The 72,089-nt window shown below is 38.3% G+C and overlaps 1 long non-coding RNA gene across 1 annotated transcript; it reads right to left on the reverse strand.

Annotated features, from left to right (window-relative positions):
- Positions 1 to 6,497: 6,497 nt before the first annotated feature.
- On the reverse strand, positions 6,498 to 42,799 carry LOC102478108 (uncharacterized). Its single transcript, XR_336584.1, has 4 exons — positions 42,693 to 42,799; positions 36,195 to 36,328; positions 16,730 to 16,808; positions 6,498 to 6,610 (listed from the first exon to the last, which is right to left on the reverse strand). It is a non-coding gene; the product is annotated as an uncharacterized LOC102478108 (long non-coding RNA).
- Between the last annotated feature and the right edge of the window lie 29,290 nt (positions 42,800 to 72,089).

Below are 72,089 nucleotides of genomic sequence, written 5' to 3' on the forward strand. Positions count from 1 at the left end.
TCAACATGAATGCCATGCTGGGCCAAGGGTTAGTATCCCAGTGGTCTTGATTCCGTCTTTACATCTGTCGTCTTTCCCTCCCTCCATCAGTACCTTCTTGTCACTAGACAGTCGACCTAAAGTAGATAGCTCTTTGACTAAAGTTTCTGCTTTGGGGATCATAAAGTTGTCACCCTAATAATTTAAGGACTTCTTAGAAGCTATTTAGCTATAAGATATAGCTTGATAATTACAGTTATGTAAGGTAGCTAAATGTTGAGGGTACCTTGAAAGTCGGTCTCATATCTATTATTTCATTTCCTTCCAGTCACATCCATTAGTGTGGGCCACAGACCAGGTTCACATTTTCTTTATGTATTACCCTTTAATTACACTGGCATTTCATCTCCCATATTTCTTTTTGCCATTGATACTAATTGCTATATCGAAATTGTTCTCAGATTACAGGTAGATACTATATGAAAAAAAGGGAAATGTAATGTTACATTTTAATACTAGTTGCAAAAAATATTTTCTTTTTTCATTCCCGATTTCTTCTGGCATGGTTCATTTGTTGTTGTTGTTGTTATTATTATTTGGGATCTTCTTATTTCTGACTTTGTGCATCCAGTTTTCATTTCCTATATTCAGGATTCATTGTCTCATACTATTTCCTTTTCTTATAAACTTTGGTATAAAATAAACACAAATCAAGATATCCTCTAGGGACATTTTCTATATCAGCCTCCTCCAGATTGAAATTATTCAAAACAAAAGGGTTTTTTTTTAATTTTATATTTCCAGTGAGAATAAATGTAAAACACTGAAACAAATGAAGGGGAAAATCTTTGGTATGAGAGATTACTTTGGATAATTAAATAATATTGTGAAGATAGCACTTTATTTTCTCCAAAGCCAACCCTATAGTCAAAACAGGATTTAAGGAATGGTGTTAAGACATAGGAAACCATGTAACAGAAGTTCAAACATCCAGAAATAAAAGAGGGTCCCTTGGAGCTTGCTCCTTCTTTAACCAGATCATGGCAATGGAAGTAAATGTCTCTTTCATATACACAAAGAGAGACTTGCCATGCCCAGCAAAATGGTAAACTATGGTGTCTCAAAATAAAAGCTTCTGACTTGCCATCAGAAATATTATAACCATGTTGTTTGTGATTATAATTGGTTTTCCAAACATATGACAAACTAAATCGAATAAATCAAACTGACCTTTAAATTTCTAGAATTATAGCCTATTTAAATGTCCATAATGCTGCAATAATAACCCAAGTTAATAACCATTTCACTCTCCTCCCTGAGAGGCTCTCTGGGTGATACACAATGTTATTAATTTTGGCGTGATTACAAATTATTCCCATAGTTCAGGTTTAATACAGTATTGATGTTGTTATTAAAATAGATTTGTCAGTAAAGATACAAAACTGAGTAAGTCCCCACTAATGTCAGTTTTAAGGTTAGAAAAAGAAAAGACTAACTTATATTGAGGAACAATAAACCTATAAGACCAGGGTTTCATTATAAGGATATTTGGCTTGATATGCAAGAGCATTAAAAATGATAAAACAACAAAAAAGGTCATTGTAAATCCATCGGTTAACATCTTAGGGTTTCTATAAAAATATAATACTTGGCCGTTTACATATTTTTTCAGAATTTTTTGAGAGATTGATTACATATTGTAATGATTCTATGTGGACCATCAAGAAATTAGTTGAGAAGATTAGTCATTAGGGTCAGGGAAGAGTATAATAGTTTTGTATACTGCAGAAACACATGGGAACCATGCAGCAAAGCAAATTACCTAAAAACGTGTGATTTGGAGTGAAAGAGACAGAACTGCCATGTATAAAAACTGATGTGACAAGCAGCCGACCATAGCAGTGAAGAATTCTATCTGGACTCACGTGCTAAATTTGAATCGAAACTTTGACCTTACTTTTGCTTGTTTTGTTAATTACCGAGCATCTTTGTGAAAAATATTTCATCTGAAAGGTTACGTCTCAAACATTGCTTATCTCAGAAAGTTTGCAAAAAGTGCATGAAGAGTGTTTAGTGGTGCTTGATCCATAGTAAATGTGCAGTGAATGTAAGTTCCTGTTAACAAGCTCCCACTATCCACAAAAGCAGACATTTACTTTCATCATCCTACTTGCACACTCAGAGAAATAAAATAATTTCCGTAAGGACTCACAGTCATTAAAAATTTGTGATGGGATTAAAACCATGTCATTTGTAATTACTCAATCAGTTCCCATGCTATCCTATTTACTTTGATTGTTTTCTGAAGTATGATCCCAGGTAACGCATATATAGAGTTTCATTTTTTTTTCCGCATAAAAATTAAGTCTCCAAGACTTTTGATTTTAGTAATTCAAATAAACCCTTACAGTAGGGCAATTAGAAAAAGCTAGACAAAATACTTTCTGCTTAAAGATAAGAGACAGTTATAATAAGGTAGAAATGTATGGATAAATTATTAAAAGAATAGAGTAATACAGAGAGGTTAGCACAATATTTGGACCAGTTTTGTTTTTGTTTTTGTTTTTTTTCCTAAAAAGGGTCCATCAATGTTAGAAGAGGCAGCTGAAACTCTGCCTTCTTGATATTCTAATTTTCTTATGCATTGAAAAATTTCTTTAAGTAAATAAATAAATAAAAAGCTACCCACGAATGTGTCCTAACCTACCTTTTCAAGTTTATTCCCATTAACTCTTGAACATCGTTTGTTGTTTCCTTTGCTGAGATTGTCCAATGTTGTTCACTCTGTATAACGAAATAGTTCTATTTTCCTAACTCCAAATTTATTTCCTCCATGAAGTCAAGATAGGATCTAAATGAAAAATCATTTCATTTGCTCACTTTCTTTGCCTTTCCCTCAGCAATGATCATATTCTCTTTTATGTATACATGTTTGAGTATATGCCTGTCACTTCACAAGCATTTTAGATGTTTTGGAGAAGGGACTATAATTTTCTTATATTTTTATGCCCCTGCTATGATGAATACAGAAATGAATTAAGTTTTGTGGGACCTAAAGCTTATGCAATTGCAGAATGAAACTCTTTAATATAAAGAATACAAAAATCCAGATACAAAATTAAATAGAGTTCTTTGGAAGGCTCTCATGCAAGTTAGGGCTCCTAAAGCTTTAGCTCAATAGTTCTATAGTAAATCTATTTTGGGTCAAACATGAGGTACAAAGTGTTTGGTTTACAGAAGTAAATCCTCATTAAAGAGATCGTGTTCATCAATGTTTCAAGATGTTTTCTCTGTGACGTGTGAGACTTTTTCTACTCCTTTATATCTAGACCTCAAAATAATCTGAAACAGATGAAGTGGTAGCAGTGGCCCTTACATCTCACATTCTGGGTTCCCTTAGCACGCTTGTGTTTTTTAAAAGGTGATTAAGTCTTAGATATGGAGCCAAATAGAATAAGGTCTTACTTGGAAAAAAATTTTTTGAAAGTTAACATTAAACACAAGGCAAAGCAAAGCGTAGAAAACAGTTTTTACTTTAACTGCTGACAGCTTTTAAGCCTCACCCCTCCCTCTACCCCTTCTGCCCCACATCTGGGCAGACTGATAAGAAAGCCCATTTGCTCTCTTCTTTGGCCTCAGCAGAAAATCCAAACAATGTTAACCCCAGCTGCCATACATATGAAAACCTTCACCCCACCCCCCTAACCACAACAAAACCCCAAACCAGTCTTCTTTCCTTGCTCTTTCAAGCCATTTTCACACATACTTGGGAGCTTGCTCTGCTTTCCTCAGAAAGCCTCTTTATGTGAGTGTTAAACCTTCCTATACCTTCTTGGTGTGTGTGGAATCATCAGTTAACACTCAGATCAAATTCTAGAGGGAGGGATAGTCCATATAGTCTCTGTAGTATTTACACGACATGGAAACATTTCCTCCTCAGTATAGAACAGAGTATCTCATTTGATGGAGCCAACAACCTGAAGTGCATTCACAGAAATTTTAAGTAATATTATTTGAGAATTAAGCAAAATATTGAGACCAGCAGAAGGCATAATGGTTACATAGCTGGACTCCAATATGGCTGAATATGGTTCAAGACCTGGTGGCTAGAGACTCACACTGGGTACATGAGCATGCATGCCAAAATCATGAGAGGAGAACAGAGGAGAAGGGAATGCAGCATGGCCATTTCCCCAGGAGGCTGATTTCTCACTTTTTGTCTCTGTCTCTCCATCAGGCACATGCACCCTTAAAAAACAAAACCAAAAACAAAAAAGCAGAATATTGGATGCCACAAACTTTAGTTAAAATATTGGATTTTATTCCATAGGCAATAACGTTTCATTCAAGAAAATTGACTAGGATAGTGGTGCTATTAAATATATGCTTTTAGAGGATGTATTGAACAACTCTGCTAATTCATAGTTAGAGAGATGGCCATAAGGAAAAAAACATGAAGACCTTGATGAGATGGATCCTGAAGGGAAAGAGGCAGGATTAGAGGAACCTCCATGTTGCAGACACTGCCTCTAACAAGGGCAACAAGTGCTTTGATGCAGTGTTCAAAGTGCATATTAAGTTCATGCCAGGGCAGTGCTATTGTGTGACTAGGACCATGGCAGTAGAAACAGGTACTTAGTTAGCGATACAGTGGAAGAGTTCTGTCACAAGCCCTACCCATACACAATAGTGTGGAGCAGGATCCAGACCTGAGAAAGGTGACCCTTCACAAGACAGACTGGGTTCCTTCTCTCCTAACATTAGGTTCCCATCCTACAAATGTCAGAGATCTAAGCAAGAGAGGTAATAAGACTGTGAGAGGAGTGCCCCCGTAGAATCCCAGCATGATGATCTGCACTAATAGAAAAAGCCACAGAAAGTGGGGGCCACTTGGAAATCTGGGTATCTTTGGTCATATTTCTGAAAAATATAAGTATCCTAGAGAGAAGTGTGAGATTATGGAGTGGGAGACATTGGAATTCTGTTATTACCTTAGGGCACAGAGCCAGTGGTTTAGAGAACAAGCTATAGGCTAAGATTAATGGTGAAACTAAAGTTAACTGAGGTCCAAATCTCAAAGTTCTATTTGTGCAACATTTTCTGAGGTGACTGTCTTATCTACAGATGACTATCTGTCTAGCTACTTGATCTACCAAGTTTATCCAGCCTCAGTTTGGGGAGATCATAGAAAGCGTTTCATGCCTCCACCTTGCTACTATTTACATAGGAAAGAGAGTAAGACAAGGCATGTTCAAAGTAAGGTCAACTGGATGAGAAGGAAAAATGCTAAGGGACATAAAAGAAGTGTTATTTAGTCACTTCTCTCAGCTGGAGATAGAGTCAAAGAATAGTACTGGTCTTAGCAATTAGTACTAGTAATTGATGTATGGTTTAAGATGTTTAACAGAAGGATGAATAATGGCTTAAACAAATGCCCATTCCCTTTCTCATTAGGTAGAAAGTCCTGAGGTTGATTGCTAGGTGGACATCATGCTTGTGCTCAGCATCTTGGCCAGTCTTTTCTTTCATGGTCACAAGATGGATGCAACAATTTCAGGCATCTTTCTCTCAAGACCTCATACAAAGGCAGAAGTTGGACAAACCTGTCAGATATCTGTCCCTTATCAGAAAGGAAATATATTTCTGAGGACTTCCTACCAACAGCATGTTATATCTTCAGCCAGAACTATGTAATAAGCTCATATATAAATGAATTGTTGAGATCCAATAATATTTAAACAGAGTTGGGGCATTATGAACAATAAAGAGGAAATGATCTATGAATGCATGAATAATAGTCTGTATACCATAGGGTTAGAATTTCCCCTTTCAATTATCTTCTGCATTTAAAGATAGTGACCAAAGCTTCAACTTAGAAGTTTCTGGTGACATACTGTGTGTGTGCATGTGTGAAAAAAAATCCTGAGAGGAGAAGGGATTGTGACATGACCATTCCCCCTGGGGGGTGATTTATAGTTTTCTGTCTCTCTCTGGTGAGCACATGTGCCCTATAGAAAAAGGGAAGAATTTTCTGGTGATTTTTTTTTAAGAGAGAGATTTTTGTTATAGGGAGCATGTGCTCACTGGAGACACCATAAAACAGAGAGACATAAAGCCATAAATCATCCCCCAAGAGGGGTTGGCCACTCTGGAATACCTTCTCCTTCTTTCTTCTCTTGGAATTTTGGGCACACATGCAGTTTCCAGCCTTTGGGTCCAGAACTCAAACTGCAGTCAACTACATGGGAGTCCAACATAGTCAGACCATCTGTTGGTCCCAATCATTGTTTTTAATATAGTGATTGGCCAGCACTGGAGATCACTTGGGGCAGTGAAGTTGGCCTAAATTCACACTTTAGAAGTAACCATCTGCTTTTCTTAATTTATCCACAAATAGAGACAAATCTAACCTACCCACAAATAGAGACAACTATATTCTTATACTTTAAATACTTTCTCAGGATATTTTTTTTCCTTTTCCAAGATTTACAATCTCTGATAAACCCACTTACCTCTGTTTCCTTGGTTAGGTTGCAGTTTATATGGTGATGTTTGGCCAAGTAGCTTCTCTTCTAGCAGGCAGAGACTTATCTCCTCTTCTTTCAGGAGGAGTTGCCCTTTCTTAAAATCTCTAAATGAATAATAAACATGATTTAAGCCTGTTGTTCATCAGATAGTAAACTGACCTGACCTTTTTTCTATATACGAACTCCAAAAATTACTGCCCAAAGATATGCAGTAGTATACTTTTAGTTACTAAAATTCTTTGGGAAATGTTTTAATTCATTTTTTGCACCTAATATATTGGGGGAACAAGAAGTATGTGAAGATTGTTCTCTTCTCTCTTTTGCTTGTTTCTTTCCCAAAACTCAACCCTCCATATAACTGAGACTGGCCGTTCCATGTGATGTTTAAATCCAATTACACATCCCTAAATGTGTTCTGTTGAGTTGTTGGGAAAGTCATAATGCATTTTTGCATAGAAAAACAGAAAAATACATCATAAATTTTCAGATAACCCAATAAACACAGCTTATTAAATGTTAACATAATACAAAGCATAAAAAGAACAATGTATTACATCCATCTTCTTCCATTAAAGCTCAAAGATAAAGACTGAAATGTGCTTTATTCTGATAATAAAAATGAAATTTAGGGGCCAGCAGGTGGCACAGTGGTTAAGACACTGAACTCCCACATGGCCAACATGGTTCTAGTCCCAGACCCAGTGACTTGAGAATCTCACCAGGCGCATGTGCATGCTTGCCCAAAATCACAGGAAGAGAATGGAGGACAAGGGATTGCAGAATTGCAGCATGGTTTTGCCCTCTTAGGGGTGATTTCTCACTTTTCTTCTCACTGTCTCTCTCTTCAGAGAATACATGCATTCTATGGCAAAAACCTTAAAAAGGAAGAAAGAAATGTACTTGCCTGTACATTATAAGTCATCTCTAGTGAGTGAACCATAGTTAAGTCTCACCATCTGCTACAAACTAATCAGTTGAGTCTATCACTAACCAATTACTTCAAGGGAAAAGCAATGTGAGCTCCACCAATATGAGATCCTCTGGCTTGAGTTTTTATTTATTTATTTATTTATTTATTATTTATTTATAATTTATTAACCTTCATAAAGTCCAATAACATCAAACCTATGCTTAGAAAATTTCACTCTCTATAACCAAAGTTTTTTGTAAATATATGATTCAATCCAGTAGATGAGTTTTGCTATTTTTTTAACTAAAACAGTTACAAACATATGGTTAAAATTAAGCAGTTAAACCAATAAGCAAAAATGCAATTTATTTAATAGTACCACAATGATGCTAAAAATTAGAGTTCTCAACAGCTGATATATCCTTAAGACTCTCATTGATAAAGTGTTTTATCTACTTTCTAAAGCTTATTTGTTCTTCATGCATGAGAAAGACATAGGTACACATTCGTAGCCAGGTCTCAATGCTGTTATCCATCCCCGGCTTAAGCCAGCCCAGATCATGAGCACATATGCACCCAATATACTTTAAAAGTCTCCAGATGGGAACCCGACCCACGTGGGTCTGCCGTAGAAAGGGTTGCCTTTTATTGCCACTCCCTTATCGGGCCAAAATCTTGCTGTATCTTGATGTTTGTCTTTTCTTATTGACGATTTTGAAGTTATACAATCACAATCTAAAGACTGATACTCAAGTTGCTTAAATTAGAAAAACTGTTCTGACCTTTCTTTGGAAAATATCAGAGAGGTAAAAAGTTTTCCTCATGCAGGAGGAACTTTTGGAATAATGAGAAAGTTCTAGGAAACTCTGAAGACCTTCCCAATTCCAATGGTTAGAAAAAGAAAACAAAGTATCTAGTTGTGCAGAGCAATAGCTTTGTCATTAACTGGTATCTATATCTTCCTGATTTCTGTCTGAATAAAGAACTCATGATACCAGATAAGAATAGCTAATTTTGAAAATATCTCATGTAATAGGTTGAAAACATACCCCAATAACTTTTTTCAGACTTGCTTGACACCCCTGGATATTTTAATCTAAAACTCACATCATGTATTTCTTCTTATTCTAAAATAACCTCATTTCTTTATATATCAGAATTTCTTTCCCATTAGTAAAAATAAAATCCTGTAGGTGCAATTTTGTTTTCTTTATACTTTGGGGGCTAAATTTAACTAATTAACATTTTAATAACATTCTACCATTTGTTCCTGCAGAATTAGGGGACTTGCTTAAGATAGATTAAGATATACTTTGAACCATCTGGAATTCAAGCAGCTTTGATTTTAAATAAGTACTTGTTTTCTTATATGCTCATGGACTTTTTGGAGTGATTAACATATAGGCCATAAGGTAAACTATGGAAAGAATGGAATTTATTTACTTTTATTATACTTCTCACACTCACAAGATTCTGAATTGCTTCCCTAAATGAGACTTAAATATTGGTGAGTAACCTGGCAAAACAAGCACTCCAGGTAATACTGTGAAATCTTACTGATTCAGAATGATTTGAAGGAGTTCAGTCTACATGGAAAAGCTTTTGAATTATAAGATTGTCAGAAATGAACACTTTTATTACCTTTAAATGTACATGTAGTAATTCAAACAAATTTAAGGCACGACTGATGATAAAGATGTAATGGAACCTGGTTTAATGAGTGACTAAGGCCTAGTTCTATGTGAAGGACAAATTGAGGACAATAGTCCAGGTGAGGCATATGTTTTGTTGGGACTAAAATGGAGGGCAAACTTTGGATGTGATTGGCACAGAGGTAGAAAGCATTGAATTTGATGTGAGGCTTTAAGACCTATAGATTGGATAAACTAGATGGCTCCTTCTAAATTTAAGCCACTGAGATAATTCCCTATGGGATCAATAGCACTAACTCAAATAATCTTTGTTAGCTGTGGGCAAAGAACAAGAAAGGAAACTGAGAAAGGCAAACAATACGAAATAATTGAAACTTGGAATACCTGAGAAGTTTTGTAAACCTGCAATGGCCCAGGTTCTAGGATTCTGCATTGGATATGGTGCTAAGCCTGGTCCACAGTGACAAGTCTGCTCAACTGAAATTCCAAACTAAGGGATAGCCCAGAACCTCTTAATTCCACATGGAACTTGTACCAATGCATATGCCTTTACCTCTACACTCTTGACCCATGACTTTGTCATATTTTTTTTAAAAAACTGAGAGTGGGCATGTGCTCTTGCCAGAGAAAGAAAGGGTGAGAGAAAAAAACAAATCCTGGTTTTCAGTTTCTCCATCCCATCAGAAGTTTGGCCACATATGTGCATGCATCCAACATTTTGACTCAAACCATGGTTGGTGGGATCAGCAGTTAGCGTAAAGGCTACATCTCTGGACTCCCATGTAGTTGACCGCAGTTCGAGTCCCAGACCTGGTGGCTTGAACTCACACAGGGAGCATGTGCATGCGTGCCCAAGATCCAGAGAGGAAAATGGAGGAGAAGGGATTGCGGCGCAGCCATCTCCCCTGGGGGGGTGATTTCTCGTTTTCTGTCTCTCTGTCTTTCTGGTGAGCATACACGCCCTATGGGATTCAGAACTTAACCACTGTGCCATGGGACCGTCCCTGTCATAATTCTTTCTTTCATGCTTTCATAAATTCACCTGCAGCCAAAATTCCTCTGTTCTTTCTCCTTTAACCTGTCAATATTCTTACCTTCTTATTTTTATCACCATTCATTATTTTATTATTTACACTCAGAAAAGACACAAATGACATTTTCTATATTTTTAAATTGAGTACTAATATATTCATTTATTTATACCACATGTAATAATTCCATATTCTTTTCTGTCTGTAGTCTTATTTAATATTTCTAATAACTCTGACAACAATGTATTCTGTTAGTTTGTAAGTAGGAACTGAGGTCCAACAACTTAAGAGGCTTATTTACAATTATGGGGACATTTCTTGATTCTGCTTAATTGGGCATAGAACAAGTTAGTTTTAATTGTGGAAAATGTGAGAGAGAAAGAGAGTAAGAAAGGGCATGGTCATCCATGAAACAGTGAGACTCTTCTGAAACATTTCTCTAAGTAGACCTAAGTGCTTCTTAATTTTTTTCCAGTTAAACAACAATCTAATGTAGTAAAATTGTCATATGACAAGTACTCATTTGATGACATTTCTTGATTGTACAAAAGAAACACCAAAACTCTGAAATCATAAATTTGCTTCAAATTTTTGAGTTCTGCTTCCTTTCTTTTTAAATTTTTTTATATATTCCATCACTGTACATCACCACAGCATGTAAAATGAATTTACCCAGCATAAATGCACTACACACCAGTCCAGTTAAAGGTATTATCATACACATTATCAACAGACAATGCTTCATTTTTGTCCCTTAAATGTCTTGTCTATTTTTCTCCTTGATTCTTTTCCTCTCACTTTCTCTCCCCTTTCTCCCCTCCTCCCACACTGTCTTCAGTATCCACAACACTCTCCATGCTTCTATATCCTCCAGTCTTTCAGTTTCCACCATAGAGTACAGACATTCAGTATATATTAAGTGGAGACATAAAATGTCTCTCCTTTGTAGTCTGGCTTGCTTCATTCTGCAGTAAATTTTCGGTATTTTTCCACTTTCTATAAAATGCTAGGTTGTTGTTTTATTATGGCTGAATAATATTACATAGTGAATATGTGCCATACTTTTTCAATCCATTCATCTGTTCATGGATATTTGGATTGGTTCCATGTTTTACCAATTGTGAATAATGCCGTAGTAAACATGGATGTCCAAGCACTTTTCCAACAAAGCATTTTTCTATCTTTTGGGTAGATACCCAGGAGTGGAATTGCTTAATCTTATAGTAGTTCATCTGTAGGTCTTTGAGGTACCTCAACGTTGTTCTGCACAGTGACTGTGCAGAACTAATTTACATTCCCACCTGTAATGTAGGAGAGTTCTCTTTTCATCACGGTCTCATTAGCACTTATTCTTTTTTATATGATCTTAGTCATTCTGACTAGGGTTCAGTGGTATCTCATTGTGCTTTTGATTTGCGACTCCCTTATAATAAATGATGTTGAGCATTTTTAATTTGTTTTTTGGTTGTTCATATGTCTTCTTTAGAGAGATGTCTGTTCAGATCATTTGCCCATCTTTTACTTGGTTGATCTTTTTTTACAGGTAAGCTACTTGAGTTCCCTATATAGTCTGGTGATCAGTCCCCTGTCTGAGACACAGTTTGAAAATATATTCTCCAATTCCAAGGGTTGCCAGCTCACTCTATTGTTTCTTTAGCTGAGCAAAACTTTTTCAGCCTATATAATTGGGTTTGTCTGTTTGGGAGAGTATTGCCTGTGCTTTAAGGTTCTTATTTCAGAAGTTTTTACCTGCTCCAATCTCTTCAAGAGTTTCCCCTATGTTATCAGATAGAAGTTTTATATTCTGAGGTCTTAGGTTTAGCTCTTTGATGCATTTTGAAGTGATTTTTGTTAATGGTGAGAGACAGTCCAGTTTCATCTTTATGCAGATGGATACCCAGCTTTTCCAGCACCATTTGCTAAAGAGATTACCCCACCACCATCTCCACCACTGAATTGACTGGTTCCTTTTGTCAAAAATCAGTTGGCTGCATGTTTTGGGGTTTATTTCTGTGGTCTCTATTTTGTCCCATTGGTCCACATACCTGTTTTTGTTCCAATACTATGCTCTTTTGACTATCACAGCTTTGTAATATATTTTTGAGGTTAGCGAGTGAACTGCTTCCTGCTCCACTCTTCTTGCACAGTATTTCTTTGGCAATATGGGGTCTTTTATGATTCCAAGTGAATTCTGTAATTATTTTTCTAAATCTATAAAGCAAATCTCTGGTAATTTGATTAGAATTTCATTAATTAGGGTAGAATTGACATTTTGTTTATATTAATTCTTCTAATCCAGGAACATGGCATAGCTTTCTACTCGTTTATGTCATTTTTGATTTCTCTTTTTATTTTCTACTTCCGATTTTACATATGTGAGGGAAAGTGGTCTTCAAAAAGGTTATGGATGGTCAGGCCCACAGCATAGCTGTTACATGCTGTGCAGAGGAACCTGGATCCTACAGGGCTGACTACAGTATGAATTTCAACCCCAGTGGCTTTAAAAAAATGCCAGGTGTATGTTTATGCATGTCCAAGATTCTAACTAGATGGAGAAATGGAGGAAAAAAGATTGTGGCATGACTATCCCTCATTGGTGTGTGCTTTCTCTGTCTCTCCTCCCTTGTCACTCTTTCATGAACACATCCCTCTGGAAATCAAAAATAAAGTTCATGGAACATGCATTTTATGAACTATATAACTATGCATGAATTTCTGGGAAAAAAAATTGCACCAAAATCAATCTGTATTTTAACTTTTTTCTACAAACTTTTGAAGTCTCATCATACAAATCATCCTAGTAACTAAAGGTGTAAAACATTATATATGGAATTGGGAAGACCTGAATTTCATTTCTTGGACAAGTTACTTAAAATTTTCTGAGTTGGGGCCAGCAATGAGAGTAATGGCTATGTTGTTGGACTCCCATTTAGTCAACCAGTTTGCGTACTGGACCCAGTGGCTTAAACTCACAGAGGACATGTGTGTGTGCATGCCCAAGATCCTGAGAAGAGAATGGAGGAAGATTGCAGCGTGTCCATCCCCCTTGGGTGGTAATTTATCACTTTCTGTCTCTCTGTCTCTCTTTCTGGCGAGCGCACATGCCCTATAGCAAAAACCTCTCAAAAATAATTTCTAAGTCAATTTTCACATAGTTAGAGAAGTACCATCTTAGTTCCATCCTCATTTGCTAGAAGTTAAAGGGATCTGGATCCCACATGGCCAACAGCAGTTAGAATCTAGAGCCTGGTAACTTAGAAAATATGCTTGACCCATTATGCATGCATGTTTCTCATTCCTACATTTCCTACATGATAGGGAAGTGGAAGAGAAGGGACTAAGGAATGACCATGCCCCATTGGGTTGTGCTTTCTCTCCTTCTCTCTCTTTCTCTCTTTGTATGTATGTGTATGTATGTGTCTCTCCTTCTGGTGAGTATGTGCAACCTCTATCAATTGAAAAAAAAAAAAAAAGAGGGAGAGGATATACCTTCTCTTTCCATCACCAACATCTAGATTAGGGATGAAAACAGTCTGTGCTTAATAAAGCATGTATATTTGATCTAAAGGAGACAGTAAGCCTATATCCTGTGTTACACTCTCCTGGTTCTGATGGAGCCCATGCTAATGGATCCCATCTCCTTGGGTGTTAATCGCTCCCTACTCTAAGCAGAGATCTATCAATTATCTCAGCAGTGACTGTTACTGATGTTGAGTCCATAGTTCACAAATATATGATATCAAAAAAAATGGAGAGAAGGAAAGTGTGAGAAAACATTTTCTTTACCTCCCTGTATCTCACCTTCAATAGAATTCCATAGATTTCCACACAAAATCTGGCTGCATTCATAACTACTAGTCTAATCTATGTGGCACCCAATGGTCAAGACAAATAATGGGCCAGACTGCTGTAGGTGCATTTGATGGTGAAGAAGAGCAACAGATTTAATTAAACTGGGGACTATTCTGAACAGAGCTCTTTACTTGGAGTTTGCATTTTAATATATGGTATCATACCTGACCTCAAAAACTCTTTACTGAACACGGTATTTACCCTCCCTTTGTCTGGGTCTTATCTCCCAGTCAAGAGTTTTGTCGAACAAACTGAAGTAAGCAAAGACTTTTTCTAAAAGTTGTATTACCCCGCCTTTTAGGATGGAAATTTTAACTCAATTGCTTTGGTCAGCAGTTAGCCAACTTAACAGCAAGCATCTGTCATAATTCATTTATTAACATTCCAGAACTTTTTAAAAGATTTACTTATTTATTTATTTATTGTTACTATTATTATTTTAAATCTTCTATAGGGCATATGTGCTCACCAAAGAGAAAGAGAGTAAGAAGGTAAACCACCAGGTCGGACTCAAAGCATGGTTGATCAAGTGGGAGTTCAGCATCTTAAATGCCATGCCACATGCTGACCCCCAACATTCCAGAACTTTTAATGTTTCAACATTTTTTCTTATTTTCTCAACAGTATGAACTATATGGGATAGATTTTATATAATTCCTTTTTAAACTAGTATGAACTAGGTGGGATAGATTTTATATAATTCCTTTTTAAACAGTAAACTCAAGGCCAAAGAAATAAAGCGAATCAAAATCACACACCAAATTGGCAGCAGAATCTCATCTACACTCCAAGTCCTTGCCCTTTAAACTCATGTTATTCCCAATACATTGTACCTTTCCTCCATTTCTAACCTATGATCTTAATCTTAAATAGCATTACTAGTCACTTTACTTCCGGCATTATGTATATATCAGGACCTTTTACTTATCTTCATTACCTAATCAGCAAAAATATTTTCTCTCTTTGAGCAAGTCTAACCCATGCCTTTCAAACTTACTTGCTGATGACTTATATAATTTCAATGCAGAGCAGAAATTATATTCTCTGTGAGAATATAATTCTCTACTTTCCCTTTAGAAGATTGAGTTTATTATAGATTCTACATGCTTAAAATATTTTGAGATTATAAAACATTTTCCCTGGAAGGAAGGGGAAACATGTGTGAAGGTCTTCAACCTAATTAAGAATTCAGAGTATCCAGAGAGAAGTGGGAAGTTAGGGAGAGATAGATTATTCATTGAATTCTGGACATACCAATCATCTCAGTTCTGAAAATAAATCTAAAATTGGGAGGGGGAATCGTTCTCAGAAAGTAATAAGGTTCCAAATGGGAGAAAAAGAGATAACCCTTCAAAACAGGAAACAGTGAATCATACACCAACTCCAATAAACCCTAAATAACAGGTAGTAGAAAACTCTCTGAGATGACAGTTCTTAGCTTTGGAGTCCTAGAACTAACAATGATACTAAGAGTAGGCATCAGGGGGCCAGCTGGTGGCATGATGCTTAAGGAGGCTGGATTCTCACATAGCCAACCCCAGTTTGAGTCCCGGACCCAGTGGCTTGAAATTCATGCTGGGTGCCTATGGATGAGAGCTCAAAATCCTGAGAGGATTGTGAAGGAGCAGGAATTGTGGTGTGGCCATCTTTTGGGGGGTGATTTCTCACTTTCTCTCTCTGTCTGTTTTCTCTCTGATACATGCATGTGCCCTATGGAAAAAAACTTAAAAAAAAAAAAGAAAAAAAATAGACATCAGAAAAACCCCTTACCTTGTGTCTCCTAATATAGTATTTCACAAAGTATGTTCCAAAGAAAAAGAGTCCTCAAAAATGTCCCTTCCTGGCACTAGCAGTTAGCATAATGGCTGTGTCGCTGGACTCCCATGTAGTCAATTTTGTTAAGAGTCCTGGACCCAGTGGTTTAAACTCATGCCAGGCACATGTGTATGTGTGCCCAAGATCCCGAGAGGATAATGGAGGAGAAGGGATTGTAGTGTGGCCATTCCCCCTAGGGGGTGATTTCTCACTTTCTGTCTCTCTGTCTTTCTCTCTGTCTCTGTGGCGAGTGCATGCACCCTGTAGCAAAAACCTCCCCCCCCAAAAAAAAGTCCCTTCCTAAAAGAGCTCTTAACCAATATAATTAAGAAATACCAGATGCTATAGCCCTTTTCTGAAAATTTAAAATGCGAACCAATATAATAATTAAATGTCCTACAAAAGAAATAAAACTCAAATGAGTATAATTATTTTAATTATGATACATGTCAAACACACTAAAAATCATGAAACAAACACCCATATTCTACCTACCATTCAGATGAAATACAGATTCACATTTTACCTTATTTTTTAATGCTTTTTTAGGGGGAAAAAAGGTATTCCAAATATAATTGAACCCTCAAACCATTCTTCCCTTCCTTCTTTAGAGGGTAGTGTTGGTCCGTGTTCATATGTTTTTTTTTATTAATACAGCATTTCCCAAACATGTTTACTCACAGAATCTTATGTAACATCTATTAACAGACCATGCAAGATCTGAAATAAGTACATAATTTTGGAATACTGATTTAAGATTCCCATATGTTTTTAGAAAACAAGCTGGTGAATGTGCTTTAGAGAGAAATGGGTCAGGAAGGAAAGAAGTGAGTTTGGAGTCAGAATGAACAAAAATTCCTGAAGAAAGAATAGTTTAAATGTGAGGTCTCCACAGAATAGTCTAGAGCTCAGAGAATGAGTTCTGTGAGACAGATGTGAAGTTCCTTCGCTTTCTCCACGTACCAGATAAGAGTAGGATCCAAGAAGACATATCTGGGACTACATGGGACACTCTAGGGTTCACCGTATCAAAAGAGAGGTTCTGAGAAAAAAAAAAGAGAAGACTTTAGAATTCTAGAACTAGCAGTGATCTGGATGAATGCCGAACTTCTAGGCAAAATCTCCCATATAAATGGGATGCCTGTGACTCAGTTCTGTTCTATCTACTTCAAAAAGTCCCATACACCTTTGGGACCAGGAGTTAGTGTAATGGCTATGTTGCTAGGCTCCCATGTAGTTGACCGCATTTCAGGTCCCAGACCGGGTGGCTTAAACTCACACCGGACACGTGTGCGTGCGTGCCCAAGATCCAGAGAGGAGAATGGAGGAGAAGTAATTGCGGTGTGGCCATATCCCCTGTGGGGGTGATTTCTCACGTTCTGTCTCTCTTTCTGGCCAGTGCACACACCCTACAGCAAAACACACACACACACACACACACACACACACAAAAGTCCCATACACCTTCTAATGCAGAAGCATTAATACTCTCATTAACACTCTGTGCCCTCCATTCCCCTTAGCACCCAACAATTTTGGTTAAAATTTCTGGTCAAAATTTTAATTCATCCACTGCAAACACAAGGAAATGGCCATATCATCCACTCATCTTAGCTGAGTTCGATTTTCTTGAACTAATTTCAAGGGCAAAGAAGTGACAACAAGTAAGTCTGATCAGAAAATGAAGTTGAGTTACGCTGGCTCTAACTTCATACAGAGATAACTTCCACTCTGGTCTATGTGTAGTTCTTCTAATCCTATGGAAACCAAGGAAATACACATCATACCATCCATTGATTAGCAGAACTAGCTTACTGCTTTGAATACTTAACAGCAGCCCCTTACGTTATTTTAACCTGCCCAGTGCTGCTACATTTGTTTCCCCTGTGATGATGCAATATGATAAAAAGAGCAGGCATTTAGCAGCTCATGAGTCTGTAATCTACCACCAGTACTACTTGACCTTCAGAACTCACCTTCTCTGAACAAGTATAAAGATATCCTCCCCGTAGGCTTAGTACAGGATTAAATGAGCTAATGCATATGATATGCTTATCTTAGTTCTTAACAAGTGGTGGATCCATGAAATTAGAGCTATTTTCATTACTGTTATTATGAATAACTGTAGAACAAAACAAACAATACGGCCTGTTTATTTGGTGATAGTAAGGCATGGTTGTTTGAGAGAATAGGAGAAGCTGTAGAAATCTGTTTGATTTTTTTTTTTTCTACCCAGACTGAAGAGCCAGAGTAGAGGGCACACGAAAAGAAGATAAACTAGGCAAACATTTATGACCTAGTGGGGTTAGCGAGGGAAAGGTTTAATTAATATTTAATTGACATTTCACCAGCCTGGAATAGAGATAGACGCCTGTGGTTGATCTGGCACGTAACATCAATGTATTATTGGAGAATACTAAGTGTCCTTAGGTCCCAAACCTCTCCCCCAACTAGAAATATGAGGAGAGAATGAAAGGCACATGGGCATCTCTGCCCAGGTTCCTACTCTGTCCTTCGGTTAACCTGTAATATTGTGAGAAGAGTGTACTGCAATCTAATCTATCGGCTTACAAGGCAGGCCCTGGTCACATTCCATATAACATCACTGAAGGGCAAGAGGATGGGAATGAGGGTCCTATGTAACCAGAGTAGGTACAAGATAGGCTGGGTTAGGTGTCCAAATCAGCACAGGACTGGTACTAAGTATGCTCTATCAGTACCACTCGGCATCTTCAGTGTTGGTGTTGGTGCAAGCTCTCTCTCTTTTCTATTTTGGACTGAGTCCTTTCCATCTCATGTGATGCTACTTAACCCCCCCCCCTTCTAGAAACTCCTCAGTCCATGATCATGTGTAGACAGCACTTACTCTGCATGTATAGTTTAACATTTAATACCTGTCTTGCCCTGGGATTGTATAATCAGCTTTGCTCACACCCAGTCTTCTCCAATAAGACTGTAAGCTCCTTTAGGTCAGAAACCTTGTCTTCTGCATTTACTTAAGCAGCTAGCACAGAAGTGAGCATATGAAAACTAATTAATAAATCCCTGTGAAAAGGAATGTTTAGGGACATAAGTTTTAAAAAAATGTGCCTAGAAAATTCTTGAAAGACACTAAGAATTTTAGAAAACTGTAAGACCGACATTTACACTTACATATGCAGTTAGAAAGGGCCTCCAGTGCAGGCCCCAAAGAGCCTCCAAAGGTATCTGTCATGCAAGCATGAAATGCAGCATTGTCATTATTCAGATGGAAAATAGAATCACTTATGAGATCATGGCTCATTGTCAATTCTCTATATATTTGCATTTATTGTGACAGATGCTGTCGAATCTCATCCTAGCTCTATTATTCTACAGAAATAGATTGGCCCTCTTATACTATATAATAATAATTAGGATAATATCATCCATTAACTCTCCATGCCCCATCCTATCTAGAAGGCTCAGAAAAAGCTTTGATGATTGCAAGCCTACACTCTACCTCATCAGTTTCAACTGGACCTCACTCTCTCCAAAAATTTCATTTTTGACTGAAATATTTCATAGGCTATTCACATCCCAAAGGGGATTTTTTTTTCAAAGTTTGAGATAATGGGTTTCAGCCATCTTGACTTAGAGCAGAATGAATAAATGCATTTTCTCCACAGAAAATTCATAATGCCTTAAGCTGAGTTTGTGCCTATGACATATTCTTAACCACCTACTGAATTGCTTTCTCTTCATTTTTGAGGTTAAATGGGAAGCCTGAAGCCTATAGAAGAATTCTACCATATGTGCTGGTAGAAAATTAAAAAAAATAATAAAGAAAAAAACACAGTTCTATAGTTAGCAAGGCAGCACAGGAAAAACAGTAATATTGTCAAAGAACTTTCTGCTATCTCTTTTAGGCCAGGTGCCCAGTGATTACCTACTCCCCACAGGTATTTACAACATAAGATGTTTGTCCTATACTGAAAATATAAATGACTGCTTGTTCATCTTCAGAAGAGTGTATTTTAAGAAAGACGGAAGCATGTAATGTGTTGGGCTGGTATCTATGATTTCACAATGGTGTTCCATTGGAGGCATATGCTGCTTCAACATCAGTCAGCTACTTAGAGAGAGGAAGCAAGCCAGGACTGGATAGAACAGGGGCTGTGCAATATGATCTTATTGGAGGAAGTTACAGCAGTGAAAATCTCAGTGATCTCAATCCTTGGATTCTCAGCCTTGGCTCATTGTCCATGGCTTTGCCCTGAATCCAGGTCATGAACAATTTACTAGTAGTCTGGTAGGTAGGAAGGAAAAATTGGAAACATTATAATTGGGGCAGGAGAACTGACAGTGGAGAGGAGTCCAGCTGCCAAGTCTATCAGTAGGTAGGAGACCTGACAGAACATTGTTAGGGTATCAGCCCTCCAAAAGTTCTAAAGGTGAATATATGTCCCTAGTGACAAAGATAGGGATTGACCCATGGACACTGGAGGGGATTTAGGTAGAAATGTCAAGATCACAAATCTAGAGAAGGTGATAGGTAGACAGGGAGCTGTAACTGGCAGGCTCTGAAGATCTTGGAAGCAGTGGGTCTGGCTCTGAAGGATATCAAGACAACTCCTAAACACAGGTTAACCCAGCTATTGTACCTAGATCCTGAGACCTTACCAATCCATGAACGAGCTAACCTGCAACTTCTGCATTGACTCAGGCACTGGGTGGACTTAACCCACAGATAGAGGCTATTAGGGATGTTAGTCATTTGGAATGAGATGCATATTGACAATGGCTAAGACCCTAAATTTCTGATAAATTCTTTAAAACTGGTACATCTATAAAATTGGCCTGAAATATGGAGACGAATTATTTTTTTAACTTTATCAGGGGATTACTTGTCCATGGTTTAAAAATGCAATAGCATTACACATAGTGTAGATAAAACAAAAGTCCTAATTCCTTCCATTGGCCCTACGAAGAGTCCTGCTTTCTAGAGGCAAGTACTATAGATTCTTTCCTTATATATTTTCTACTACATGCATTTTTTAAAAGAATTACCTTATTTAACTTTATTTACTTATTTATGTATTTTTAATATGACTAGAGAGGGACAGAGTGAGAAAAAGAGAAAGAGAAAGAGGAAGAAAGGGGGAAGGAAGAAAGCAAGCTATCAGGTCCAGGACTCAAACCGCAGTCTGCCATGTGGGAGTCCAACACCTTTAACCACCATGCCACCTGCCATCTCCACTACTACATAAATTTTTAAATATCCTTAACATTCATCCCAGAGAATTCCATCCCATACTTTCTAATTCTCAGAAGTATTTTAATATTTCTCTTCATATTCTATATAATATCCTTATACTTATGGATCTTTGTTTATGACATATGATATCATCTATAAACAGCATTTCATAAGAGATGTTTTGGCTTTGCCCATGCATCTCTCACCTAACATTTCTTCCAAATACAGTTATGTCTATCACAATTTTGGATCTTACACAATGCACGTATTATTAATCTTCTGCTCTACATTACCTTTGTTTCAGTTTGTACTTTTTATGTTTTTGGTTGTTGTTTCACTGTCTTCTTGCTTTTTAAAAAACTTGAATCAAAGTTTTGTTACTCTACACAACATTTATGTTTTAAAAACCTTGAGACCTAATGAGAAGGTCAGAATGCTTGGGTAGGGCCTGATGACTCACTAGTACTAGAAAGTTATGGACTAGTCTTTACACTGGGAACATAAAACATCAAAATTTGTAGGACTTCCTATACCAGAAACATCTTATTTCTTAAAATGTTTACGATACATATGAGACTGGGGACGGAGAGGGTGGATATATGATATATGCTCATCGTGTACCTGCTCATGTTAGGGAAGCAGCACCAAATGAGGGAGGATTCCTCGCTCTAATATTCAGGACTCCTATGACCTTTGAATTGCTGTCTCTCTGTTGTAAGGCTCCATTTTACTCGGTATCTCAAAGTCTAGATAGGCTCTCTGGTTTAAAATCTGGTTCTTCTGCAAGCAAAGCAGAAACTAAATGGTAATAGAAATGAGTAGACTCCATGGGTAAGAAAAAGGTCTATAGATATTATTTGAAGCACATAAAATTTTAGGCTCAGGCCAGTCCCATAGCCCAGTGGTTAAAAGTGCTGAATTCTATATGCCATATTGTTTGAATCCTGGCCTCAGAGGCTTGAAAAACATTCTACGTACATGGTGTGCATGCCCAAAATTCTGATTAGATGAGAAATAGAGAAAAAAAGACTGAGGTGTGACCACAATCAACTAGAAGATGCTTTTCCCCCTTCTCTCTATCTGCCAAGCACATGTACTCTTTTTTTTTTTTTTTTGAGAGTTTTTTTCGCTATAGGGCGTGTGCACTCACCAGACAGACAGAGACAGACATAGAGACAGAAAGCGAGAAATCACCCCCCAGGGGAGATGGTCACGCCGCAGTCCCTTCTCCTCCATTCTCCTCTTGGGATCTTGGGCATGCACGCACAAGCGCCCAACCTGAGTTTGAAGTCACTGGGTCCGGGACGCGAACCACGGTCGACTACATGGGAGTCCAGCAACATAGCCATTACGCTAACTGCTGGTTCCCTACTCTTTCTTAAGCAATTACAAAAACCAGCCAGAGGTATGGTTGTTGAGGTGGCTGGATCTCTTACTGTCACCTGTTCAAGTAGAGTTCCAGAGTCCTGGACCTGATGGCTTGAAAAACACACGAGATGTATGTACATGCATGCCCAAAATTTTGAAGAGAGAAGACATTGCAGCATGACCATCCCCCACAGGGGTATGCTTTCTCACCATCCTCCACCCTCTCCATCCCCATTCTCATACCCTTATCTCTCTCTGGTAAACATACCCTCCCTCTGGATTTTTTTTTTTCCTCAATTCCTCTGACCCAAATGTGCTTAATGTCTCCCAACTCTGAGTCACTCTGGGGTTCTAAAGGGCAAATATGCCCACTTTTCTGTCAGTAATTCTCATGAGACACATAGATTTTCCTTTTTTCTCTTCTGCCTAGTCAGTTACTACTCTATCATCTCATATTCACAGTCTAGTAATTTTCTAAGGCTGCCTTCTTTGTTCTCTTCCTTCTGTGGTTGTGGCCAATTCACCATGTTTAAGAGAAAGCCTAAAAACCTCCTCTGTGGTGTTTGTTTTCAAATAGGGAAGTCTTGAAGCACAGCATTGTAAAGGATGAGATAATGTGTTAGTAGTAGATGTTTTACGTTGTGTTACCTCATAGTCATTTTAGAGATGAGAGTTTATTCTGGGTAGCCCTCAAATAATGCCAAGAGGGTAGCTCTTCATTATGCTTAGGCATTAAATGTACATGGTCCCCAACACAAGACAAAAGAAAATGTTAATTTTTCACATACATATGACTCAGTGCTACCTTTGTTAACCCTCTGCAATATATATCTTCAATGTGAAAAGAGTACTGAAACTTACCAACTATTTGGCTTTTCAGAAATTGCTCCAGTACACAACTCAGATTAGAAAAAGCCCAGTTTGGTCAGCAGATTATGTATCTTAAGCTGGACTCTGTGGAGTTTATATATATACCTGGAAGGAGATTGCTTGGAAAGGAGAGGGTATGCCATTGTCACCTTCATAGATGAGCCAAAGGGTCACTTAAGCCCAAAAAATAACTCTAACATTTTAGTAGAGCCTGCTTCTCCTCTGCCTTGACCAACTAGTAGCATGAAGCTAATCAGAATTCCCTTCGTACCACAGCTATTTCTGAATCTTAGTTTGCGTATCTAGAATAGTAGATAATGAAATTATACTTTCAGGCTTTAATATATTTCACTTTTGATTGCAAAAGAAGTTATAGAGGATTACTTATGCTTGGAACTGTGTCTGAGCTCTTCTAGGGAAGATGGAATTTGATACCACCCGATTCATTTACTTTCTTTTCAACTGGATTTCCAGAATAGCAATTTTTGTATTTATTTATAATGTTTATCATTGCTCTAATGCTAATTTAATCTCTTTGAAAAAAAAAAAAAAAACTTCAGGCTGATAATAAATGATACACTGGGAAATAGGGAATTGATAATACTTACTGATTTCAAACTCCGACTGAAATTCCAGTTTAAATTTACACTTAGGAATTATTTATATCCTCTTATGTCATATCAATTTAAATAATATCCCACTCACTGGGGCATAACAAATAATGCTAATATTCAAGTTTCTATTTAATATTTGCTAATTGCACATGAAGGGGTTATATCAGTTGCATTTAGTATTTTTTTATTTAATTTTACTGCATTAGAAAATCTATGAAGTTAAGTATATTGAAATTATCGCTTTTAAATATTGAATAACAGGAATTTCATTCCCATAATGCATCCTATATCATGTGGCCTGGCATAAGCTTTCTCCCTGTCACAAAGGGAAAGGATATAGCAGAGAGGTTGGTCTAATCTTGTTATGACTAAGAGTGATCATACGTCCCTTTTAAAATATCATATCTACCTTTGAGAAGCTGTGTTTTTTTAATAGAATCTGTTTAATATCATTGATAGGGTTGTAGACTTTATAAAACCAAAATCCCACTAAATGAAAAGAGCCTTATTACTACAATGTCAGGTTCTACCCTAAAGGAATGCATATAAACCATACTTAGTACCCTACCCCCAGACCCTTAACTTGCTCTTTATTTATTGGATCTATCAAAAATCCTAACTGAATGCCTCCAAAGTATAGCAGAGTTGTAGGAATGAGAGGAGGCCCTGGATCAAGACATAATCATATATCCTTATGAGCTGTGTGATCTTGGTTGTATTGCTTAGCTTCCTGAACCTCAGTGGCTTCTTCATCTGTAGAAGGGAAATAATAATCCCTACTTCACTGGTCTTTTGCAACAAACACTGCTTTGAAAGGCTCTAATCTAGATAGATCTTACATTGAGTTTTATTGTCACAAAATAATAAAGATGGTGGCAGGAAACTTATGGAGGTGTTAAGTTTATGGTACAATTATGGTGAGTTTCATGGGTGTATAGTTATCTCCAAACTCATTAGGTTGTATACATTAAATATGATAGCTTTATGTCAACTATACCTTAATAAAGTGACTTAACAGGTGTGAATAAATGGTTGTTTAACAGTGTTCTTAGGCCTTACCAGTCTATACATATATATTGGTTATGCCCAAATAGCTCAGATTCTATTAGCTCTTTTTTTTATCACCTGCTCATGTAGGATCTCTGACTCCAAACAGAGCCCCCTCTAGCATTCCCAGTGTGCTTATAATTAATCATGAATAAACACCCTTTTATAATCAATTTTGTATCTGTCAAACCCACTCCTTCTAACCTACCAACATCCACACACAAACACATACACACACACACACACACACACACACACACACCTTTCTCAAAGAGTTGATCTTTCTATGTCTGACTCATTATTCTCTCTAGAGATACCCCAAACTTGGACAAATACATCTAGACCTCTCTGAAACCCACTTGTATCCTATCTGGAACACCTCAGAGGAGAGAATGTGCTTTCTGTTAAGCTATCACCTTGTCCACTGGCAATGTCCCCAGAAACAGAGGCATTGATCTCCAATAGGGGAATTAAGTCACGTACACAATTAGAAATCATTCTTGGGACTATATCCCACATGGCATAATAGTTATATAAACAAAATTTAGTGGGGGTTGGAGGGAAAGGAATCCTATTTGTTGGGACTATCAGAGAGAAGTTTAAGGAAGGAATGGTTTTTGATCTAGATACAACATGGGGCAGTATTTTGGCAGAAAATGAAGCAGGATTAAACCTGGTCCACTGGAAATTGGTGAAAAGTCTCTAGAGAACAAAAAGCAAAAACAAAGAGTACTACAAAGAAAGGTTGGATAGTGATAAAGATGAAAAAAATACCATGTGATGATCATGGTGGTGATGATGAAAAACTACACTCTTATTTGCATCTACTATCAGAAACTTATGAATTTATAACATGGAATCTCTTCAGTTCTTAACTGTCCATGCTTCCTTTTCTGTTCACTTATTACTATAGACCATATTTACAGCATAGTGATACAGTAGTAGCAACAAAGTGAGAATTGATATGGGTCTTATCATAATACTACTTCATGGTATAACATCTTATCTTTACCAAAATTAGCAGCTAATTGATGGGAGAGGCACAGTCTGTAATAGAGCTGGTGTGTCCCTTTGTAAGAGAATATTCATATCTTTATTTCCATATTAATAAAACATTTTTAATATTTTGCCTTTATAAAATAATTTAAATAATTGCATAGCTAGTTTCATAGATACCAAAATGTCATTGTCTATCATGTTTAATGCAGTTATAATGCCCTCAGTCCCTGAATCTTGCCATTTGTTATTGAGATTTGAGATCAGTGGTAACTAATGCATTCTTTTCTTTTTTTTTAAGAGAGATTTTTGATATACAGTGTGTGCACTTACTGGAGAGACAGAGAGAAAGAGAGAAGTCCTCTCTCAGATGGGATGTCCACAGGTGGGATGTCCACGCTACGATACCTTTTCTTCTATTCTCCACAGGGTTTTGGGCATGCAAACCCACATGCCCAGAGAGAGTTTTAAGCTGTCAGTTCCAGGACTTGAATCACAGTTGACTATGTGGAAGTCCAACGACATAATCATTACACTATCTGTTTGTCCTGCGAATGCATTTTTATAACATGGCTGAAAGAATGTTGTTAAAACCTCTGCCACTGCTCCTCTATCTGATAGTTGTTTAGAGTTATGGAAGATATCTCTGCCAAAAAATTTCTTATTTTCTTATGTCATATCTTCTATAGAAAGATGAGCAAATGAGTTTCACGTATATGTTTGCTTTTCTGAAGGGGGCCAAAATGGAAAACAATCCAAGAAATGGAACTCCAATGGTGAAGTTGTAAAGTGGTAAGATAACCATTTAAATATGTGAAGGAACTGAGACTGGATGGTGGTATAGTGATACAATGCAACACTCTGTGAGGCTGAACCACATGGGAAGGTTCCTAGTTCAAGCCTAGAGACCTCCTTTAGTATACTGAGCAGAGGTGAGTCCATGATTTGGGTTGCCTGAGGGCTGGGGGTGGATCATGGAGCCAAGACCCTCCAGGAGGAGTGTGCTATCTCTGTCTTTTTTGTTCATGGGAGAAATAAACTTTTAAAAAGTAATGACTATTTTGGGACCATTAGTTGACATAATGGTTATGCTGCTGAACTCTCACATAATGACCATGGTTCAAGTCCCAGAGCTGATGGCTTACCACTCATGTTGTGCACATGTGTGTGTGTGTCCAAAATCCTGAGAGGAAACGGAGGAGAAGGGATTCTGGCATTCTCACCACTCCCTGGGGAGTAATTCCTCACTTCCTGTCTGTTTCTCCAGTGAGTGCGCATGCCCTATAGCAAAAATCTTTCTAAAAAAAACAAAAAAAAGGCAATAAATATTTAAAGGAAGAAGGTTCAAGTACCATCACTCCATGGGAACTATAGGGAAAAATATCAGGACCCATACACATAAGAAGAATTCTCTATTTTTTTTTTTCCCCTACAGGGTATGTGGGCTTGCCAGAAAGAAAAAAGAGAGAGAGGAAAAGAGAAAGCACACTTCAAGGAGAATGGTCATGACACAATTTCTTCTTCTCCTCCATCTCTGTCTATTTTTGGATTTGGGGCATGAACACACAAATGCCCAGCATGTTTCTCTAGTCATTGGATCCAAAATTTGAACTGTGCTGTAGGCCACATGGGAAACAATTGCCTTACCACAGATCTAGGGGGCCAGCTCAAAAACATTCTAATAATCAGCTCCATGGAGCAATGTTATAGAAAGAAACCCAGTCCTGGATGGGGGCTTCAGAAAGATGATCTTGAGGGGTTCCTCACATCTAAGAATCTCTGACAATTTCTTGCTACAGGACTATCAGCCAAGGGAAAGATCTCTTTGGCTGGAGAAGCCTCTGCAAATTTGCCAAACAATTGAAAACAGGAGACCGTGTCGCATATCCACAGGAGGCTTGATTCAGACACAGGCATCCAACTGCAACTTTAGCTAGGGATCTTGAATAAAACATTCTTTATAAGCAGAAATGGTTAATATTGAGTAAGGTAATATATGAGTTTAAAGAACATGTTGAAGAAATTACTCTATTCTAGAGACTAAGCATGAATTTTGCTTCAATACATATCTAATAAAATGAATCTCAAGAATGTACATATAGGGACGAGCAGTTGGCGTAAAGGCTATGTTGCTGGACTCCCACGTAGTTGATTGCAGTTGAGTCCTGGACCTAGTGGCTTAAACTCATGTCAGGTGCCTGTGCATGCATGCCCAAGATCCCAAGAAGAGAATGGAGGAGAAGGGATTGCGGCATCACTTTCTGTCTCTCTGTCTCTCTCTGTCTTTCTGACAAGCACACGTGTCCTATAGCAAAAACCTCTCCAAAAAAAAAATAATAATGTACATATAGGCACATCCATAGTTAATATTCTTTAAACAACTTAATTTGGAGGGTTATTGTTAATTGATAAATGATAACTTCAGCTTAGTAAGTGCTGATATGGGCCAACCAAAAAATCAATAGCTGCTTAAGAAATTAAAATAAAATACAAAAATATTACTTAATCAGATTACACATTACACATAAATTACTTACAAAGTATGAAATTTGCCAAGACAATAAAGAAGATTGAATGTCTAATTAGAAGTATACTACCAATGTGGCCTTTTTCAGAACCACCCAGAAAGGAGAAAGAGAAAAGAAGGGAGAGAGAGAGAGGAAAGGGGAGAGGGAGAAAGGAAGAGGAACAAAAAGAGGAGGAAGAAACGGATTTGCTTCCCAACTCGTTTAGCACCAAGGTAATGATATATATGGGAAGACACAACATTGTGTGTCCTATAATTAAAAATGTAAGAGATCCCTTCATGATATACTAATATGATGTTATAAAAATATATTATACACACACATACCTGTCTAGGAACAGATATTTAAAATAGGAACCCAAAAAGTCTACAACTAGAATTTAATTTTCTGAACTGATCTCACATATCTACAACACTGCTGGAAAAAGAAAACAAATACTGGTTATTTTTGGTTGCTACCATATACATAGGAATTAGTTTATCGAAATATTAATAATCACTAAGAATGATAAATTAGATAGGAAATCTTTAATTAAGACAAAGGAAAGTTATAAAACATGCACACTTAGCATAACTGACAGGCATAACCTGGCATCCAGACCATTGTGGATGCTGCAGAAGGTACTGGTTTCAATATTTTGCCTGATACACAGACTAGAAACATTATGTGCCTAGAACCTTAAGTAACATCTTCTCTCCTAAATAGGATCATTTCCTGAATTTTCTGCTGGACAATTTGTGTCATAATTTATTCCTGGTGCCTAGAAGCCTTTTTCTCATGCTATTCTTCCTCATTCCTCTCCATTCCATGCCCTGCCATCTCATAATTTTGTTTTCTCTCTCAATCCCCACATTCTCCTCATTTATCATTTGGATTGTTGCTTCCCTACTTAATTTTATACTGTCACTGGAATGATCTATTTAAAATGCAAATCAAGGCTCTTTATTACCTTGGACAGAGTAAGGTATGTTTGCTGGCATAGTAATGGCAGAGGGGGTAATGGCGGAGATACTGGGAATAAGAAGTTAATTACTAGGTTTGGGTGGTATCACAAAAAAAGGATCAATCAGACTTCTACCTTAGATAAAACCCACCTTCTCACCAAACTGTCAGCAGACCTAGATAAACAAGGAAAATTAACACAATATACCTAAAAGTACCTATTTATTAACAGCTAGGGAAGCATCAATTTAAGTCTCCCTGGTAACAAGTCGATAGGAGCTTGCTGCCTGTCATGAAGCTCAAGGGGGTTCTCTTATACTCTTTCTTAACCCCAAAGCTTAGGGCTGGTAGGCTCAAGCATGCTTGCAGAGACAGACAGAGAGCAGCCTTTGCCTGGAGAACAAGGAAGACAAATTGAGTGATGGTTTGCTTTCCTTAAGGGACAAAGCTTTGCCCAAAAATGGTAAGTCAAATCCCAGAGCAAAATGAGAAAGTCATCCACTAAGAAAATATGATGTCATGTATGTTGTGGTTTCTGACCCACCTGACAATGTTTTTCTACCTAGGATGGGAGAGAATGGTTAAGAACTGGGTGTGCAAGGGTATGTAAGGAAGACAAAATTCCCCCATGGTCGCTAATGCTACTGCTATCACACTCTATCTCTGTCATCAGGAACCAACACTTGTTGAGTGCTCACTCCAGGTGAGGACAAGACACTGAAGGACATCTGTTTTCATCTACTTGTATTAAATAATTTAACTCCCAGGAGAGTTCTGCCTTGTGGGTTCTACCTGTTCTTCCATCTGTCAGGTGAGGTGATTAAAGAATAGAGAAGTTAGATCACTGGCAGGGAGGAATATAGACAGAAGCAGAGGTTTAAGAGATTATTTGGCTCAGGAGTAAATACTGTGGCCCATGAAGACAGCAGGAGGAAGGCCTGGATAACAGATACTGTGATTAGAGACCATGTGTCTAGGTGCATGACATGATAAAGGATGTGGTTATGGAGAGACTCTGTTAAGATGGATCAAGAGAGAAGTCAGTGGACATGAGGAATCAGAAAACCAGAATACTAGGTCCTAAGTCACCCATGTTCTTGAAGAAGCCTCCAGCAGGTGGTCTGACTGCTTCCATGAGGGGCGAGTCTGGTCAGGAGCTGCCATCACCAACACCAGCACCCCAGCAGTGTGCTTTGTCCCAGATGAGTGGTGTCTTTTCAGCCCACTGTCCTCACCCGCCCCACTCAGGGCTCACACATTAGCAATCACTCCCACAGCTTTAGGCTGCACTAAAAGCACCTTGAAGTCTAAATGCTAATGCGTATCAAAATAGCTGAAGCACTAACTCTAGTCCCATTTGAATTGAAAAGTACCTAACTTCCTTGTCCAGTGCAATGAGTTGATTGAAATGTGCCTGCAATAAGAAGCCTTCAAGGACAATATGAGCACTTTGGTGACTTCCAGTATTCCCCAGTTGGTCACTATGCCTGCAATTCTCCCATTGAAATGCATACATTTAACTTAAATGGAGTTCTCCTTTGTTATCAAAGTGTAAATCTCCCTTGTAAGAGCTCTGGTTTAGACTGATTTTGGTCACTTATAGCTTGGTATAAATAAGGGATCTAAAAGCCTGTACCAAGAGAGAAGAAGCCCGAGGGAAAAGAGAAAGTGGAAGGGGAGTAATCCTAGGGACACAGAAGACAAACAGTGCTGGTGTTTTAATTCTGCACAGCCTTTTTGAGGAGGAAAATCTTCAGCCTTCTTTATTCATTCAGTGCATGGAACTCTAGGCCGCATTCCTGTTTACCCTGGTCAAATGGTAACGTTTCTGTTAGACAAACCAAGGAGTTTGTAAGGAGGAGGTTTTAGTCAATAAAATCAATATCCATAACTAAAATTTAGTTTAGTCATATATTTTATTTCAAATGTATATGGAATAATCTATGTTTTCTCATACCCAGCATCTGCAAGGGTAGGCCATGCCTGCCTTTTCTCTCTCCACTACAGAGAGAGTATAGAATTCTCATGGTCATCACAGACCTCCTTGAACCTGGGAATCTGTAGATTATCTATTTTTATCTCATTATTATATATATATATATATGCATATATATATATATATTTGGTAGAGGGCATGTGCACTCACCAGAGACAGGGAGAGAAACAGAAAGAGAAGGAAAAAGTGAAAAAGCACTCCCCAGCCCCCATGGTGGATGATCACATTGTGATCTCTCTTCATCCATTTCTCCTCCTGGGATTTTGGGTACACATGCACTTGGCATGTTTCTCAAGCCACTGAGTCCCAGATTCGAACTGTGCAGCCACTCTTTAGATTTTCTTTCTTTTTTTTCCTTTTTTCTTTTTATTCCTCAGACTCAACCTCAGCTAAAGTTTGGTCCTAGTAAAAGAGTAATTAATTAGGCCAGTTTGGACAAAAGGAAATCATAGGAAAACATCATATCCTGACTCTTCTCAAAGTACAATGATTTCTGAGCTCTCAAGTCTTACTTATTTTTTTTTTTTGGAGAGATTTTTGCTATAGGGCGCGTGCACTCACCAGACAGAGAGAGACATAGAGACAGAAAGCGAGAAATCACCCCCCAGGAGGGATGGTCACGCCGCAATCCCTTCTCCTCCATTCTCCTCTCGGGATCTTGGGCACGCATGCACACACGCCCGGCGTGAGTTTTAAGCCACCGGGTCCAGGACGCGAACCACGGTCGACTACGTGGGAATCCAGCGACATAGCCATTACGCTAACTGCTGGTTCCCTCAAGTCTTACTTTTTGACCCCTTTCCCCTCCCCAGATGCCCAATGTGTCAGCTGCTGGGAGAAAAGTACCTGTCACAGTCCCGGAAGCTGAGGTGTCAGGAAGAAAATTAATCATGCTTCAGGGGAGACTGCCATCCAGAAAAGCAATGGTTTGAGGTCTGTGAGACCCGGGTTCACCCCTGAATTCCCCACATACCGGATATGAGACTGTGGACACAGCATTCTACCTCTTATTACCACATAGCAAAATTCATCTCGAATTTGCATATGCAGAAAAGAGACCGTGCTGGCTATGTGACTGGGAAATCCAAGGAATGGGGGTACAGCTTTAATTAGAACCTGGACCCACTTATTCAAATGACTCATTTATTCACTCCATAAATACTGGCCAAAGGCACTCTAGGTCAGGAGTTGGTCTAGGTGCTGAAGACACAACAGTGAAAAAAAATATACAAATCTCTAAATAAATAATATGACAGAATGATAAGTGCTCTGGAGAAAAATAGTATAGGACCAGTCAGAACAAGAGGATCTGTCTTTTAGTGATTAGTCAGAGAAGTTAATGTTTGGGTGAAAACCTAAACCAGGATGACCATTTTTAGGGAGCCTCATCACTGCCTCAATCTCTCCATAGCTGCCATTCTGCCTCTCTCTCTCCCTTGGCTCTGCTTTTTCTGGTTTTAATCTAAGCAGGTTTATTCTTCAAAGATAGCCATGAGAATCTCTGGGCCTACCTGGTACTATGTGCTCATCTCTTAGGAGGAGAACCACTGTGTTCGTCAAAGTGGCCCTGTCAATCCCTAAAAAACAACTTCGATCATCTGGATAACACAACCACCTTGGAAGCCTCACCAAATGAATGGATTAGTTCGATCGGTCAACCAGTATCCCACTTTTAGATTTGGGAAGGAGAGGCAGGGCTGGGCAACTGAAAGCCTCATCGATGAAAAAAGACTGGTTGGAACAGAAATGAGGGAAGGGACTTTGGCTGTGGGAAAATAATAGCTATCTGCTATACCACTGATGCTCAGTCTTCTCATCTGTATTAAGGGAGTAAGTATGCCTAACCGAAGAGTTAAAATGTACACTAGAGATAGCATATGTAAAGTGCTTATATGCAAGGATAAGATACTCAACAGTGGCCACTGTCCTAGATGACCATGGACTTTGCTCCTGCCATGTACGTTTATCATTGAAGGTAGGAGATTTCAGGGGCAGGATGTTTCTGCTCCTCCCTGTTTTTAGTAGCTGCCACAGCTCATTCTCTTCCTTGGACTTCTTCTTCCCCAGACTGGTACATCCTCAACATTCCTCCCAGCATCCCACTTTCTTACTGGCACTGAAGATAAGCATTCGAGTCCTTTCCTCAAGAGGGTTGCATTGCTAATAATTCAGGAAAACAGATAAGAGCATTTCAAAAAATAATAAGCCACTCAAACCCACAAATATGATCATATAGTACAAAATCCTTATATCTCTGATACCAGGTCTGGAAGATATTTATGATACTAACTGAAAGTCTACTTTTGTATATTTAATTGTCTAGAAGGAGTGTTGTTTAAACTCAGCTTCTTTCTGAGATCATCCTTCCCAACCCAAGAAGAAGGCCCCAACCTAAAATTTTCCTTCTCCAGGACATAGACCTAGAAGTAAACCATAGAGGTAAACTCAGAACAGAACATGCCTTTCCTTTTTCTTTCTTTCTTTTCTTTTCTATATCTTTTTTTGGGGGGAGGGTAAAGTATTGATCTTTGGGAGTAACACTGATAATGGAGGAGAAAGGGATGAACATAAAATATATCAGAGGTCTTGGTCACTGTGTTGATCTCACTTTTCCCCACCTATTTGACCAAAGTACTTACAAGTCCAGATATGTGGTTAAACATTATTTCTGGGTGTGTCTGTGAAAATGTTACTAGAAAAAAATTAGCATTTGAACTGAATCGAAGAAAGCATATGGCCCTCTCCAATATGAGAGAATGCCATCCAATCTGTTGAGAACATGAACAGAAGAATTACAACAACAAAAAATGTGGAGGAAGGTTGAATCTGCTCTTTGCCTGACTAAACTGGGACATGGATCTTCTCCAGCCATTAGTGCTCCTAGTTGTCAGGTCTTTGAGATATACCATACCGTCAGTTTTCCTGGGTCTCTGGTTTTCAGGCAGCTGATCATGGGACTTCTTAGCCTCCATCATTACATAAGCCAACCTACATATATCTCTTCTATTAGTTGTTTCTCTAGAGAACCATGACTCATCATTCGCTGACTAGACATAGGACACAGAAGGGGGCGGGGATTAAGAATGACAAGTATATTCTGATCAACTGACAGGGAAACTTCAGGGAGAAAGTCAGAGAAAGAACTCCACTGGAGAAGTTTAAGATAATTAATCCTTTTGGATAAGGAGTGTGAGTTGCCTATGTGTCTAGAGGTAGACCATAGTGTTGGCAGAGGAGACAAAGTGAAGAGAACAGTTTTGTTTGGACTCAGTAGAGAAAAGAGAAAAAGACCAAGGATAGAACGATGAGGCCTGAGCCAACAAAGAAAGGCCAAAAAAGGAAACTGTGTCTGTAATAGTCCATTGGGAGGGGAAAACGCCATCTTTCTCTTACCTGAGTCTCCCTTCCTTGTTACAGCCAAGTGTGCACTATACAGCCTCTCTAACTGGCAGGATTATTGGAGTGACAGCTTCCCCTAGAATACTCTCTTCATCGCTTACAGATATTCACTTCTAGGTCTGCATTTTATATTCTGGATTCCTTTCTTCTCCCATCTCCTATAAAGGCTGCCTTTAGTCTCATCTTCTCTATTTCTGATCTCATCTTTCTCCTCAGAAAGGGGTATAGAGATATAGGATAAGTTCATGACAAGGGGAATCCCCATAGTCTCTCAACTCCCATCACGCTAGCTGACAATTTATCTGGGGCCACACTGAACCAATTACTTGAGAGGACTTGACCCAGGGCTAATCACATCTGCAGTTTACTTCAGAGACAACAACATAAGGTCCTGAGCTATGATGTGCAGAAGTTGTGTAGTCCTTTCCCATTGCCTCCCATGTCTATTTATTTTCTAAACAATCAGCCCACATGAGATAACCAAAAAATTCAACTATTCATGTATGTATGCCTCAGTTATTATTATTGCCTCAGTTAGCATTTATATGGCACTTCGTATTTTCAAGGTGCTTTTCAATCATTTTTATTAGATAGAGAGGGCAGATTCTCAGGCACAGGTGGAGGATGCAAGAATCTGGGTTTTCGCAAGAAAAGGAAAGAGGTTTCTGTAGCCATTCTGCTCTCTAATTTAGACATTTTAAATATGGGTCGAGAGATATAGAAATCATCTGTGCAGTGATTATCCAATAAAAAGCTACTAACCCAACTGAAATGCCAGGAGAGAAATTATAAATGCCACACTGCTATGTAGTCACAAGGAGAAAAATTCATCCATTCATGCATGTATGCATGCAATTCATTCATCATAATTTACTGAAAAATGAATACTCTTCCCCCAAACGTTGGTTAGGCACTGCAAGAAATGCATAGAAAAGTCAACCCCTGGCCTTTATCTTAAAGGAGTTGAAATCATTATTTGGAAGATAAAACACATCAAATAACTAAGACCATGAAGCAAATAGTACTGATTTAAAATACAAGAAAAATTTATAGAAGGAGGATATGTGTGTTTAGGCAGAAGTATTTCAAAACAACTTTGCTAAAGGAACTTGGACTTGCACTGAACTTTACAGGATGAGCAGGATTGGAAACCTCTTTGAAGACGTGACCTTAAAAAGACATGATATCTGTCTCTCAAAAATGTACCGTCCAAACAGTCAAAGTGATAGGTTTCTCATATGTGGAGAAGAGAACTCTAATGCAGGTGTGATAATTAGTGGGAAAGACATGACATTCTTTAGGATGCCAGAACAAGGAGATACTGCCCAAACAGGGATAAATTTGACTCAATGAGAACTTGTTTCTGCTAAATATATTAAAGAAAGATTTATAGGAGAGACTACTAATACTTATTGTTCAAGAACAAGCTACTTTTAAGAGGGAAAATACTTACTGAAGGTAGTGTCTGATCAGTCATCCAAGGAGAGATATACCACCCAAGATGTCCAAAGACTCCATATTTCAGGAGTCAGAAATATTCTTTGATCTTACCTTTTCTCCCCATTTCATTCAATAATATATAAGATTCTAAGATTTAATGGATGAAAAGAATTCAGTCAACAGGCAAATATAAATCAAATATTTGGTATAAAATAAGTGACATTGATGCTCTGGGTCTCAACCTCTTTAATACAAGCCATCTATGAATATTTATCAATTAGCCAGTCTGTTACCAGTCTTGAGCTCATATCTGAAATGAAATTTGAGAAAAATACCACCTCTGGTTCTTAGGAAAATTATCTCTGTAAGAGGCAGGTTAGAGTGTTAGTAGTAAAATGCGAATGCCTCAGTTAAAACTTGGTAATTGTGTAGGAGAATAGAGATAGGGAAGGTAAGGAAATTCATTTTGTCCTGCTGGGTGTAGGTCACAGAATGGAGATGAAGGGGGAATTACTGGAGAAAATGGAGATTTAGAGGTATCTTTACATTCACAGTAATTCAATATATAATACAAGAAGACTAAAACTGAAAAAAATGATTCTATAAAGTGATACCTCCAAGCAATAAAAATATAAGCATATAAGTTTATCTTCCAATGTACTCTTTTCAAGTGAGCACTTTTTTCTTATCCCTCTCCTTCACCATCAATAGATACTTGTCTTGACTTCTAATTTCTCAGATGTTACAACGCTAGCTTCCTTCTAAAACAAAGCATTTGTGCACTGTGTTGAGGGTAAAGTAGAGTTACTGAATACTAAGTACTCAAACTTTGAAGACCTCTACTAGTTACTAATAAGTCACCTTAAGAGTAAATTAACTTATGTAACCCTCATTTGTCATTGATTTTTGTGTGTAACTACTCATAAGGCTGCTGTGAGGGTGCATTGAAATATATATAAGGCATGTTGAGTCTTCTCCAGCACACAGTAAGAAACACTAAACATTATTTTGATTATATTCCAAATTTACCCAGAGATCATTACTGCATAAAAATCCTTTCTGAGTTTCAATATCTTCCACAATGATGATAAAGTTTATCTTAAAAATGAATCTCTGCTAATCTGTTGATAGCATTTACAATAGTTTACATTTATTTGATATTTTAATGTTTATAAAGCTACAACACATACTCATTGAAATCTCAGATAAAGTTGAGCCTTTGCAGAAGAGAAAACTGTGGTTCACAAAAATGAAGCAATTTGCCAAGACATACAGTTTAGGAAAGGAGAAGTTAAGCCTTGGACACAGGTCTTCGGCTTCAAATCTATAATTTCCAATAATTCATATTGTCTCACCTTAAGTATTAATATAAATCTGTTTATAAAGATGAGTGGACCCTCCCTCTGCTTTTGGAAACATATTTATTTAAGAAGGAGTCTATGTTTTATAACTTTTTTTTATTAAGGGAGATTTTTGTTATACAGTGCATGAGCTCACTAGAGAAGCAGAGAGAGACAGAGACAGAGAAAGTGAGAAATCACTCCCTAGAGGGGATGGCCACATCACACTCTCTTCTCCATTCTCCTCTTGGGATTTTGGGTACTCACACACATGTGCCCCACATGAGGTTTAAGCAGCGGAGTCTGGGACTAAAACTGAGGTCAACTATGTAGGAGTCCAGCAATGTGCCCAATACACCATTTGCTGGTCCCTATATTTTATAACATTAAGGTAGGGATACCAATAATAAGCATTTAAGTATTTTAGAAGAGAGTAGAGGGTATTTTAGAAGAAAATGAGGGTTGCGGATACCCAATTCTTTTGGGATACTTCAGGTCAGCTGTTGTCTCTGTTTTTAGACAGAGGAAAGGGTGGGATGAATGATCCAAATTACCTCAGGCACCTGCAAACATTTTTGAAATTAGAGCAAATGGCCTAGCCAAAAGCTTTTCCAGCATTTCTACATGCAATTTATAGTATTACCCTATGGTTCAATCAATAAAGTTGAGTAGGAGCCAGGAAATGAAGAATTTCTGTTTGCTGAAAACTTTTTGATTTGTTCTATTATCATAATTGATAACCTGGAATCAAGAACTTACTCAACCAGAATATCAAACATCTCATTCTCGAATAGACAAATGCCTCTGGAAACCAATTAAGAAAATGTTGATTCACTTACCTGTTCCCTTCCCTAGTAAATTCCCTTTCCTTTTCCTTACTTATCCACTGATTTAAATGCCACTCCATAGAAATGTGTGGGAGGTCTCAGAGGATGAGGAGTGTATAGAGAATCTATTTCATAATCTCTCTGATCAGAAATGCTTGAGTTATGAATAGGCCATTTGTGAAATTTCCCTCTAATAATAACTTTATTACCTCACACAGGTCCTGCCTTAGATTCCTAATTATTTATCTCTCTTTAACCCATGGTATTCAATATAACCCAGTTTCTTTAACCATTTTTATTTTATTTTATATTTTTGCCAGTGGACGCATGGACTCATCAGAGATAGAGATGGACAGAGAGATACAGAAAGCAAGAAAGCAACCTCCAAGGGGGATGGTCACACCACAATCCCTTCTCCATTTTCCTTTTGGGATTTTGAGCTATGCATGCACATGTGCCCAGCATGATGTTCAGGCCACTGTATATCACCTTGTATGTATTATTATATTTTTCATATAGTATTTTTAACTATCAGAAATTATTTTAATTATTTTCTTACCACCTATTTAGTATTTATTTTCTGGCACTTAAACAGAAGTCAAACAAGAAGCATTGCCTGACTTACTCCACATTCCCAGATCCCAGATTAGTGATGGAACATAGTGGATGGTAATTGTGGAAGAAAAGAAGTGGGGACAGCATGATAGATTTAGTTTCCACTGTGTTTCAGAAATATTCTTGTGCTGCTATGAAATTTGCTACAATTTTTATATGTATTGATAACTTCTTTTATCAATTAGTTCTTCAAAAGGAGAGTCCATGTCTTCTGCATATAGTATATCTTCCATGGCTTATTGTAAAGTTGGTACTTGGTAAAGTTTGGTGATTTAGTAATAAGTAAGAGGGAGAAAGCAGTAACTAGGTAATTCAAACCAAAATAACAATCACAAACTAGGCAAAACGGGTAGATAAACTTTTAGAGATCATCAGTTACTGGAAGAGTATTAAGAGCTTAATATTCCACTCTGGTTTTGTTGTGAGAGTACAATAAGGAAGTGTACAAATGGAGATGATTCAAGACTATTTGTGCTGGGATTAGCAGTTGGCGTAATGGCTATGTTGCTTGAGTCCCATGTAGTCAACCACAGTTCGAGTCACGGACGTGTGGCTTAAACTCACACTGGGTGTGTGTGCATGTGTGCCCAAGATCCCGAGAGGAGAATGGAGGAGAAGGGATTGCAGTGTGGCCATCCCACCCCCCCTCTGGGAGGTGGTGATTTCTCACTTTCTGTCTCTCTCTGTCCTTCTGGAGAACGCATGAGCCCTATAGCAAAAACCACTCAAAAAAGAAAAAAAAAAAAAGGCTATTTGGGTTCCCCCTAAATTTCAAATGTGTAAAGCCAAACCCCCAGTGTGATATATGTGATGGTGAGGCCTCTGGGAGTTAATCAGGTCATGAAGCTAAAGCTCTCATGAAGTGATTAATGCTCTTATAAAGGAAAGGAGAGAGCTTGCATTTCTTCTTTCTGCTCTCAGCTATGTGAGGACATGAGGGAAAGCCAGCAGTCTGCCACCTGGAAGAGAGCCCTCACTAGAACCCAAGCATGCTGGCACCATGCATTCAGACTTCCAGGCTCCAGCTCTGTGAGAAATAAATACTTCTTATTTAAGTAACCCAGTCTATTTGTTATCGAAGGCTGAACTAAGACAGAGATGAAATCATGGACACAAAAGACATCAGAAAGGAAGACTGGATGGGACATTGCAAATGGTAAGTAAGAGAGAGAAGAAGGACTTACTGAGTATTTTAGACTCCTAAGTCTGGAGACTGGAGAATAGCAGTGTCTTTGGCAACAACCAAGAAGTCAGAATGAGGAACATATTGAAGGTAGGGGGGGGAAATGATTTTCACTTCAGAAAAACTAAGCCAAAAATGAAGGCAGGCATGCAAGAAGAGATGTCCAATAGACAGAGGAAAGTGAAGATGGAAACAAAAGCTATGAAAGTCATTCTGTTAGTGGTTATCTTTGATTGTGCGGGCATGGGTGAAAATTTCCAGAAAGAAGGTGAGGGACTTAAAGACAAAGCTTAGAGAAATACCCATATTAATGGAATCGAGAAGGAACAGAGATCAGAAATGGGAAGGAAAAAGCAGAAGGGTGGAGGAAAACCAAAAAGGAAATGTAATGGAAATCAAGAAAACATCATATCACAAATATCTCTCTCTGAGTTTTATTTCTCCAACCAGAAAATAAGAAACCCAAAGATGAATGTCTTGTGTTGGTATGTATGATACAAGGGAGGAGAAAGTTGGTAAATAAGTTTGTTTATGCCCATAATTTACTTATTTTTGATATACTTGTTTTATTTAGTTAATATGCAAATGTGTTAGAGTAATAAGGTCTTCAAGTACTTCCTGATTAGACTCTTTCCATGTACCAGTGCATGCTACCCAATCCTGTTCTATATATGTATGTATGTATGTATGTATGTATGTATATTTTTAAGTTTTTGCTATAGAGCACATGCACTCACCAGAGAGACAGACTGTGGGAAAGTGAGAAATCACCCCCCCCCTCCCAGAGTGGGTGGCCATGCTGCAATCCTTTCTCCTCCACTCTCCTATTGGGATTTTGGACACACATACATATACTATGTGCCTGGTGTGACTCTAAAGCCACTGGTCTAGGACTCAAACCACAGAAGCTGGCTATGTGGGATCTAGTGCCTTAAACTCTATGCTACCTGCTAGACCATATTCTGTTTATTTTTATACTTAAAAAGTGTAAATGTGTAGCTTTTAAAAGTTGGTTTATGGGGACTAGCAGGTTGTATGGTGGTTAAGGTGCTAGACTCCCTCATGGCTGACTGAGGTTCCAGTCCTGAACCCCGTGGCTTAAAACTCATGCGGGGTGTATATGCATGAGTGCCCCAAATCCCAAGAACAGATTTGAGGAGAGGGATTGTGGTATGGCCACCCCTTCTGATTTCTCACTTTCTGTCGCTGTCTCTTTCAATCTCTCTAGTGAAGGTATATATCCTAGGCACCCTATAACAAAAATCTCACTTAAAAAAAAATCTTGCTTAAAAAATCAGCAGTTTGGCATAATGGCTATGTCACTGGACTCTCATGTAGTCGACTGCGGTTGGAGTCCCAGACCTGGTGGCTTAAACTCATGTCGAGTACGTGTGCATGCATGCCTAAGATCCCAAGAGGAGAATGGAGGAGAAGGGACTGCTGCGTGAAATCCGCCCCCCCCACCCCCGGGGGGGGGGTGATTTCTCACTTTCTGTCTCTCTGTCTCTCTGTCTTTCTGGCAAGCACATGCACCCTATAGCAAAAAAACTCTCAAAAAAAAAAAAAAAGAAGGTTTATGGTGGTACCCAGGAGTATATAATACACTGTAAGTCATAGCTTAAAGTTGATTTTTAATATTTTATTCAACCATGTGTATTAGACTTTCCTAAGTTGATACATGAATCTACATTATGTATGTTTACTGCTGTATGAACTCCCTCAAAACAGCAGGACATCGTGAACACCACCTCCCCATCCTTATTCCTTGTGGAAACATGTGATTTTTCATAGTTTAGATATCATACACAGAATTGTTGTGTAGAAGAGTTCGGCCCCCTTCACTTTCTTTCTTGCTCCAATCAAGCAGTGCCTAAGATGGGCCTGGAAACAGTGTGTGAAATCAGTGCTGGCTGAAAGAAAATCCCTACAGATGAATAGTTCCTCTGGCCTTTTCTTCCTTTTCACTCACCAGCACTTGGCATTGCTGTGGGTATAAAGCAGGCACAAAGGCAGCATAGACACTGAAGGCTAATGCAAGCCCCTGTCCCGACTCATCGAGGAGAAAGTGCAGCCTCTGCAGTCAGCCTCAGAATGAAATCAACTGACACAGAAAGACAGTAAGCATCATGCCAAATGTCCCATTGAAAAATCAGGCATGAGAGAACCTATGCTTTCCCTTTTTCCAAGGCCTCTGTGTGTCCTCCTACCCATAAGCCCCAAAGGATTTACATTGCCAATTTCTCACTGCACTGACACACTCAAACACCCACCTCACTCAACAAATTTTATACTTTTCACTTGGTCCCATTCAATCCCATGTGGTGTTTTGAAAATATGTAAAGGGAAAGTGAGGCTCCAATATTTTTCTCTCCTCATAAATATGGCATTTTAAATAAGCCTCATACATATTCATCCTTTGCTCTTTCTTTTTTCTAAATGTGCACCTATAGCTTAAGTTTTATTCATACCCTACTCCGGTTCCCTGGTTTGAATTGAAAAATTGAAATGTAAAATATTAATCAAATAGTAAGTTGGCTAAAACTCACCTTTCAGTGCGAGCCTGAAAAGAAATGGAGACAATCTAATAATTAACAAGCATGATGGTAAAAATCATATCCAGCTTTAAAAAAATAAATTATAAAATAAGAGCCACAGAAAGATAGAACAATCTGTAAACAGAACACTCATAAAGAGTCAGAGACTGACTCGTGGAAACAATTTGTGATGTCAGTGTTATTCATTTAGAATCACAATTTAAACATTCCATCTTAAGAATTCCCAGGTGGGTTAAGACTTTACCAAAGTTTCTAAAGAACTGGAAAATCCTTACACATCGGTTCCCCTCAACTACTTGGCCAAATGTGTCCGGCACAAATGAACTCCATCCAAAAATCATTATCTTTTTTTTCCTTTTTCTCCTCTCCTTTAAAAAAAGAAACTGAACAGGAAATCTCACTTAAACAAGCTGTCTCACGACATTTCTGGCAAATCCTGATTCCAACTAAGTTGAAAATATCTCAAGAGCAGCCTGTCATACAGAATTTCAGTGCTTCTGCTCCTGAGAAATGCAGAAATAGATGGATATGTGGGATTCAAAGGATTCAAAACACCATAAGAAAAAGCATCTTGATGTGAACTTCAGACTGACCTGCTTTAGTGTGTGAGCATATGCTGCCCCTCGTGTACCAGTTAGCTATTGCTGTGTAACAAATCACCCCATATCTCAGTGACCTAAAGGGTAATTATTTCTATAGCTTATGAGTGTACAGGTCAGGTGGGCAATTGCTCTGTTCTTAACAGGGCTCAATTGTATGTCTTCAATCAGCTATATCTAAAGTAAGTTAGCTCTGCTGTTCTTAAAATCTCTCACAAGCTTAAAGGTTGGTTGACTATAACGTAGGCTAGGATGACCTTACTAGGACAACTGAACTCTTCTCCACATGCCACTCATGTTCCATTATGCTATCCCAGGATTTTCTAATGGTGATGACAGCATTCTAATAGAGGGCACACATGTGCAAGGCCACTTAATGCCCAGTTTCAGAAGTAGGACACCATCACTGGCTTTTTATTTCTCTGGTCAAAGTAGGTTACAAGGTCAGCTCAGGTTCAAGGACTGGAAAAATAGACTTCAATTCCTGATGAAAAGTCATATTGCAAAAGGTATGGATATTTTTCTTTTTAAGCGTTGAGAGCTCTGTGAATGCATGACCTATTTGTCAGAATATGGGGAGAAAAAATAAAATCATTAATAGATACTAAAATATTGAAATTTAAAAATATATAAAGATTTATATGTCTCCCTCTGCATCTGCCTTCAAGCATGTTGTTGATGCAAAATTTCTTAAAAGAATGCTCCATTATTGGATCCAAAACTTTCTTCCAAACCACTGCCCCATAGTTTGCAATTTTAGATGAAAGGGCTTTTTTGATCTTACTAGGTGGTGTCAACTGAAGTGGTTTTTTTTTTTTTTTTAGAGATTTTTTTTCACTATAGGGCGCGTGCACTCGCTAGACAGACAGAGAGACAGAGAGACAGAAATCGAGAAATCACCCCCCAGGGGGGATGGTCACGCCGCAATCCCTTCTCCTCCATTCTCCTCTCGGGATCTTGGCCATGCACGCACACGCGCCCGGCGTGAGTTTTAAGCCACCGGGTCCGGGACTCGAACAGCGGTCGACTACATGGGAGTCCAGCGACATAGCCATTACACTAACTGCTGGTTCCCCTCAACTGAAGTTTTTCAGAAGAGAATCAAGATGCAGATTCCTTCTTGAAATGGCCTTTAGAAGGCATATTGAGGGGTCTCGATTGCTGGACTATACCGCCAGGAGTAACAACCAGGTCCTCCTATGTGCACATGATGACAAACGGCCCTCTCTCTCACCTCACCACAGCAATCCTAAGCCTTTATTAGTTGTAAAATTATTTTGGATATATTAAGATGTGAACCTAAAGGACATTTTCAATTGATGAAATGGGGTGTTAAATATCACTGTACACAAAAATATTTTTCCAGGTTACCACTGGGTCCATTGATACTATTGTCTCCATACAGCTCTATTAGCCTTGCTGTTTTTCAAGATGAAATGTCTTCTCTAAAGTTTGTCCATTTTCTGTCTAATTAGAGAATCCAATTAGAATGTCGTTTCTCTAGTTTCCAAGGGGGAAAGATTTTCTTTAGGCAGCTGGCTGACATTGCCTCTACAGATGAACATATTCCTTTCAGAGATCCTTAAAATACTGGAAAGCATGGGGCAAAAAGGACACACAGACATAGCATTGAGGGCACTTTTTGTTCTTTTACTATCTTTACCTTTTCAATAAATTAGTGTCTCAAAGTTTAACCTTCGTCTATAATCCATCTGGGGCTTCCTCACATAATTCACTCCAGAAGGAACATTAGTGGATGTGAGTTTTCTCCCAGGGATTCGCCCTCCTTCTGTTTTAAATCAAAAAATGCTTTTGCAAATTAGCCAAAGGAGACAGGCTGTAAGCTTCCTGTAAGAATCCTTCAGTGTGCCCTCTGGACTCCTTGTCTTGCTGTACTCAAAAGTTGTGCAAGTTAAGATGGACATTCTAAATCTATGTGGAACGTGTATATAGCACGTATGGGGACTGACATGTCTTCCATAAAAACAACAGGCGTCTGCACTTGCTGCAGCTAGAATGCATAGCATATATGCTTACCAATCAGAGGAAAGCAAGTCATTCTTAGACCTTCATGGTGCCAACAGTTCTTAGGGACTATGTCAGTGCAAGCTCCTCATTTTACATAGGAGGACCCTGAGAGTAATGGTTCTGTCATTTAAAACATAATTATTAAGTATCTATAATGAGGCAGAAACAGTTGTAGCCCCAAGATAAAACAGAACAAAGATCGAGAGACTGAACCCAGCACACAAAGCGAGTGACTGATTAGCCCTGCGCTAGAACTCCAGTGACCTCACTCTCCACCCAACAGTCTTGACAGTACCTGCGCCTTTAATTGACTTAGAATATTTGACAACAGGGAAAAAGAAAAGAAAATATACATTTTATCTTTCAATGCCCTGATCAAATATTTGGCCTTCTTCAGTTATTCACTTACCTTTAGGAGAGCAACAGAAAATCAGTAACAGAGGACTAACTGGCAGCCTCAGTAACAGAACTGAACTGCCAAATCAGCACCGAGAGACCATTGCATTGAGGCATGAAGAAAATTTGCATTTCATATATTTGCTCTGTTGTTTACACTGAACTGACTCAAATGTACAAAGTCTGTAACAAAATGCAAAAGGGGACATAAAAGCAGAAAAATGTAGCCCCAGTCCTCATAAAACTGCTTAATTATCCAAACTAAAAACATAAACAACAAAAACCAGCTTAATAATTGGAGACGAAGGACATTATAGCATAGACCAATTTATGCTGCACAAATAAAGTTTAGAGTAGAGTTAGTCAAAAAGGCTTTCTGGGGAAGACCAATCTTGAGTTCAGTCTGGAAAGACATAAAAAACTACTGAATAAAATTCAAGTCTTTAGGACTAGCAGTTAGTGTAATGGCTATGTCACTGGACTCCCACGTAGTCGACCGCGGTTCACGTCCCAGACCCGGTGGCTTAAACTCACACCAGGTGCATGTGCGTGTGTGCCCAAGATCCTGAGAGGAGAATGGAGAAGGAATTGTGGTGTGGCCATCCCCCCTGGGGGGTGACTTCTCACTTTCTGTCTCTCTGTCTCTCTCTGTCTGTCTGTCTGGCTACAGAGCAAAAACCTCTCCAAAAAAAAAAAAAAAATTCAAGTCTTTCAATTGTGAAACATCTTCTTAATGGTAAAAGTAGTTTTTAAACTGAGTATTTCATTTCTTTCCTTTAGGATCCTACTCATGCTTATGTTCTGCCCTCTCAGTTTGTTTTCCATATCTATTGTGTCATTTCCATTCTTTTCAGTTTTGTTAAAACTATCTCACTTTGCTCAGTGTTCTCAATCCTGACAACTGTATATCTCAACATTAAAACAAATATATGTCTTGGGCCCTACTACAGGCAGTAGGAGCATCACCGCATGATATTGGAACCTCATAGGAAGTCCCTGTTCAGTTCCCAGAGCTCCCTGAATACAGCAGGCATGCCTTTGAATGTAGCTGACTGGAGAACTCAGGAGAATATCACAGAGGTCTTCATCAAAGCTTGTCTGTCTCTGTCTCTGTCACTCTCTCATAAAAGAAAGAAAAAGAAACTTAAAAAAAAAAAAAAGAAAAAGATTTCAGGAGCCAGCCCCTGTCCTAGTGGTTAAGGCAGCTGGCCCTCTCACATGGTCAACAGCATTATTTGTGTCCCAGACCTAGCAGCTTGAGAAACATGACAGGTGTTTGTGCATACGTGCTCAAAATCTTGAAAAGAGGGAGAAAGGAAAAAGGGATGGTAGTGTAATTATACTCCAGGGGAGTGCTTTCTCATTTTTCTTCTCTCTCCCACTCTGTCTGTCTCTTTCTGGCAGATGAGTGCACCTTCTTCTCTCTCTCTTTTTTTTTTTTTTTTTTGGTAGAGGTTTTTGCTACAGGGCGCATGCGCTCATCAAAAAGAGAGACAGAGAGACAGAAAGCGAGAAATCAGCCCCCACATGGGATGGCCACACCGCAATTCCTTCTCCTCCATTCTCCTCTTGGGATCTTGGGCATGCATGCACACGTGCCTGGAGTGAGTTTAAGCCACTGGGTCTGAGACTCGAACTGCATGGTCAACTTTATGGGAATCCAGTGACATAGCCATTACGCCAACTGCTGGTCCCAATGAGTGCACCTTCTAACAAAATGGAAAAACAAACAAAAACATATATTTGTTTTCTTTAGAATCTCTTTTCCATTGTTTTGTGAATATAGTCTTCATTTCTATAAAGATTTTATTTTTTTCTCTTCCTTTTCTATTTTTTTAAGAGAGAATTTTGCTATATCATGCATATCCTTGCCAGAGAGACAGAGAGAGACAGAAACTGAGAAATCGCCACCCAGTGGGGATGATCACACTGTAATCTCTTCTCCTCCATTCTCCTCTTGGGATTTTGGACATGCATGCACATGCGCTTGGTGTGAGTTTCTAAGCTGCTGGGTCTGGGACTCCACCATGACCCATTACATGGGAGTCCAGCAATGTAACCATTACTTCATCTGCTGGTCTCTGCTCCTTTTATTTTCTACCTCATGTCAATTCTGGTTCTATCTTCTTTTATTCACATGCTGTATCTTACAGGATCTCTTGAACATCATCATTATTCTACTTTGCATTTTTATCTGATAGAAGAATTTGTTTTCTACTTAAAACAAAAATTTTGGTGATATATTCAATCCCACTTTCCAGTTGGTCTGTGGTTATCTGTTGGGGGGGTAGCCTGTTCTCTCATAAACTATCATTCTCTATTAATATCTCACTTCTGTTGTCCCCAATCTTCCATCATTTTTAAAGATCAAGTATAGGTGTCTATTTATTATTCATCTTTAAATGGGGAATTCTTCTAGGATTAGCTATTGGCATCAGGTGGAGTTTTCAGGTATTATCAAACTGGTAGTAGGCTAAAGCATGCTCATGCCTGCTATACAAGTTGCTGGGTCTGGGTGGGATTCAAATCCTGGTCAACCATCTGGGAGTCAACCTCCCATGCACAGAGCTTAACTGCTACACTATAGTGCTGACCCTGGTGCAACAACATTTTGCAATCCAAGCACAATTTTTTCAAAATACACATTTGCCATGAACTTTTAGAAGACTTCATTTATCCAGGTGAGTGCCCTCTACTTCTGTCATTCCAAGGAAAAAAATTGCAGGTTGTGTGCTTCAGAAGGTTCTACTTGAGCTCAAGACCTTGATATTGTCTGAGATACCCATCGGGAGATACTCCCTCAGCATGTTGCTTTGTGACTATTGAACCTTCATTGCTTTGGGGGTCCTTCCTCTTGTATCATGGTAAAGAATGACTGATGTTCCTTTGGCGTGTTCTTTCCCATTCATTTTTTATTCTCCTTATTTTGGAAAGGAACCATCATGTTGACTCAGCCTTCCCTACTTCTGAGGCTGAGCTCCTCAGTATGCATAGAAGTCCCTGCACATGTCATTGAGCCTGCACCCTGGAGAGATTTTAAAGAGCATTTTCTGATGATAAAAAGGAATGCAGGAAAGTTAATAGTATATGAGGAAAAACAAGAGAAGGGTATAATAGACACAGTAGAGCAAATGGTGTCATTGAATAGTATAGCACTTATTTAATTTTAAATCAGAGTTTAAATGTATGTAATTAAGTATATTTTACTTAAATATGATTTATAGAAATGTTTTTATGACTATATGGATAATAATGGGAAGTTGGCATAATGGCTGTGTTGCTGGATTCCCATGTAGTCAAATGCAGTTTGAGCCCTGGACCCAGTGACTTAAACTCATGCTGGGCATGTGTGCGTGAGCCCCCAAGATCCTGAGAGGAGAATAGAGAAGGGACTGTGGCGTGGCCATTCTCCCGGGGGGATGATTTCTCTCTTTCTGTCTCTCTGTCTCTCTCTCTTTTTCTGGCAGGCGCATGTGCCCTATAGCAAAAACCTCTCAAAAAACAAAGATAAAAGGAGGAAGATACCTTTGTTTCTATGAAGCATTCACTACTGGAAGTGAAAATGAACCTAAACTTAGAAAACTGTGATAAAATCAACTGTTCTCAAGAGGGGGAAAAAAATCATATCTCTCTTTATCTCTCTTTCTCTCTCTCTCTCTCTCTCTCTCTCTCTCTCTATATATATATATATATATAAAATTACTTAGTCACTCTACTTACATACACATACAAAGTAAAGCTGCCTGTTTACTGGTTATGCCAAACACAATATTAATAAATATTGTGAGAAATACTTTGTGCATTTTAATTAATCAACAAAGGCAATAAAATAATGTTTAATTAAAATATATGTACACCCATAAGTAAGTGACCCTTTGTAATCCAATATAGCAGATTTTTGGAGCTGAAGGATAACGTTTTTGAGCTTCTAATTATATACAAATCATGAGGGAGGAAAGGGGATAAATACTATATCATCTCCTCCCAATGAAAACTTAGTAAAGAAAATTGCCAACAGGAAAAACTAGGGATTGAACTAGGTCTTTTTAAAAGAAATTCTCTTGTTTTATAAGGAATATCCCCTCCCCCCTTTTTTTAATCCTAGTAAAAGTTCTTAGGACTGCTGAGGGTAATTTAAAACCTTGAAGTACTAAATGCTACTTTCTACTCTTATCACCATGCCAGTCTCCAATGGGCTAGCTCATTAGAATTCATAGTGAATGAATTAATTGGTATTTTCTTACTGAAAATTACAACCAATTTGTGGAAATTAGTACTGATAACTTTTTCAACATACATAAATAGTTGTGTAATTCTTATTAATAATTCCAACTACTAATCAGCTATAATAGAAAAACAACAACTTGTGTGTTGTTATTTGTTGGGTTAGGGGATTATACCCTCACTTTCCCCATATATGTGTGGAGAAAGAAATTAATGGTTTTTCTGCCATCCCTAGATACCTAGATTCTTTGACATCTCTAATAGAGCTACCACAAACTACGAATAAAGCAGTTTTTATTTCTTATTTATTTAGTTATACAAAATTCTGTTCCTTACCGGGATATGCCAAATTCCCCTCATCATTACACACAAAGCTTATAGAATGCAATTATTCTAGTCCCCTACCAAAGTTGTATAACTAAGTTCTCTGCTGAATTTTTTGTTTTTGAAATCCTAGCAAGTTTCCTTGAATCTCATTTCTTGATAGAGTCTATAATAGCAGGGCTAGAACAGGTGATAAAGGGGAGTAAGGAAAGGACATTCTCTAAATCAGACCTGTTTTCTGAAAGATGATTTACTAAATGACCTCCTTGGCCACAGTCCCCCAACTAATTTCAATCTGAATAGGGGAATAAGGTCAGACACTACCAACAAAGTACACCAGAGTCATTTCTCTGATAACAGCAAATTAGCCCTGGGAAGGAACACGTATCAGCCTGAAAAATTCATGAAGATTCAAATCTGCTGCCTAATTAGCCACAGTAGTTGATACCAGAGAAAAAAATACCCCACAACTAACAATGTCAAATTAGAGGCATTTGCTGGAACTTTCCATTGAATGGCTGAATCGATCGAAATATCCAAATGACCAACTAAATACATGGACTCAGGCCCACTAGGAAGTTTTTCTGTGATTATTTCATCACATCTGACTATGGGTAACTAACAAAGCATGAATTTAAGTCAAATCCACTGTCAAAGGAGATACAAATATGTATGCAATAGGAAATACTGGTGTAAATTTCAAGTAAATGTGAATCAGGAGCACTAGAGTGGCTATACACAATTTCTTCAGAGACTGGAAATATGCATTCTTTCCAACTTTTACACTAAGATATCAATTTCTCTAAAAAAATAAGTAATACAAGACATAAACCTGTGTTTACAATTGTGAAATATGTAACTATACATCAATAATGTGTTAATTCTCTTAGATCAAAACCACCTAACATCTCCCCAAAATCATCACCTTAGTGATGCCCCTGACAAATCTAGCAGATGGACAATGAGGAGAATAATACAAGTTTTTAGAGCTTCTAAAAGTCTGGAGAAAAAGGGTAAACATTGGCACAAGGCAGACTCCACCTTTTTTTATGTGTACACATCCAGGAACTGAAGAGGGAAGGAAACATTTTTTGAGAGAAACATAATCTATTTTAAAACCAACTGTGAATATTAGAAGACTAGCTTATTGATTCTCTCTTTTCTGTACTGAATGACACTGAATAAGCAAAACTCTTTGGGACCCTGCTATAAGTCCAACTGTATCTTTTGTTTGGGATCCAAAGGATTAAGAGAATTTAAAAGACAGCGAAGAAAATCAGAAAAAATACATCTAGGAATAGGCTACCTCTTGTTCTAGGCTCTAGACATCATAGAACAGTAAGAGAATTTTTGAGTTTTTTCGGTGTTTTTGTTTTCTGTTTGTTTGTTTTGTGATGTCTAGCACAATTCACCTTAGTAAGAGAGAAAAACAGCCCAGGAAGAGAAAATACATATGCATTTATTGCAGGTAGTCACATCACAACCTTTCTAGGGACACTCAGAAACTCACCTAATAGTGAGTGGATGAACAGAGTGCACAAAAATCTGAAGAGGAGAACCATATTTTACTATTCAATCATAAACTACTAAAGTTTCATACTGGATCATAACCAGCTTCCCCATAATACAACTCTACTGGTTATTGAAGAAAATTTATTATGTATCTTTATCTATATGAACAGATACGTAGGTAATATGTATGTATAAATTATATAAAGAATATGCACTTGTGTATGCCATTGGGTATATGTGCTCGCCAGAGAGAGAAAGAGAGAGACAGACAGACTGACAGATAGTGAGAGAAAAGTGATAAGTCACTCCCCAGAGGGGATGGCCATGCTGCACTCCCTTCTCCTCTATTCTTCTCTTGTGATTCAGGGCATGTATGCACACACACCCAATGTGATTTTCAAGCCGCCAGATCCAGGACCTGAACCACAGACAGCCATGTGTGAGTCCAGTGCCTTAACCACTATACCATGTATATGTATGCATGTATATAAATAAATATATATATATATATATATATACATAAAAATTATTATTATTTATTTATTTGAGAGAGATTTTTGCTCTAGGGTGTGTGTACTCATCAGAGAGACAGAAGGAGAAACAGAGACAGAAAGTGAGAAATCACCCCCCGGGAGGAATGGCCATACCACGATCCCTTCTTCCCCATCCTCCTCTTGGGATTCTGGGCACACACACACATGCACCCAGCATGAGTTTCAAGCCTCTAGGTATGGGACTCAAACTGTGGTTTGCCATGTGGGAGTCCAGTTTCATTACCACTATGCCGTCTGCTGATCCATATATACATATATATATTTTTTTTTAAATATATCAGTAATATATATGGTCAGGTATATGCTAAGTAATGAAAGAAAGGATCAAAGACAAAGAAATATGTGTGAGTTTATCTGGATACTTGAGCCCAGAAATCTATCAGTATAGAAAAAAGAATACATGCAAATTAGACCTAATAATACAACCCAAGTAAAACTTCCAAGTTAGTGGGATGGAGCATAAGTGAAACAAGAATTATTAGTGGAGCACAAGGAGATCAACAGGATATTGAGGGTTTCATTCAATGAATTAGATGTATACAAAGGTGAGTGGGCAGAGGATCAGCATAAGAAACAGCAGAAATGCTGGTATATGGATAATTCCTGGAGTATCAGGAAATAATGTATTAGTGATCAACCAATGAAAAGGCAGATCTAAGTTATACTTTGTACATATCAGTGAGAGGGCTGCCCAACCTTGCCTGTAGCTCACCTTTTCTGACCTCCCACTATGCCATTCAGGAGTGATTACAGTTCACCTGGTTATTTGAGGGAAGAGCAGATGAAGGGCCATATAAGGCCAACATTTCGCTCAAGGACTATGCTTGCATTTAGTTATACCCAATGATCCTGAGGTGGCAGGCTGTGATTATGTTGGTTTATTCATATACTTGTGCCCATCCAAGGCTTGGGGCTCTCCCCTCAAAGGACTGCTTTACACACTTTCACTTGAGCATCAGGCATTCAAGAGTTCTAATTGTTCCCACTTTGTGTTGATGTTGAAGTTAGCTTTTGAAGAGTATTCTCTATAATAATGTTGATATTTAACACATTTGCACTAAGACAAAATGTTCTTTTTGGTTGCATTTTAGGAAATCCCAGGTCTCTGGCTGTGCCATCTGTTCAAGACAAGGTGTAATTCCATGGCTTTGGGGTATTTGGGCCTCCCTCTGGTTATCTCTTGAATTAGAGCCCATCTGGATGCCAATTTAGAGCTATGATTTCTGTAGGTACAAGGATAGCTTTTAGGAAAATGAGTGAAAACCAAAGTGTTGGGTCAAGTCATTTGCTGGATACAGTGTCCACCAACCAGTCTTGTCTATTTTGTTACAGTTACTACAAAGCTAAAATTTTAGCTTTTATAGTCATTCCTCACATACTGTTGGCAGTTCAAATACAACTAAAAACTACAACAAACTTTGTCAAAACAAATTCGACTCCGTCTTAATCATACATTTCTATAAAAATAAAAGGAGAGATTTTTGCTTAAGAACATCTAACAAATATAGTAACTGCTATCTAAAGACAATAAAAGAAGAAAGACTTAAAGAGCTTGGTTATTCAAAAGCAAAGTAATTTGGTTATTCATTAGCCTATCATTGGTATCACTGGAAGGGTTATAAGTAGGCAAGTGGGAGTTGTTCTTAGGACATGATCCAAGAAAAATATCTAAAGTGACTCAGACCAAAACATAAAATCTTGACTGTTCTAGATAGGCTAATACAGTTTCCAAAATCTGATAACAAGATTACTCTTTCAACGTGTGACTTTTTCCAAGAGCTTTTTGTCTGTATGCATCTGAGAGATGGTACTCAATATTCCAGGCACAAGAAAAGATCCTGAAAAGCATAGTTGTAAATTAGTTGGTAAGCTTTTTTTTTTTCCTTTGAGAAAGATGTTTTTGCTATAGGGTGCGTGTGCTTGCCAGAAAGACAGAGAGACAGAAAGCCAGAAATCATCCCCCAGGGGGGATGGCCACACCACAATCTCTTCTCCACCATTCTCCTCTCTGGATCTTGGGCACACATGCACATGTACTTGTCCTGAGTTTATGTCCAGGGCTTGAACCACAGTCAACTATGTGGGAGTCCACTGATATAACCATCACACCATCTGCTGGTCCTTAGATTGTTTTTTTAAAAGTTATCTTCGCCTTATTTTTTAATTTAACTTTATTTATTTATTTTAATTTGACCAGAGAAGGACTGTGGGGGATGGGAAGGGGAAGGGAAAAGAAGAGAGAGAGAGAGGGAGGAAGGGAGGGAGGGAGGGAGGGAGAATGCAAGCTGCCAGTCTGGAACTTGAACCAGGGTCGACCACGTGGGAGTCCAGTGCCCTTAACCACCATGCCAATTACTGGCATTGGTCCCAAGATTTTTTTAACTTCGGCTTTAGTTTGAGTTAAAAATCCAAATTTCTGTAGCTGTATCTAAACCGATACTGATCTTGTTCGTTTAGATTAAGAATGTAAGTACAGGGACCAGCAGATGGCTTAGCAGTTACGTTGCTGGACTCCCACATGCCCAACTACAGTTTAAGTCCCAGGCTCACTTGGTTGAAAATCACACCAGGCACATGTGCATGTATGCCCAAGATCCCAAGAGGAGAATAGTAGAGAAGGGGTTGTATTGTGACCATTCCCCTGAAGGGTGATTTCTTATTTTTCCTCTTTGTCTCTATCTCTATTTCTGTCTCTCTCTCTGGCAAGTGCATGTGTTTTAAGGTATAAATATCTTTAAAAAAAAAAAAAGCAAAGAGAGAATATAAGAGGTTTTATTAAAGGAAAACAGGGAAAGGATAGTTCTTGGCCCTGAAAACCTGAGATTAGATAGAAATGAAACCAAAATGGAAGGAATACAGGGTAAGTTGGGACAAATCCCAACAGGATTGGAAAAATGGAGAAGGGATTGTCATGTGGCCATACTCCATTGTAGGGGGCTTTCTCACTCTCCTTTTCTGTTTCTCTCTCTCTCTCCTTGGCAAGTACAAATACCCTCTGGCTAAATAAAACGATAGCCAGATAATGGCTTTCACTTTCTTGCATCTCAGTAATTTATGTGGATGGCTCAGTGACCATAAGAAGAAATATTAAGAAAATTTCAGCCTCTTTACATTGGCCCAGTCTACCCTCGATGTGGCCACCACAGTTAACAAACCCTTCCTTTCATAAGTCTTTTCTCAACACTTACAAACCGGTAAAACATTTATTCTCAAGTTTAAGACACTGGGATTCCTCCCATGGTATAAAATGACAGCTTGCCCCCAGGAAAACACAGAATAAGGGTTGGGTATGCTTATTTATGGCATTTTTATAATGGTCTATATTCTTTCTCAAAGGCATATAAAAGAAACCTGACCATGAATGGAGCAGAACTCTTTACCACTTCCATCCATTCAAGTATTCTGAGGCACACATATGCACCTCACTTCTGAGATCATGTCACCTTGCAGTTTTATGTTCCACCAAGCTGCAGTCTGGGGACAAGGGACAGCTCAAGACAGAAATACAAAGGGGCCTAATGTAATCAAATGAGATGCAAGAGACATTGAAATGATAAATTTTCAATTAAAAGTCAAGAAGCAAGGTCCTAGAACTAATACCAAGAGATACTTTTAAGCTGTCTTTTATGATCTTCTCCATTGTCAATATAATGAATGGAGGTCAGAGAAAAGAGAACACCATCACCTATCATCTTCACCTTAGACATTTCTCCATTGGTGCTAAAGGCCCTCCACAGTGTGGCCTAGCCTATCTCTCTGGTTTGCTTCTCTTGTCTTTGACACATGTCCTGTTGGTCAGAACATCCCATCTTCTGAGACACCCTTCTCTCTGACATTAATTTTTCTCCATTCCATCTCTCCTTCTCCGTGTTCCTCACAATATCACAAGACTCTTCCTGGGTCCTCTCAATGCCCCTTTCAAACAAATGTAATATCTCCATTTTCTTAATAACCGGGGATGTTTGTTCAGACCATGCTTTTAACATGTTATATATTCTGCATTACTTGATCCAATGATGTTTACTGAAAAGACTTAGGTGCCACATACTATACAAGGTGCTACTCTTGTATTCAATGGTTCAAGATTATTTGTAACCAGTGTCCCCGGTAATTCCCTAAAGAAGGGATAATTTCATCCATCTTCAGATCTTCTGTATAACCACCGTACAGAAAGAGTTTAGTCAATCTCTGTTGAATCAAATTGAATATAATTCCTATATCAACTGTTTCTTTTCTTGAAGGACATCATTCTATAAGATTAGCTCTTGGTTCTTTTTTTTTTTTCCAAAAGAGTTATTTTATTTAACTTTATTTATTTATTTTAATTTGACCAGAGCAGGAGAGATAGAACAAGCCACCAGGTCTGGGAATCAAACCACAGTTGGCCATGTGGGAGTCTAGCAACCTTAACCACCACATCAACTGCCAGTCCTGCTCTTGGTTCTCTTAATATGAGTGTATAGCAGAACATGTTTTCTTTTTCTTTTTCTTTTGTTTGTTTGTTTGTTTTTAATTTACTAGAGGGTATGTGTGCTTGTTGGAAAAAGACAAATAAAAGAGAGAGAGAAAGCACCCCCAATGGGGATGGTAACATCACAATCCCTTCTCCTTTATTTCAGTAACGGGACTTAAGCACATATGCCGGACATGTTTTTCAAGCAGCTGGGTGAAATCCATCTCAACCACCATGCTGCCAGCTAGCTTAAGGTACTTTCTTTTGTAGGAGATCATCTGAGTACAGTACATGATGGAGTTGCTGAGAAGACTCTGGCTGGAGCACTACCATAAAGATTTTGGGGTTGGTTTCCAGGGTTTTATGAACTATATTCTATTAATACAGTTTGTCTTGTTTTCCATAGATTTTCTAAGGCATCTGCTGTACCTCAACCCTAAAGAATGTAGCAAAGGGAAATTGTCCTTAGCTCTGAGGAAAAGAGATACTGGGTTTCAGTATTACTTAACCATTTGCAGAAGTTTATATGGAGGATTATCTTCCAGACTGAGGGATTCTAATCTACCTTGGGCCAGTAGAAATTCAGTGATAGTGATGACCAATGAAGCCATGAACCAACTGTGATCTGGAAGAGTAAATATCATTTCCATCATGTTCTTGCAGCCTTGGTTTTAAGATTGTGCCTGATAGACCTCCATTGATTATTTACTTAACATGTGTATGAATGAAAGGATAATGAAGTCCCAATATGGTAAATAATGGTGAGATTTTCCTGGAACAAGATTATCACCTAGAACACAGCTATTTTGCCCTGTTTGCAGCTTCTATTTTGCCCTGTTTCCAGCTTCTCCACAATGTTAAAACGTGCGACATTGCTCAATACAGTACCATCTCCACTGTGTGTCTGTCTCTTCTCCAGAAGTTTACTGTGAATGTAAAAATTACTTTTTAGTTAGCTCCAGAGTATTTTGTGCAGTTCTGGGCACATAGAAGTGAACTGAAATGAACAAGAAAAAACTATTTTTACATGGATATATGAGGGGACATTAAACAAACTGTGGAAAATGGAATTAAAGAACAAGCTATTTTGGTGTGAAAATTTTAGAATGTATGCTATTTTTTCTGTACTATGCACTTCCCATGAATTTTTTGAAGACTCCCTCATTCGTGACCCAACTACTTTACCAAGTTGCTCAGATTCAGTATCCTAAAATGCATCAGCCTTGTCTTTTCCTAATACGTAGCCCCAGGTATCACTTGCCATTTCTTCAAGAAAAATATTTTCAATCATTTTCCCCAGACTCCAAAAACAATATTCACAAAAAAAACCCTGAAAAATGGACAGAAGACACACACCCACTAAGTTAAAAAGAACAATTATATGCCATGGTCTCATGGTAACAAAGGTTGAACTCTTCCTTCCATTTTTTGTTATTAATATAAACATACAGATATAGATATTACATAATTAGCATGGGTTAAAATACAAGCAAGCCAATGTGAAATTTGCTAGTCCCTTCCAAATTTCCAGATTGAGCTGCTTGACAGTGAACTCTCCCCTTCCTATCAAGAAAGACCTGTCCCCACAATTGTGATTCTAAATCTTTAACATTCGCCTAGTAGAAACTTGTGATTCCTACCATTTGCCTTGGCCTGTTAGTTAGAAAGCTCTGAGAACTTGGACTTGGCATTAAGGGTCACTCTATTTCCTGTAGCAGTCATGCTATCATGTGATGGATGCTGCTGATTGGCAGACTGAATCCATCTGAAAAGCCCAAGGTTTGATTCCTAGACCACTCTAAAAGCTAGGCACAGGGGTGCATTCCTATGTTCTCGGTTACTCAGGAGGCTGAGGCAGTAACATCCAGACATAATAAAACCCTGTCTCAAACACACATACAATCATTCTCTTCCCCATAGATGCCTTTCTCACATAAGTTTTTATTTTCTTTCATTTATTTATTTTTACATTTTTCTACAAACATTTACTTTACATAGCAAAAAATTTTAGCTCATACTCCATAATTCTTGACAGTTTACAAACAACTTTCAAAATTTGAAAATACTGGGAACCAGCAGTTAGCGTAATGGCTATGTCGCTGGACTCCCATGTAGTCGACCGTGGTTTGCATCTCGGACCTGGTGGCTTAAAACTCACGCCGGGCGCGTGTGCGTGCATGCCCAAGATCCCGAGAGGAGAATGGAGGAGAAGGGATTGCGGTGTGACCATCCCCCCTGGGGGGTGATTTCTCACTTTCTGTCTCTATGTCTCTCTCTGTCTGTCTGGCGAGCGCACGCGCCCTATAGCAAAAACCTCTCCAAAAAAAAAAAAATACTGAATTTTAAAGATAATATTCAAAATATGTCTTATAATTTTGTATAATTTTATAACTCTATAAGTTTTTATATATTTTTAAATCAATAAATGAATATTTTGATAATCTCGTTCCTTCCAATTCAAGAAATGAGACTTTTGTGATGGAGCAAGAATTTGAATAGCAATAGCAGTCACGTGCATGTCCCTACTGCATGATCTCCCTGCTCCAAAGCTATGATGGTCACGTCTGGCAAATTCATGTTGATGGTGACATGCATACTGAGTCTAATGAGGAAATATCATCCCATAGGAATAAGACACAAAGCATATTTCATTTGCTGCATACCTTACATTATTTTTTCTTGCATAGAATCTTTTCTTAGAGGACATTTTAGAAGTTCACCTAAACTATGGCAGATTACCTTGACCATGGTAGACATCAGCTCTAGTAACATGAATTTATTTCTAAAAGAAAAGTTAGAAGTGAGTGACGTCTTACCAGCTCCATTTGTTAACACAAATACTCTCCCACAGATTTATAAAAAGTAAGTGTGCCGGCAGGACGGAGGAAGGACCAACTGATGGTGTCTCAGAGAAAGAGAAATCGGCCTATCTCACCTCACTGGATTTGTCAAAAAGCAAAGTATTGGAATTCAGGAAATCCTAGGAGGTTGTGATTAATACAAAATTACATGAACTAAGGAAGTGAATGGTGTATCCACTGATGACTAACAATGTGTCAAAACTCATTAACAAAGACTTTATTAACAAAAATGTCATTGTGGGGTACAGGGACAGACAGGTTAGTTGTAACTGAACAGGTTAAGATATTTCTGCCAAGCATAAGAAAACCAGAATTTTTCAGAAAGATGTCAATATGGAATTAAATAGCTAATGAACCAGGCTATCCAGAATATACATGAGTTCCATCATCCATGAAAAAATGAAAAATAAAATTGGGCAGTACTTGATTATATATATTTTTTTTTTTTGAGAGGTTTTCACTATAGGGCGCGTGTGCTCGCCAGACAGACAGAGAGAAACATAAGAGACAGAAAGCGAGAAATCACCCCCTAGGGGAGATGGTCACGCCGCAATCCCTTCTCCTCCATTCTCCTCTCGGGGTCTTGGGCACACACGCACACGCGCCTGGTGTGAGTTTTAAGCCACTGGGTCCAGGACGCGAACCGCGGTCGACTACGTGGGAGTCCAGGGACATAGCGTCTCTCTCTGTCTGTCTGGCGAGCGCACGCGCCCTATAGCAAAAACCTCTCCAAAAAAAAAAAAAATACTGAATTTTAAAGATAATATTCAAAATATGTCTTATAATTTTGTATAATTTTATAACTCTATAAGTTTTTATATATTTTTAAATCAATAAATGAATATTTTGATAATCTCGTTCCTTCCAATTCAAGAAATGAGACTTTTGTGATGGAGCAAGAATTTGAATAGCAATAGCAGTCACGTGCATGTCCCTACTGCATGATCTCCCTGCTCCAAAGCTATGATGGTCACGTCTGGCAAATTCATGTTGATGGTGACATGCATACTGAGTCTAATGAGGAAATATCATCCCATAGGAATAAGACACAAAGCATATTTCATTTGCTGCATACCTTACATTATTTTTTCTTGCATAGAATCTTTTCTTAGAGGACATTTTAGAAGTTCACCTAAACTATGGCAGATTACCTTGACCATGGTAGACATCAGCTCTAGTAACATGAATTTATTTCTAAAAGAAAAGTTAGAAGTGAGTGACGTCTTACCAGCTCCATTTGTTAACACAAATACTCTCCCACAGATTTATAAAAAGTAAGTGTGCCGGCAGGACGGAGGAAGGACCAACTGATGGTGTCTCAGAGAAAGAGAAATCGGCCTATCTCACCTCACTGGATTTGTCAAAAAGCAAAGTATTGGAATTCAGGAAATCCTAGGAGGTTGTGATTAATACAAAATTACATGAACTAAGGAAGTGAATGGTGTATCCACTGATGACTAACAATGTGTCAAAACTCATTAACAAAGACTTTATTAACAAAAATGTCATTGTGGGGTACAGGGACAGACAGGTTAGTTGTAACTGAACAGGTTAAGATATTTCTGCCAAGCATAAGAAAACCAGAATTTTTCAGAAAGATGTCAATATGGAATTAAATAGCTAATGAACCAGGCTATCCAGAATATACATGAGTTCCATCATCCATGAAAAAATGAAAAATAAAATTGGGCAGTACTTGATTATATATATTTTTTTTTTTTGAGAGGTTTTCACTATAGGGCGCGTGTGCTCGCCAGACAGACAGAGAGAAACATAAGAGACAGAAAGCGAGAAATCACCCCCTAGGGGAGATGGTCACGCCGCAATCCCTTCTCCTCCATTCTCCTCTCGGGGTCTTGGGCACACACGCACACGCGCCTGGTGTGAGTTTTAAGCCACTGGGTCCAGGACGCGAACCGCGGTCGACTACGTGGGAGTCCAGGGACATAGCCATTATGCTAACTGCTGGTTCCCGATTATATACTTCTAATATACAAGAACATCGTAAAAACAATAGAGCAAAAATACTGTAATATCCATTTGGCTTTAACATTGTTTTTTTCTAGAATTATTCCTAAAACATTAAGATGCTGTAAGAAGCTATTTCCTCACCATGCCTAGCACGTAAGACATTCAAAATTTATTTATTGCTTTGTAATTGATTGGTTATTATGGACCAGCTCTAATTTCATATTAAAATTTCCTATGATATTATCCATTCCTATGTTATAAGCTAAAGTGTGTTATAGCTTTTGGGGTTCCTCTCACCTGTATCTTGTGAATTCTAAAACCAAGTAATTTAAAGGACATATAGGAAGTCTTATCATTTAAAAAGATCTTGGGATTTGCTCAAGAATATTCCTTTAACTCTTTGGGACTCCAATAGTTTTATAAACCTGAACCAATATCACTTGTTCTATGTATGTTATATGTAACTATGACCAAGAGAAACACTGTAGTAAAGCACTGGAAACTTTCAAAATACTATGGACACTGAAAACATTACTATCACAATCATCATCATGGAAAATAAACACTCCAATGCAAAATCAATTTTTTAATAAATATATCATATCTTGGAGCCAGCAGATGGCATGGAGGTTAAGATGCCAGGTCCCACATGGCTGACTATATGGTTCAAGTTCTGGTTACAGTGACTAGAAAAGTAATCTAGGAATGTATATGCATGTGCCCAAAACCCCAAGAGGAGAATGGAGAAGAAGGGATTGTGGGGAAGGGAGTGTGATTTCTCACTTTTCTTCTCTCTCTTGCTCTGTTTGGCAAACACACACACCCTGTAGCAAAAATTTAAAAATTTAAAAAATAATAATAATGAAGCATCTCACAAGTGTGACTTCCAGTGCTAAAAGCCTCTCAGACTCCCAAATCTACCTCAGCCTAATGATATATCCCCACATATCTCTGATATTGTCACCCAATATAAACCACACTAAGGTCAATCTATTGGTGTTTGTTCGTGTTTTCACAACAGTAGCATAAATATTTATAGTCTTCATTTCCTTTGCAATTTAAGCCATTGCATCATGATGATTTAGAACTCTCTTCTTTTCCTTCTCTCAGAAACTGTATTTTCTTGGGTGACTATTAACTAGTATTTTGCTGCTTCCTGCCAATGGAACTACAACTCAGCAACTGGAGGATTTCTGTGGCAGTATCACTTCCACTTGAGCGAGGGTAGAAAGACAAGGCCCCCTTCATGTGAAAAACACAGAATACAAGGTTTAATCCTCACAAATAGACTTATACAGCACACGATATCGATACTAAAAGAGTAAATTGTATGTATATTATGATCAAGAGAAAGACAATAGGGCCCACAGTGTTTTGACAGTCTTCAGTGCTTTCACTGAAGCGTTTCTCTTGATCATAACATGCATGTACTATAAATACGTAGGAGATACTACCCCAGAGGAAAATAAATGTGAATTGAAACCCAGAGGGTTTCAATGATAGGCAGAGAAAGTTCACAAAAGAAGTTGAACTTGTGCTGTGCCTTTAAAGAACATGTGTACTACCTGGACATATGGAAGTTAGAATGGGAAGGGAGGAGGCTGACCCATACCAAGCAGATGGACTGTGTGGGGAATAGTGGGATAATGAAAGGTCTTGACATCTTGTCAAAAGAGTTTAGAGTCAGTGCAGTGGGAAGTAAAGACCCACTAGAGATTTTGAGCTGGGGAATAGCCTGACAATATAAAACGGCTGAAAATACAAAACAGCAATCAGTTTTGGGCTTTCCCCAAGGGTACAGAGAACTGAGGGATTAACTCAGGTATGACAGACTGAATATTTTCCACAGCTTCTAAAGCATACACCTGATCTCTGATGCACAGTCCTACACAACCTTGCATCTGGTGCAGGCTGTGTTCAAGTCCCAGCCGTGAGAAAAGACTCACACAGGAGCAAGTTGTCAAGGAAAAGCAAGCTCTGGATATTTAAAACAAATAATAAGGGTTGTGCTTAATCTTCAGGTTAGGTAACCCTGAAATGGTGAAAATTTATAAAATATTCCTGTTCAGCATTCAAATTAATGAATTCAGAGGAGACTGATTTTCGATTTGTGAAAGGTATGGTGGTTAAACACAGGCTTCAGAGCCAAAGCATCTAGGTTTGGATCCCAACCGTCTCACTTACTAGCTAGGTGGCTGTGGATAAATTTCTTAGCCTCTCTGGGCCATGGCTCTCCATTTACAAAATGAGAATGATTACAAAGCCTAACTCGTGGCTATAAGAATGAAATGAGTTGATATTTCAAGTCGCTTAAAATAATGATAGTGAAGGGCACATATACTCTAAAAATATGTTAACAATAAATGAGCTATATGAAAAAAGAATTTTACTAATTACTAAGATATCATAGGGCTTTGTTTAACCCACTAAAGTGATACAGATGTTTTAAGAATTTTAACTTTTGATTATAGCACTGTATCTCAATGCAGGTGTTATGGAAAGAGATGCTGATCCTGCAATACACAGGACAACGTCCACATAACAAAGAACTTTATTGCCCAAAGTGTGGGAGTGTAAAGGTTCAGAGACCCTGGATTACAGAATGCACATGTTGCTGTTTATTATGGACAAGAGCTTGGCCCTCATGACAAGCAGCATAGCAGAGGAACAAAAAGAAAGCCCTGAATCATCCCCTAATGTATGTCTTATACTCACTACATTACTTTGCTAACCCTTTTTCAACTCTAGTCACTAAGGTTTCCTATTTCAGACTTTACCTCATGGTACAGTGTACAAAGGGTGAAAATTGGGAATTTTTTTTTAAATTCAGTCCAGCACTATGTACTTGTATCATCTATGTCCATCTTTATGCTGAATAGAGTCTATTGAAGAGAGGGGATGAGGTCTCTTTCCTCAGGGAACTTTCTCTGTGGTTGAGGACACTTAGGAAATTATTAGAGAGCCTCATGCAGCTGTGTATGGCTGAGACTGAGAGTACAGCTTGGGACCACAGTGCCTTGGCTGGTCCTGGAAAGGAGACATTAGCATAGCTACAACTATCGCATAGGCTTCACAGAGGCGATCAATGACAAAGTGAGCTTGTGACATGAGTAGAATTTTGATGGTTGAGAGAAAGGTATTCTCTTGGATGATACGAGATAATAGTGCAGTAGTATTGGGAGCACCATGGACAATTCTCTGTGTAGGGACCATTTCAGGAACTGGAAGTGCAGGGGAACTTGGTGAAAAATAGGAAATGAGTTTGAATAAAGATGGAGCCAATGAAGGCACTTGGATCTCTCTCTGGAGGTTATAGAGAAACATATGATCAAATTCTTCATGCATGAAAATGGAAACAGGAAAAAGGTGTTTAGAAATGTTGGTCTGTGTCAGCTTGAAGGTAGATTCAACAAGGAAAGAACAGAAAGGGATCCTATGTCTTGCCCTTGCTGTGAGGCAAAGAAAAGGGCCTTCTGCCCTGGAGACTAATGCATAAAGCACAAGCTGCTAAATCTGCTATGCTTCCTGGGGAAGGTGTTGTTTAACCTAGCAACAGTTTTAAGTTTGTATACATTTGCATGCTGAGATGCACCACCACACAGCACCATTTACAAACACCACCAGGAGCCCAGCCTTTAGCTAGGGGTGGTTATTCATGTTTACTTAGCTATCTAGGTTTCGTTCTTTTTTTTTTTTTTTTTTTTTTTTTTTTTTTTTTTTAATTTTTTCTTTTAATTAATTCACCTAAACTATGGCAGATTACCTTGACCATGGTAGACATCAGCTCTAGTAACATGAATTTATTTCTAAAAGAAAAGTTAGAAGTGAGTGACGTCTTACCAGCTCCATTTGTTAACACAAATACTCTCCCACAGATTTATAAAAAGTAAGTGTGCCGGCAGGACGGAGGAAGGACCAACTGATGGTGTCTCAGAGAAAGAGAAATCGGCCTATCTCACCTCACTGGATTTGTCAAAAAGCAAAGTATTGGAATTCAGGAAATCCTAGGAGGTTGTGATTAATACAAAATTACATGAACTAAGGAAGTGAATGGTGTATCCACTGATGACTAACAATGTGTCAAAACTCATTAACAAAGACTTTATTAACAAAAATGTCATTGTGGGGTACAGGGACAGACAGGTTAGTTGTAACTGAACAGGTTAAGATATTTCTGCCAAGCATAAGAAAACCAGAATTTTTCAGAAAGATGTCAATATGGAATTAAATAGCTAATGAACCAGGCTATCCAGAATATACATGAGTTCCATCATCCATGAAAAAATGAAAAATAAAATTGGGCAGTACTTGATTATATATATTTTTTTTTTTTGAGAGGTTTTCACTATAGGGCGCGTGTGCTCGCCAGACAGACAGAGAGAAACATAAGAGACAGAAAGCGAGAAATCACCCCCTAGGGGAGATGGTCACGCCGCAATCCCTTCTCCTCCATTCTCCTCTCGGGGTCTTGGGCACACACGCACACGCGCCTGGTGTGAGTTTTAAGCCACTGGGTCCAGGACGCGAACCGCGGTCGACTACGTGGGAGTCCAGGGACATAGCCATTATGCTAACTGCTGGTTCCCGATTATATACTTCTAATATACAAGAACATCGTAAAAACAATAGAGCAAAAATACTGTAATATCCATTTGGCTTTAACATTGTTTTTTTCTAGAATTATTCCTAAAACATTAAGATGCTGTAAGAAGCTATTTCCTCACCATGCCTAGCACGTAAGACATTCAAAATTTATTTATTGCTTTGTAATTGATTGGTTATTATGGACCAGCTCTAATTTCATATTAAAATTTCCTATGATATTATCCATTCCTATGTTATAAGCTAAAGTGTGTTATAGCTTTTGGGGTTCCTCTCACCTGTATCTTGTGAATTCTAAAACCAAGTAATTTAAAGGACATATAGGAAGTCTTATCATTTAAAAAGATCTTGGGATTTGCTCAAGAATATTCCTTTAACTCTTTGGGACTCCAATAGTTTTATAAACCTGAACCAATATCACTTGTTCTATGTATGTTATATGTAACTATGACCAAGAGAAACACTGTAGTAAAGCACTGGAAACTTTCAAAATACTATGGACACTGAAAACATTACTATCACAATCATCATCATGGAAAATAAACACTCCAATGCAAAATCAATTTTTTAATAAATATATCATATCTTGGAGCCAGCAGATGGCATGGAGGTTAAGATGCCAGGTCCCACATGGCTGACTATATGGTTCAAGTTCTGGTTACAGTGACTAGAAAAGTAATCTAGGAATGTATATGCATGTGCCCAAAACCCCAAGAGGAGAATGGAGAAGAAGGGATTGTGGGGAAGGGAGTGTGATTTCTCACTTTTCTTCTCTCTCTTGCTCTGTTTGGCAAACACACACACCCTGTAGCAAAAATTTAAAAATTTAAAAAATAATAATAATGAAGCATCTCACAAGTGTGACTTCCAGTGCTAAAAGCCTCTCAGACTCCCAAATCTACCTCAGCCTAATGATATATCCCCACATATCTCTGATATTGTCACCCAATATAAACCACACTAAGGTCAATCTATTGGTGTTTGTTCGTGTTTTCACAACAGTAGCATAAATATTTATAGTCTTCATTTCCTTTGCAATTTAAGCCATTGCATCATGATGATTTAGAACTCTCTTCTTTTCCTTCTCTCAGAAACTGTATTTTCTTGGGTGACTATTAACTAGTATTTTGCTGCTTCCTGCCAATGGAACTACAACTCAGCAACTGGAGGATTTCTGTGGCAGTATCACTTCCACTTGAGCGAGGGTAGAAAGACAAGGCCCCCTTCATGTGAAAAACACAGAATACAAGGTTTAATCCTCACAAATAGACTTATACAGCACACGATATCGATACTAAAAGAGTAAATTGTATGTATATTATGATCAAGAGAAAGACAATAGGGCCCACAGTGTTTTGACAGTCTTCAGTGCTTTCACTGAAGCGTTTCTCTTGATCATAACATGCATGTACTATAAATACGTAGGAGATACTACCCCAGAGGAAAATAAATGTGAATTGAAACCCAGAGGGTTTCAATGATAGGCAGAGAAAGTTCACAAAAGAAGTTGAACTTGTGCTGTGCCTTTAAAGAACATGTGTACTACCTGGACATATGGAAGTTAGAATGGGAAGGGAGGAGGCTGACCCATACCAAGCAGATGGACTGTGTGGGGAATAGTGGGATAATGAAAGGTCTTGACATCTTGTCAAAAGAGTTTAGAGTCAGTGCAGTGGGAAGTAAAGACCCACTAGAGATTTTGAGCTGGGGAATAGCCTGACAATATAAAACGGCTGAAAATACAAAACAGCAATCAGTTTTGGGCTTTCCCCAAGGGTACAGAGAACTGAGGGATTAACTCAGGTATGACAGACTGAATATTTTCCACAGCTTCTAAAGCATACACCTGATCTCTGATGCACAGTCCTACACAACCTTGCATCTGGTGCAGGCTGTGTTCAAGTCCCAGCCGTGAGAAAAGACTCACACAGGAGCAAGTTGTCAAGGAAAAGCAAGCTCTGGATATTTAAAACAAATAATAAGGGTTGTGCTTAATCTTCAGGTTAGGTAACCCTGAAATGGTGAAAATTTATAAAATATTCCTGTTCAGCATTCAAATTAATGAATTCAGAGGAGACTGATTTTCGATTTGTGAAAGGTATGGTGGTTAAACACAGGCTTCAGAGCCAAAGCATCTAGGTTTGGATCCCAACCGTCTCACTTACTAGCTAGGTGGCTGTGGATAAATTTCTTAGCCTCTCTGGGCCATGGCTCTCCATTTACAAAATGAGAATGATTACAAAGCCTAACTCGTGGCTATAAGAATGAAATGAGTTGATATTTCAAGTCGCTTAAAATAATGATAGTGAAGGGCACATATACTCTAAAAATATGTTAACAATAAATGAGCTATATGAAAAAAGAATTTTACTAATTACTAAGATATCATAGGGCTTTGTTTAACCCACTAAAGTGATACAGATGTTTTAAGAATTTTAACTTTTGATTATAGCACTGTATCTCAATGCAGGTGTTATGGAAAGAGATGCTGATCCTGCAATACACAGGACAACGTCCACATAACAAAGAACTTTATTGCCCAAAGTGTGGGAGTGTAAAGGTTCAGAGACCCTGGATTACAGAATGCACATGTTGCTGTTTATTATGGACAAGAGCTTGGCCCTCATGACAAGCAGCATAGCAGAGGAACAAAAAGAAAGCCCTGAATCATCCCCTAATGTATGTCTTATACTCACTACATTACTTTGCTAACCCTTTTTCAACTCTAGTCACTAAGGTTTCCTATTTCAGACTTTACCTCATGGTACAGTGTACAAAGGGTGAAAATTGGGAATTTTTTTTTAAATTCAGTCCAGCACTATGTACTTGTATCATCTATGTCCATCTTTATGCTGAATAGAGTCTATTGAAGAGAGGGGATGAGGTCTCTTTCCTCAGGGAACTTTCTCTGTGGTTGAGGACACTTAGGAAATTATTAGAGAGCCTCATGCAGCTGTGTATGGCTGAGACTGAGAGTACAGCTTGGGACCACAGTGCCTTGGCTGGTCCTGGAAAGGAGACATTAGCATAGCTACAACTATCGCATAGGCTTCACAGAGGCGATCAATGACAAAGTGAGCTTGTGACATGAGTAGAATTTTGATGGTTGAGAGAAAGGTATTCTCTTGGATGATACGAGATAATAGTGCAGTAGTATTGGGAGCACCATGGACAATTCTCTGTGTAGGGACCATTTCAGGAACTGGAAGTGCAGGGGAACTTGGTGAAAAATAGGAAATGAGTTTGAATAAAGATGGAGCCAATGAAGGCACTTGGATCTCTCTCTGGAGGTTATAGAGAAACATATGATCAAATTCTTCATGCATGAAAATGGAAACAGGAAAAAGGTGTTTAGAAATGTTGGTCTGTGTCAGCTTGAAGGTAGATTCAACAAGGAAAGAACAGAAAGGGATCCTATGTCTTGCCCTTGCTGTGAGGCAAAGAAAAGGGCCTTCTGCCCTGGAGACTAATGCATAAAGCACAAGCTGCTAAATCTGCTATGCTTCCTGGGGAAGGTGTTGTTTAACCTAGCAACAGTTTTAAGTTTGTATACATTTGCATGCTGAGATGCACCACCACACAGCACCATTTACAAACACCACCAGGAGCCCAGCCTTTAGCTAGGGGTGGTTATTCATGTTTACTTAGCTATCTAGGTTTCGTTCTTTTTTTTTTTTTTTCTTTTTTTTTTTTTTGGTTACTAAATTATACATGTAAATCAATATGTATCTTGAATTTACATACCAAATGCAAATGGTGCGACTGTCACTTTTTCTCCTGTTCCATATTTGTTCATTGCAGAATGAATACCATATGCACCTTCAGTGACTCACTCTGGGCCTTTGCCCTTCTCGCTTTTCAGAAAATTATCATGAATGAAGTGGGGAGGGGAGTTCTTCAGGGCCTTTCAAACAAATAAGTCTTTCTTGCATGTTGTCTAACAGGAGTTCAGAATGTGACAGTTAATATAAATCCAGGAAGCATGTCTAATATCGGACAATAGTTGGTGGTGGTATCTGCTACAACTGAAGTCTGGATGCCTCATTTAAAGATATTAAGTTTAAAAAGTGAATTCTGCTGGGAAGAGGAGAACAGAACTTGGTCAAAGGGATTAAGAATTGCTTATTGGCAGGTATTATAATATGCCATAGATAAGGACTCAGGTCATAATTACTACCAGGGATCTGTCCCTTGACACCCTTCTCAAGGATAACTCTTGGCATGCCTAGAAGGTTTTCAATATTCTTCTGTAATTCCAAACTCCTTATGCTATGACTTCCCTTTCTTTGGATGGTCCATCTTTCAAGAGCCTATGACGACAGCTGACCTCCATGGACAGGCCCAGCACCTCTCATTCCACCTTCCAGCCTGTCCATGTGGACCTTTAGATAACATGGAACATTAGCTCTCTTACTCAATTCAGCGCTTGCAATCCAAGCTCCTCTCAGAGCCACCCAGAAATCCTAAGAAATGCTACTCCACCATTAATAAAAGAGAAGCAAATAGACTGTAATATATGATTTCTGGGAATATTTTGAAGCAGAAAAGCAAATTAGCTTTCCCCTGTTGCCCTTTCTAATTCCATCTCTAAAATCCCACTCTAGTATTTCTGACATTTCCTTTTCTCATGCAAAATGATTTCTGCTATTAACTGCATCAAATGGGCAAGATTAATTCAGAGATTTTTCAAAAACTGAATTTGAGTTTGATCCTTTTCACCAAGTCTTATTGCATTTTTTTTTTATTTTTGCCATCTCAGTACAATTTCCCATTAAGAGCTATCACATTCAATCAAGGTACTCAATTCTTATGGTTCAACTTCCCTGAAATTCAGTGTCCCCCTCTCCTTTCCAATGAACTTTGCTAACTACATGCCTAGATTTGTCACTCAAACCTAGTTACATTGAATGGAGGTATTTTAAGTCTTTCATATCTAAGACAGGAGCAATAAGACCTTAATCATTTCCAAATGGAAATAAAGTTCTCCAATTGTCGACAGCCATACTATATCAGCAGCGTAGATTCTCCTGTCATCTCATCCAACTAGTGGAAAGAGCTCCACTTCTTTCATTATGACCCTTTTCCACTCCTTACCTGTCATAGGGATGCTTGGGAATCCAATTACATTCAAAATGCAATAGCTAATTTCAAAGACTGAAACATTTCATAATTCTCACTATTACCTTCAAGGATGAGAGTCAATGCTCAGAATATCCTAAAATAACTTGTGCTATGTTTATTTAATTTACTTCCTCCATACCCACATGCACATATATCACTTTTTTTATATTTTTGTGCTAGGAGAGAAAGCAAACCAATGTACACTGTAATGGAACCACTAATGAGCTGATGCTATCTACTGGCCTCTTTAAAATGCTGTTCCCTTCCTGTTTTGCATTTGTTAGGTTATAATTTTAAATTACATATGCATCTTCAACTCTCCTCCCCACCCCTCCTCTCCAGTGCTTTCCTCTCTTCCTTTCCTTTCTCTCTGCAGTCCAAGAATGGCATTTCCTTAGGAAGTGACAGATAATCACACTTTCACATGCACATAGACATACACATACAAACACCATACTTTAGGACCACTAAATTGTAGAACTTAGGTTGAGAAGCATGTGTACATAAACTCTCCATCTTGCATATGTGCATATATATTTATCCGGTTTCTCCTCCTTCTTCCAAATAGCACTATAAGCTTCAATTTCTGACATTTATCATTCTTTGACTCTTTCCTAGAGATTCTTTGTTCTATAAAAGGTAACTTTTTGTTTGTTTGTTGGATTGTTTGCTTAAACAAAATCCTCAGTGTCTGGTGAGAGAACATGGATACAACTTCCTAATTTGGGAAGCAGAAGAGTTGC

This window comes from Tupaia chinensis, unplaced genomic scaffold, assembly GCF_000334495.1.
Source record: "Tupaia chinensis unplaced genomic scaffold, TupChi_1.0 Scaffold139952_1, whole genome shotgun sequence".
Taxonomy (NCBI): domain Eukaryota; kingdom Metazoa; phylum Chordata; class Mammalia; order Scandentia; family Tupaiidae; genus Tupaia; species Tupaia belangeri.